At 38.4% G+C, this 72,089-nt stretch overlaps 2 protein-coding genes and 1 pseudogene across 2 annotated transcripts; 1 reads left to right on the top strand and 2 right to left on the bottom strand.

The window, feature by feature from the left end:
- LOC109228833 lies at window positions 12,277-14,513 on the top strand. Its single transcript, XM_019394063.1, has 2 exons — window positions 12,277-12,443; window positions 13,765-14,513. The coding sequence occupies exon 2, from the start codon at window positions 13,810-13,812 to the stop codon at window positions 14,239-14,241; it is 432 nt and encodes a 143-aa protein (XP_019249608.1). The 5' UTR covers window positions 12,277-12,443; window positions 13,765-13,809; the 3' UTR covers window positions 14,242-14,513.
- Window positions 15,224-21,137, bottom strand: LOC109228832 (serine/threonine protein phosphatase 2A 59 kDa regulatory subunit B' gamma isoform-like). The gene is made up of 2 exons (XM_019394062.1): window positions 19,447-21,137; window positions 15,224-15,973 (listed from the first exon to the last, which is right to left on the bottom strand). Exons 1-2 carry the CDS (start codon window positions 20,710-20,712, stop codon window positions 15,584-15,586), a joined length of 1,656 nt encoding a protein of 551 aa, XP_019249607.1. The 5' UTR covers window positions 20,713-21,137; the 3' UTR covers window positions 15,224-15,583.
- Window positions 60,042-60,749, bottom strand: LOC109229913 (annotated as a pseudogene).

Raw genomic sequence — 72,089 nt, 5'->3', positions numbered from 1 at the left:
GTTGGGTGTGAATGGTTGATCACAGATGTGATGTTAGGAGTATAAATTGTTAAAGAATAATGGTGGGATGAATTGTTGGTAAATTGTGGTAGTTGGATGAACTAATTCTATGGTTGAGAGATGTAGTCAAATGTGCACACATAGTGTTTGATGAAATGCCTAAAGGAGGTGAACCCACGAATATCTTTCTTATTATGGTTCCCTTTTGTTATGTTTCTAAATAGATTGAAGTTGCTAGAATTTCCGGAATATTGTAGTAAGGTAAGGAAAGCTCAAGAAAGATTGGAGCCGTCCGGAGGTCAAATCACGTGAGGATACTATTTTGGAATATCGATCTACCTCCGTTAAGGTAAGTATCTTGCATAACCTTGTGTGGGGGACTTCCCCTTAGGATTTGAGTCTCCTATGTTGATTGTTAGTTCGTGTACGCGAGGTGACGAGTGCGTGCTCAGACTTATTTGTGAAAATTGGTCTTTTAGAGTTCTTAGGTCCTTATATTCACTGTGTATAAATGGGTTCTTGACACGACTAAGTTTCCTATTTACTAGTTTCACATCTACATGCTTAATTGGAAATAATTGCTTCATGATTTACTCTTATTGCTTAACTGACTCCTATTTGATTTAATTGAAGAATTTCGCCTCCACTATTGTCATGCTATCTTTTCATATCTGTTTGTCTTATTTGAGAATCATTATTATCCTTTCCTGAAATTTTGTTTAGTCTTAAGTGAAGCTAAAGATAATCTTTCCCTAATTGAATTGTCGAATATCCTCGAAATTGTCCAACCTTAAAAGGAGTTAGATAACCTATATCTTTGTTGACTCGTCCTTATTTGGGACTACTTGACCCGCGTTGATTTCCTTGTTATTGACTTGTATATTATGGGATCGTCGCTATATGTTAGTTTTCCAGTGTTGAACTATTCCCTTTATGCCAGCATTCTTCTATGTGGTTATTCCTCGTGAGCTGGTTCTACCGCTTCCTTGTGACTTACAGTCCTTAAGTTGATTTACTTGTCTTACCTTGTATTATTGTCATTGTTGTATATGTATCGTGGTGATGTACGAGCTTTCTGTTGTGCTGTGACTGTTGTTTCTGTTGGTTGCGCTGCATATCTACTTTGGGACTACGGGACGATATCCCGGGAGATCCCTCTGCACATTTACTTTTGGGACTACGGGACTGCACCTGGGAGATTCCCCTGTACTGGAGATTTATTTTGGGACTACGAGACGATATCCCAGTAGATCCCCCTACATGTTTACTTAGGGACTACGGATCGGTATTCCGGGAGATCCCCTTGCACATTTACTTTTGGGACTATGGGACTGCACCCGGGAGATTCCCCTGTACTGGATATTTATTTTGGGACTACGGGACTGCACCCGGGAGATTCCTCTGTACTGGATATTTACTTGGGACTACGGGTTGATATCCCGGGAGATCCTCTGCACACTTACGTTTGGGACTACGGGACGATATCCCGGGAGATCCCCTGTTAAAATCAGTGTGTTCTGAGCTGATGTTCTCGTTGATCCTATCTCTGTGTAAACATTTTATGTATTGTTCGTTATATTCCTTATACTTACTAGTTGGGATGAACCATGTTAGGACACTTGCACTAGCATACACATGGTCAAGCACCCTTATCGGATAGGAGGATCTTTGAGATTTCTGAGTATAGACGCACACCCTTGTTATTTGCCTTCCATGTGAGAATGACTCCTTTGGGGCGCGTGAGTTGTCAGTATGATCAGGAGGTGTGACGAGGGCACATGATGCCAAGTGTTAGGGTTCAGGTGTTGAGACCCGTTTTGTATGATTATGAGATGAGTTGTCACAGGGTGACTTATGTTCGAAGGTTATCTTTTGAAAAGATTATATTTGGAGGTACTTATTTTTAATTAACTATTTTGAAATGTCACAGGGTGACTTATACTCGATGAATATTTGTTGAAAAGATTATATTCGAAAAAGCATTATTTTGAAAGAATCTCTTTTGAAAAGAACCTTTATTTGAAAAAGTATATTTCGAACCATTTTTTTTATCACTTGAAAGGTTTGACTAATTGATTGACGCTTGCCGGTTAAGACTTAAGGTGAAAATTATCGTCGTTGTTGAGTTATGACTTGTCTTTACCGTATTTGTGATTTTGGATTTTGGTTGTTTCCTCGTTTACATTTCCGTGTTTTCCTTATGATGTTCCGCTGAGTACTTGCTGTCTTCTTTCCTTATTGCAATTACTGTATTATTAGTCGTATTGCGTAGTCTCTATATAAATATCATGTTCTGTTTATTGGACCAGTAGGTATCTTGACCGTTCCTCGTCACTACTCCACTGAGGTTAGTCTTGATACTTACTGGGCACCGCTGTGGTGTGCTCATACTACACTCCTGCACATTTTTTGTGCAGATCCAGGTATTGTACGCTAGTAGCTGTGCGGATTCTTGTCGAGGAGACTCAAGGTAGCCTTGCTGCTGCGTTCGCAGGCTTCAGAGTCACCTTCCTATATTATATTTACATTGTTGTACTTATTTCCATACGAATGTGTTTAGAAGTTGTAGCGATCCTCTCTAGAGCTTATGACTTGTACTACCAGGTTCTGGGAATATGGTCATTGTATAAAGGATTCATTCTAGAAGAATTTTAGATGTTATTATTTATTGTTGTTATTCCGCAATTATTAGGCTTACCTAGTCCGTAAGACTAGGTGCCATCACGAAACCCAACGGAGGGGAAATTGGGTCGTGACAGATAGGCAAAAATCTAGCCCCACTAAATGATGAATTTCGACCCGAAAGGCACGTGGAAGGAACATAATTCTCGGTCTAGGGTTACAACTATTCTGATGGAAATGTAATGGGTTAAGCAGTCTTCATCTAAAATTGTACCTCCAAGTCCCGTATGTTTTTCCTTTTCAGGAAAATGACCGCATGGAAGGAACAATCAAGTGCTCGAGATTTCATACTTCAAAGCTCAAACACTTGGGGGACTATATAATATACATATGATATGTGTATAAGGAAGGCAAAGAAGGCTGAAACAATTAAATTTCCAGTCAAGCCTAAAAGTCTACTCAACAAATATCAAGTTTAGAGTGAAGTCACGAGCCAAAACAAAGCCCGATCCAAAAATCTATGATGAATACATCGTGGATACAAAATTTAAGTTCCTACGAATGTTTAGGTTAAAGGTAGTATTTAGCCATGGGTCATAAAGAAACCTTTGGATTTTTTTTTTACAAATCTGTTGCAAAGAAAACAGTTACGGAAGAGTTATAGAAGATATTTAAATAAGATGTTATTTAAGCTTGACAAAAGTCAGAACTGAAAACTTTATCAAAAGTTATTCCGAGAAACATGTGTGTTCCTATTTCTTCTTTCGTATGTTTACACCATTATGAAGTTGAGACGTCTTCTTCATTAAGTGTCGTATATAAAAAGGCCCTCTTTTATAATTTATTTTTTATTCAAAAATCCATGAAGTTAATCAAGCATTTCTAAAAATGCAATCACAGTCAAAAGGTTAAGACAAAAACCCACATATTAAAATAAAACTTTGGACTTATAAAGAAACAAGGTAAATTATTAAAAGAGTATAACAGAAACTCAAAAGAATTAAGTCAAAGCAAAAAATTTATAATATTAAGTTAAAACTAAGTATGAACTTAGTTTTAAACTGATTGTCATTTTACATCCCCGAAAAGACCTGGGGACATGTTATTACCAAAAATATTACTCCCAAAATGGGACCAGGGGTAAAACCACCACACATTCCACCAAAAAAAAAGAGGAGTCAAAGTTCACAAATAAATTTTCATTGTGGAGCAAGTTCAGAAGAAGAGTTCAAGACGGCATCATCAGCAACAGAAGGCTCAATTTGGTCTGAAGGGATTGGGGCATCCACCGCACCGGGATCAGCTTCAACATTCTCGGGAGTATCTGCCATGGGTGAAGAGAAACTTTGGCCTTGCTGAGTTTTTTCAATGGTTTCTTTAATCTTCGCTAACTCGGCATCCAAGTTAAAACCTTCTTGGCTAACCTCTATAAGGGTATCATGGCGCGTATTCAAAATGGCCCAACTTACTTCAACAACAGCCTTGTCCTCAAGAGCCTCGTAGTCTCTTTCCCAATGATCAATTTCACTCTTGAGCTCTTCCTTCTCAGCCAAAGAAACATCGTAAGAAGATTGTAAAGGGGCAAGTGACCTCTCCAAAAACTGGACCTTATCTGAAGACACACGGAGATCTTTTTGGGTCTGGGTGAGTGTTTGAACAAGCTCGCCTGCGTAAACCTCTTTTTCATTCAACAAGGCCTTCAGACCTCTGATCTCTTTAGTAGCTTTGGAGAGTTGTTCAGCAAAAGATGACTCGAGGAGGTTTTTATCCTTGCCCGCCTGGTTGGAAGAAGCTTTTTCAACTGCTAGCTCTGATGCCATGATTCTAAGCTGCTGCTCTAAGGTACATTTGCTTTCTTCTAGAACTTCCATCTCAAGTTGAAGACTTTCATACTGCTCTTTCCAATTATCTGCCTCAGTCTGGTAATCATGTATCAATTGTTCGGTCTAGGAAACCCTTTTCATCATCTTCGTGCCGACGAGATTGATCTAAAAAAAAGAGAATACATAGGAATCATAGTAAAAGGAAAATGGAATACAATATGAAAAGAAATTTATACCTTCAATGATGATTGCACGATGTCATTCATCCAAGTCAAAGAACTATGACTTTCTAGCTTGGATTTTTCAACTGGACCAATCAAGGGTTTCAACCATACGTCAGCTTGTCCTGATTTCTTCAGAAGAGTACCTTTGGCAGGGACCTCAATGGTAATTCGTTTCATCACTGCTGACTTATATGAGTCCACCAAACTATAGAGTACCTGATCCTCTATGAGATGATGCCTAGAATGCAGTAAAGACTGAAGGTAAAGAAGGCGAGAGATTTTCTACGTGGAAAAATCCCACACAAGGGGATTAAAAAACCACGACCTACTCTCGTAGGCTTTTAACTCAACTAACTTGTAATCTACCTATTACAAGTCATTTTGCAAAAACCTTATTGCAAAGACTTTAAACTAACTTGTGATACAACCACCACAAGGCACTTTGCAAAGAAACCTATTGCAAAGACTTTGAACTAACTTGTGATGCAACCACCACAAGCCACTCTATAACTATCCTAGTTACAAAGGCTTTAAACCTATGACTATTCCTAGTCACAACATAAACTCAGAGGTTTACGAATTTTGGTTTGTTCCTAAGACAATGCTTCTGAGAAAGCAAACTAGGAAATACAATGAAGAGCAAAACAACAAGATTACAACTCAACTATGGATGTACATGAACTTATTAAGAAACTGATCCTTAGTGGAGTTGTTTTCTTGTTCTTGACACACCAGTGACTTTAATGCTAGATGAACTTTGTTATGCTTGAGAGAATATCACTGAATGCACAAAAAGTAGTGCGTCTTGCACCTGGTTGTTTTATCACAAAAGATGGCACAATAGATAGTGATGTCAACTCAAGGTGTATACTTCTTCCCAATGAGAAGTGACTGTTGTACAGTCTGCATAGCCACTTCTGGGCAGTTGCGTTCCAGCTGGATAGTGGGCTTTGTACTTCCTGTCAGGACACACCAACAGACCAGGTCCTAGTTGTATTCCTCTTCTGTAATAGTTGCCAGATGGTCTCTTTCTTCTGTCACGTTCCAGCTGTGTACTTGACTTATACTTTTTGTCAGAGAACCCTAAGACAGCAGGTCCCTGTCGTGTTCCTCTTTATCTTGATTGCGTACAATCATTGACTTGCTTGTGTCGGAGAACCCTAAGGGATCAGATCATCAGGTCCCTGTTATGTTCCTCCCTTTGCTAATTTTCAGGCTTCAATTAGTTCACATGAAATGTATGTCCTGTGCGCCATGTGCTCTGCGCCATGTGCTCTATCTGGTTCTTCATGACAAGTTTGTTAGATCATCAAAACATAAAATATTGAAAACCCATCAATCACTCTACTTCCACTTGAAGAACCAACTTTGGTTCGAGAAATATTAGTAGCGGGGAATGTAGAGGAAGTCATAATGGCTTGAGACGGAGCAGAAACAGTAGCAGTAAAAACGGGCAAAGATTGTTCCATTGGGACAGACACGTACGGGAAAAAAGGCAAGAGGTACTTCATCAGACACCAAATTGAAACCTTCATTATCAAACCCACGAGAAAAAAGATGTTCATCAGAGTCACGAGCTGCTATAGGAGTGTCTTCGTCAGAACTCACTAAAGTGGCTTCAGCAGGCTCGGTCATGGGAACACAACGGGGAGGAGTAACTTCATCATCTGAGATAACACGCCTTCTAGCCCGCAGACTTTTAACCAATGAAATTCCATCATGTTCCTCTTCCTCTTCAGAATCTTGGGGATTGTTAGCTTTCCTTTTCGATGAAGAACTCAAAATTATCTCCTGAGCTCTTGCCAAAGAAAGTCTAGAAGTTGCAATCGATTCAGCACTAACACCACGAATAGGAAACCCTGATAAAAAGAAGGGTTAAAAATATTCTAGTGAAAGAATGGGATGAAAATAGGATGGAAAAATTCTTACCGTGGGTTTTAACCTTCCAACCAAACCTATTCGAGAGGTACTTCCAAGTTCTAACTTCCATTGGAGCGATGGTCAATAACTTTTCTACCCAACCACAGAAATTGGAAATCTCTTCAACAGTTCTAATGGTTGCTGGAATAAAAAAAAACAAACAGTCACGGGAAGTACAAACTCGTTTTAAATATAAAAAAAAAAAGTTGTAAAACACGTGCAAAATTCCACTTTTCAAAGAATGGCATATTTTCTTCACCTACTAGCCCTACCGTGGGAGCAGCAACAAATCAAGCATACCGGCCACGACCTTTATCATCCTCAGGGCTGACTAAAACCCTCTTACTCCTCGCCACCAAAGTGAAAATTCCATGACGGAATAGCTTAGGGGAATAAAGATGAATTAGGTGAAAAAAGGTGAAGGGCGGTTGAGCCAAATTAGCCAAGTATCTTAAACATGCAACATCCCTTCACACAATAGGGCCAATTTGTCCTAGACAAAAATTGAAAAAACGACAAAATTCGATAATAACAGGATCAATGGGGGGTCTAAAATCCAGTGTAAAGGGATATGTATACACAAAAGAAAAGCCCACCTTGAAGGACGTGATCCTTTGATTTGCATTAGGAATTATAATTGGGAAATCAAATTTCCAATGGCAATCTCTGCGGACAACAGAGATCAAACCTTCAGTAATCTGAGAAGGGTAAACATCAACACGATCAAGAGAGGACATAGAAGAAACATGTTTCCTAATTGATTCTCTGTCAGTATAAAAAGAAAGTTCAGAGGGGATAATTTCGTCTATTGTGGGTTCACGGACTGGTTCATTAAAGTCCCTACTTCTGGTAGAAAATCTATGTGGAAGAGAACCCCTAGTTCTAAAAGAAGAAGGATGAATAGAACTAGGTAAAGATGAAGGTGAACCTAATGGACGTTGATCCTAGACTACGTAACCTACCTCCTCTCCTGCTCCTAGTTGGAGCAAAAGGAAGTTCATCTACAATAAGAACTTTACGAGGATCAGGGTTTGAAGAAGACATAGCTATACGAAGAAGAAAAGAAGATTGAATAATCAAAGATGGAAAACTTTTTTATGAAAGAAAAGACAAAGGATATATTTATACTCAGAAGCAACCGTCAAACGAAAAAGGTAATGATGGGAACGTCATAATGAAAACTGTCACTTCATGATTAATGTTGCCATAAAAAAGCCCTAAAAGACGCTGAAGGGTTGCAGACCCAATCAAAAGATGCCACGTGTCATGAGCATTAAATGGAAGTGACATACGAAGCGTCAGTTCTAGAGAAGGTATAATGGCGGCAAAAATTCCCGCTTTAATGAGATCCACTTCCCAAATATTCAATTGTTGAATATATGGCAAGTGGGAGGACTATCTGTATTGGGAAAAATCAAATTAACGTTTGATTTTAATTATATGCTGACATGTCAAGACATGTGGATTAATCAAAGTATGATAACTGGCAGAAAGTATTCAAAGAGCTGTGAGCCATGATAGGTACGAGGAAGAATACCATAAAATAAGAAAGAGACGGTTACTCGTATCTCTTGGTAATTTGAAGAGACACCGGAGGAATGAACATGGTTAGCAAAAAAGTACAAATACGTATTATCCGCAATTAATGAGAATCAATAAAAGGAAGCATTATAAAATCTTCATGAAACAGTTACGATTATTAGTTATAACATTACATTAATGTCATTAATTGCTCATAATGGCTCTATTATGAGGAGAAGAAATGTAGTACTTAGAAATAGCTATAAAAGGAGAGAAATAACATTTGTATGGGACACTGATTATTTACTGAAATATACTTATTTACATTGCATAAAATCTGCTTATTCTATTATTCTTTCAATCTCAATTTTTCTTTTCTTGTTACACAATCATTTCATTATTCGATTATCAGTAACCCGAGTTCTTCTAAAAATTACGCTTTGACCGAAATTCTTATTTTCTGGTTAAACACCATTGTCTTGTACTTTTCCATCAGATCCGAGAATAATTCCAATATCCTAAGATTTGTTTGTCATTTATTACTGTCAGAGAGAAGAATCATCCACCTCATTCAATATTGGGTGAAATATTCTCCATTTTTACATAAATACCATTTGTTGCTATTCATTGCTTGATACTCCTCTATCATTGCTTAAATATTTCAGTATATTAAATGCACACTGCTTTTAATTCATCACTAGCATTATCCCGCTTTTTTTCATACCAACTAGTTGTAAATCTAGAAATATTGTTACTAACTAAGTTTAACCCTTTATTACACAGGATTTAATAGTTTAACCGAAGGTTTACACTTTTGATCGAACAACACAATCTAAAGGAAGAAACAAATAAAACCATCAACCAAAAACAGAACATAATATGAGTTTAAGAAAATTAAGGAGGGAATATCTTGAATTATTTATTTTCTCCGTATTTAATGATACAAAATTAGGTCTGTGTATTTGAAAAACCGAAGGTTCTCGAGAAATATGAGACATCTAAGTCGGTGAAATGTCTAGAGATCGGAAAGAACATTTTCTAACTTTTTTTTTTTTTGCGAAATAATTTTTTCGTTGTTCGCAACAAATTTTTGTGGTACGGAAAATAAATTGCAACAAAACTAATATGAAGAAAAAGAGATTTTATCGATAAATATTTGTGAGTACAATTCTATGTATCCCTTGATTCTACTCTCTAAATTTTTCCGTGATTCGAGGGCTCGAGAAACGTCTTTCTCGAATGTAGGACGATGCAGATCTCCTTGTGATGTATTTAATCGCCAAGAACGTCGAGCAGCACTTGGTTGTTACGGGTTGATCTCCCGAAAGAACTTCATTAATCACTCCTTTGTTGAAGAACTATGCACTTGAAGATTGATCTCTCTGTTTGTGGTTGCCTCTACCAATTGCGGAATGCTCTTCTCCAACTCTGAATATCTCTAGAGAGTTATGCAACCCCTCTATTTATAGTGGTAGAGGATGGACAATCCAGCTATATATGAACTCTCTTGCTTGATTCTGATTGGCTCATGTGAGTCATCAAACTTATCACACAAGCTATGTGACTAGGTTGCTTGTGATTGGCCAAGCATGTCATATTATACACTTGGCGACTTTGGTTGGTCATTGCTTTTCGACTAGGATTGCCAAATCATTTTAACATGTGGCATCATCTTGTTGGCTTTGAATTTGACTGGACATGTCACTTGACACATGGCATGAGCATGGACTTTAAGATGAAATGGACCTTGGGCTTGAAATCTAAAATGGACTTATTTAATTTGGAAAATCCAAAGTAATTATTCGATCCAAAATAATTTAGAATTTAATCCAAATTTTGTGTGGACTAAATTCGATAATTTTTACGGGAAAATCTTACTTTATACCCATTAAGCCCAAACTATTTACCCTTTAATACCCAAGCCTAAACTATTTACTTTTCCTATCTATGCAGCCCAAAGTATTTACCCGACCCACCCATCTTCTCATTTGAAGTACAGAATGTTAAAAACATTCGACTTCATTTTTGCAAGATTACTTGGTAGTGGACTTGATGGATCTACTTCTTCTCTACCAGATCGATCTTCATTAAGATGGTCAACCCAAGCTATTGCTCTACCTCCTTTCCTTATGATTTTTGTGTGTGTATGAAGAATCATCATTGTTGAGCTTGAAGCTTCTAGATTTGAAATTTTATTTTGAAGATTTATTGTTTGATTCGATGTGGATGCTATAAAATATTGCTTATAGTACCTTCGAGTAAGCTTCCCAAATTTGAATTTTATGTGTGTTTGAATATACACCATTGTTGGCTTAAAGCTCAATTTTTGTTTTTGAAGATTTTTTATTTAATTCAAAGTGGGTGTTATTAAATATTGCTTATAGTACCTTCTGGAAGTTCATACTGAAATTTGATCACATTTGAAGTTGATTTGAGATGATTGAGATCGAATCTTTCTGCTGAAAATCGAAGATGAACAGAGTTACTTAATAGTAAACTGCTACTGTATACAATATATTGTAGGAGTATATAGCTATATTGTAGCAATATACTATTATAGTATACAATATACTGCAACGGTATACTATAATAATCGAAGAAGAACACGGTTACCTAAGAGTATACCATTATGGTATACAGTATATTGTAGGAGTATATAGCTATAATGCAACTGTATATTGTTAATAGTATATAATATACTGTAACGGTATATTATAATAATGTACAATATACTGCAACAGTATGATGTAATAGTATACGGTATACCATAATAGTATACTATTTTAATGTAATAGTGTAATGTTGAATGAAGAACATAAAATATCATTTTCATGTATTGTATGCTATTTTGGTATATAATATATAATTCAACAGTATATAGTTTTTTACAACAACAACAACCCAGTAAAATCTCACTAGTGGGGTATGGGGAGGGTAGTGTGTACGCAGACCTTACCCCTACCCCGAAGGAATAGAGAGGTTGTTTCTGAAACACCCTCGACTCAAGAGAATAAAAAGACAAGAGGAGACAATATTTGTTTCACTACAGAGATCATAGAAAAAATAGGAACATAAAATGCAGAAGAAAAATGCAAAGCAAAAACGATGGCTAGTAAATAGGTCTTGCACCGAAAAGAGAAAATAGTAAGACACGACATTGCAACTTGCTATCTTAGAAAAAAACCCTACCAGACTAGGCTCACAAAGGTACAAAGTAAGGCAAGACTCAACTATCTCCTAGCCTACAACCGTAATACTCGACCTCCACAATAATATATTATTATAATATATAATATGATGTTATAATTTATTACATGGCAATCACGTGTTGATTCTTAAAATCTGATTATGTAATTTATGGTGCTTAGTAGCAGTCAGTGTGATATTCAGTGAATTAGATCAAGTGACAACTGATATTATTTTAATTTAATAATTGAATTTAAAAAATAAAAATAAAAAAAGACAAAAGGTATAATATACTAGTTATATTTTTGAAAAAAAAAAGGTGAACAAAAATTAGATTATGAAGAGAAGAAAATATAAAAAAAGAAGTTAAATAAAATTAGAAAAGGAAAAAAAAGAAAAAATAAGAAGAAAAGGAGAAAAGAAAGAAAAAGGGAAAAGAAACATAGAAATAAAAAAGAATGGGAGAAAAAAGAGAAAATTCCCCATAAAAACTACGGGTGGGAAATATAATTAATTGGTGGGTAGAAAAATAAAGGGGTAGACAAGGATAAATAGTTCTGTTTTTATGGGTAACTGTCATTCTCCCAATTTTACATGTATACACTATTTCTATTTTCTTTCCTCGTAGCCAAACAACATTAGTAAGAGAAAAACATTAGGAAAAACTTTTCCTTTTTCCTACTGTTTGACTTTCTCCAAACTAATAGCTTGTTTAGTCGAGCTTCCTTTTGACCAAAAATATTTTTTCGGATTAAAAGTATTTTTTCAAAGTTAAGTGTTTGATCAAACTGCAAAAAATATATATTTTTTAGTAGAAGCATAAAGAGTTTTGAGAAGTAAAATGATAACTTTTTTCCAAAAATATTTTTCTGAAAGAAAAAAATACACTTAAAAATATTTTTTAAAACCTTTAATACTAATTGCTCTGGTTTTAGAAAATTGGCCAAATAGGCTATGAGCCTTAGTTCACCGGCAGGTAACTCTACCATATCAATACTCTCTTCTTCTTTTTTCTCTCTTTTTTTTTCATAGGTTGGATAAGATAAAGCGAGAGTTGTGATAAACCCTCTCTATTCCTCAACACTCCACTCTCGAGGGTTTTAGAACAAATCTACCAGTCCCAGCTTCATCTGGGTTTAGGAAAAGGGTAAGCTTATTTTTCTATGAAACCTCCTTTTGCGTTTTGGTTGCAAAATATTTCTCATTTTATTTCGTTTTTTTTCATAACATGTATAGATGGGATCCCTTTTTTTTTTTCCTTTTTCTTTTTTACTCCTTTTTGCTTGAACAGAGTCTCTCTTTTAGAATTTAGTACTCCCTCAACTCCATTTTTATATCAAGGTGTTTTAATCGAATATAGAGTTTGGATGTTAATCTGATTGTCTGTTATATTTGTGCTAGTGAATGTTGAAATGTTAGTTTAGTAGAGAAAATTGACATCAAAATTTGAAATTTGAGTAAATAAAAATTTTTGGATGTGAAGGTTCTATAGAATCATATAATTAATAAATGGTGTAAATATTCTAGGAACATCTCGAATGAGGAAACTGTATTTCAAATATGAAGGGGGGTAATTATTTTGCCGGAAGTGGATGGGACTGCTCTTCCCTTAACCAGAAATCTCGGGTTCGAACCCTGGGTATGGAAAAATCTTTGTAGGGAGTGCTTCCCCCGTATGGGGCCCTAGGCGGCACGAATCCGAATATAATCGGGCTCCAATGCGGGTACCGGACACCGGGTTGAAAAACTACAAAAAAATAAAGACTTTGGAAAATAACTGATATAGGCTAGAACTTAACTAAGTCAACTGCTGGTGCAAACCTGAAATTTTGCATTTGCTGTAATATGTGCACTAAGCAAGGATGAAAGTTGAAACTATCATTCCAAGCCCCCAATAGGTCAGATTGATACCATCTTGTTGCTACTGAGCAAACCTGATCTTGAATAGGCTTCAAATTTTTACATATTTCTTTGGGAAGGACGAGATAGGGGCCAGTTTCTCCCCCAAGAAAAAAGGTTTTCTTTTGATTTTATTAGGTCAAGGCGACTTACTTTTATGAACTCAGAAACAGTTGGGCAAAGCAGTAATGTACTTCCATATACTTATACATTTGTTTGTTCTGATAAGTACCTTTGACTAGAAGATTCGAGATAAAATGCATAACTTGCTATAAAATGCTCCAGACATATGATATTTGATTAGTTGGTAATACTTTAAACACGAATGAAGGAGCTTTAAAGAAGATCAAATTAGGGCTGTGGCAGTTCATTTGATTGAGATTCCTACATCAGGACTATCTATAAGTACTGAATCATAATCCATAAATCATGTTAATCATCCTTGTGCGATTTGTACGAGTAATTTGAGATTCCTGTATTTCTCTCGGACATTATGTTGGAAGATACAAGCAGTAATTGTGTGTATTTAATATGCTTGCTTTAGACTAACTTCTGCTGACATTGTGCAGCAAGGCCGGCTCCTTTTTCTTGTGATAGCATTACATTTGTATCATATGGCGAGTTTCATAACAATGCCTGCTTTAAGCTACTTATCCACCAACACTAGCAGCCTAGAACGAACAAATTTCCGTACATCCTCCAGGAGATATCAAGGAGTTAGAGCAATGAGGACAGAGAAACCACTGGAGGAGTTGTATAATGTGAGAGTAGAGAGAAATGTAACAAAAGATCGACTAATGGAGCTTGGAGTTCCACGATGGTCAATGTGGAAAACTGGCAGATGTAAGTTACCTTGGGATTGGCATGTGGATCAGTTGGTTTACATTGAAGAAGGTGAGGTAAGGGTGGTACCTGAAGGAAGCCAAAGATTTATGCAGTTTGTCGCGGGAGACCTTGTTCGGTATCCTAAATGGTTTGAAGCTGATCTCTACTTCAATGACTTCTACCAAGAGCGATATAGCTTTCGAGCATATGGAGATGGCTAGTGAATTAGTTTCCTGCAACTAGGTTCATAAAGATTTTAATTTCCCGGTTTTTGTGGGGCAGTTCACTTACTATAAGTTATTTGTTTCATTAGCATATTCAAATTGCTGTTTTTGTAATACAAATGGCAGAACATGGTCTGTCTATATGTGTTGGTGGCCAGATAGCATTCAGTTTAGTAACCTTAACTTTTCCTTGGCCCTAGAAATAATATGTTGCACTGTGATCAACTTTCTAATCCATCTGAGATTGTTTTGCCCGTGTTTATAACGGACTGCTCAGGGTGATAAAAAGTCTTTTTCCCCAGCTGGTAGACATCTGAGACATGATATACTGCAAGCTGTTACTTCATCATCAGTGTTCTATTGGGAGGTTTGATCAGAATGTATATGGCACCAGACGCCAATAATAATACCAATATTATTATCCGTTACTTTGAGATTGTTTTTCATATAAGTGCATTCTGCATACGCTTGGACCTTTAAGCTGTATTTGTTCTGCCTTGTGGACAGAAAAGATAAAGCACCACAAAAAAAGGATTTGTGATTTTTTTTCTTAACAGTAGAACAAAAACAATAAAGCTCTTTAACTTAACAAGCCACAAAGGGAAATATCATAAACTCGGCATATTGAACTGCTTTAGTAGGTACAAGCATACGGAGAAACTTGGAATATAATTCCCCTATGCAGTGTTTGGACAATATGGAGGGAGACAATCTGCCTCACCGGAAGACATATATATATATTTAAGAATGCTTGTTTGACTACACTTGCTGGTGTTAATTTCTTTTTCTAAATGATGTAAAAACCTTTGTGGAGTAGATGGAGTTCATGGGCTCTTTACATGTAAGAAACCTTTGTGGATCACTGGAGTTCATCATGTAATAGCACCTGTAACAGGGACAGTCCCCTCAAAAGGTTTGCAATTTACAGTACTCCCGTAGTGCTCAAGATGCTATTGCTGAAATTCAAAATTGAGCATCATATCACCAAATAAATATTCCTTCTTTCAATAAATATAACCAAATAAATATTGCTATCAGCAAGAATCCCAAGAGTATATCTGAGACCTTAAGTCTTTATAGTACAAACGCCCCGTGCAGATGGGACCAAAAGCAATGAGCCGAGCACACCAGCTTCTCAGCCCCCCCAAAAAAGCAGAAATTAAGAGAAAAATAAGAGAAACTTGGTATCCACAAACCCCATTTTCACCTTCAATGTCTGGCGGCTAAGATCATTACCATGGATGTAGCACCAAGTAACAAAATACAATTCTTGGGCCCACATCTACGGTTCATCAACTAATTGAAAATAGTAAATTCTAGATTAGCAAGCAAGCTTTCTTCAACTACCCATATTTGTCCGTGAATTGTTGCTGGTAGCAATGACGACAGAAGAAGCATATCTAGAGACGAGCACAGCTTCATTACTCACAAAGTTGGAAGCTGCTACATCTTCTAAACGTTTCCAGGTCAATTCCCGTCTCTCCTGCATCTCCTTGCTTTTTATCTCATCTTCTTGGAATTTCTCTAAACACTCATCAAAAAGTGCTTGATCAGCATCTGAAAATATCTTCCTCACATTTGATGTCAGACTTTGAACAGCTTGGTTCCAGTGACCATTGGTGTTTTTCTCCAAGGGGGGGAAAATTATGGGTAAAATCACTTCACGATTCTGAATTATTAGGTTTCTAATGTGATCGTTATTCCACAGGAATAGAGCACGTTCAGCTACCTGCCAATTCAATGTGAAATGGAGACATTCAGCAGAATAGACTTATGCAAATGATGATTCTAGAAGTAACAACTTGACAATCGTTTCCAACAGGAAATATTGCCAGGGTGTATTTTGAGGCTTCTTGCAAATAAGAATAGGCAATGTGTATTTTGACGTTTCTCCAACAAGATTAGGTTGCTTTATTATTCTGTTAACAAAGAACACATGCAGCTTGAAATTATCCTCTAGGTTGTAGCCATTGATGACACAATCCAATTCAAAAGTGACTTAGAATCATAATACAGAATCAATAAGGAAATTGATAAATGGCAGTGTTAAAAAATTAGGACACCTTAGCAGAACAAGAGAAATGAACCATGAGAAAAATATGAAAGAAACAGAGGCAAAAACATTTGACTAACAATTTAAAAGATTCTTTAGACTGATCACTGGAAAAAGTCAGGGAAGGCCGCGATGCCCAAGCCAAGCTATCTAAGTTAAATCTTCCATTCAAATTGTCTTTTTTATAAGGTAATAATTTTATTGATGTAGTGGGGGGAATCCAAGGCATACAGGGTAAACGAAAAGTAGATAACCTTGTCCAGAAAATTGCACCAAAATCAATCCTAATTGGACCTCATGGATGCCCCAAAAACTAACTAGAAGCAAAAGGCATGCCAAAGAGCTCAACTATTTCTTTATGTCCATATAACCCACATAAGGGCCAAAGGTTACATCCCAGCTCTGCATCTCAACGTTAAAGTGTTTCAAGGATTAACTCACCCCCCCCCCCCCCAAAAAAAAAAAAAAACTCCCCAACCCCAAAAAAATTACGTGAAAGTCAAGAAAACAATTGTCCACCACAAAAACATTGTAAAACAGTATACAACAACTAAGCCTCAATCCATAGCTAGTGGATTTGGCTGTACGGATCCTGAATATCCTGAATGCTTTATTTGGGTCATGAAATAGTTTTTTAGGAAAGGGAATGGGTGCCTATTCACAAGGAAAGCATGTTCCAACCATGTCTTAGAATCTTTTTTCAGCTTTCACACTCGAGGAATTCCACATTCTGGCTAGAAATGGCATTTATCATTTACTTCTTTTTTCTTTGAGATCATTTATGTTTTCAAGTTAACTAACAACATAAAAGTCTTGCCTTTTCATTTATAGGTGGAACAATGATCCACTTAGTTAGACGCTCTATCAAGCTTAGATCCTAGAGAATATCAGAAAAGCGCTGAGGAAACTCAGCCAAGGAGAAATAACATAAATCACAAAGGAGATAGCACTCTGATCATGTGTTGTCGCTAAACACATAAATCACAAAGAAGATTAGCACTCTGACCAAGTGTTGTTGCTCTACAGAACTCATAAATCACTAAAAGATAATAGTTTTTCAGGATAGAAGAGAAAACACCAAATACTACCTACTGTCCCTTTTCCCCATAGATTTTACTCATCCACTCATGGCAAGCAATACTTTTACACTTTCTGCACTAGCTTTTGTTATGCTTATGATGAATTGACAATGTTTGAAGTTATCATGCAAGTATCTCCTTCACTTCCTCTTTGATTTACAAAAGGCTATACACCTTCCATCTCATTTAGGAACCTGCTTTCTATTTTACTCCATAACAAATTAAACCTCTTTTCTGATATGCCAAAATTAACATTGCCAATCGTAACAATACTCTACACATACTGGTAGCAATAATAGTAGTAGCAACAATTATAGAACAGTTGTAGTAAATTGTTCTAACTTCTACCTCAAAGTTGCACAGCTTTCCAACATGTGCGAAAATCTTGTGAGCAGAAACAATCCACAAGAGTTTAATCGAATTCGTTGGTGCTAACAAGTCAAAATAAATACAAGCTGAAACTCAACAAAGGAATTTTGCCTTATCTACTTGATACCACAACCAGGGAATGTGAAGGACAATACTTAAATTCTGCTTCAAAATGAGTGACCTTAACCGTGAGTCATCCTTGATCAATCTTTCTTGCCTACTGCTGGAAAACTAAGAGCATGTAAATAATGTCTACGGAAACCATCCATCAACATATAACATGTCAAGGTTATTGGATAGACCTGATCTCTATTGGGAAAAAAGTAACTTTAACAGAAGCTTTAGCATCACAAATAGCTCGTGAATAATCTTTATGTGTGTGTGTGTGTGTTATTACCTGCATATCTGTGTCTGTGTCATATAAGGTGCCTAAAATATGACAAGCTGCTGAGGCGAGCTGTGACAGCTTGAACCGAGTCTGATCATTTCCTCAATACTTCGGCAATCACAAATATTTTTAATGTACTTTTCAGTAAACAACGCTTGCTAGGTAGACTGGTTATTCTTTGTTTCCTATTTGCTAATTTGGTATGAGCTATATCTGCTATTCAGGTGGATTTGCAACTCTAACTAATATTAAAACTTAGATTAATTGCTTAATTGAGCCGAGGGTCTTTCGGAAACAGCCTCTGAGGGTCTTTCGGAAACAGCCTCTCTACCCCTTCGGGGTAGGGGTAAGGTCTGCGTACACACTACCCTCCCCAGACCCCACTAGTGGGATTTTACTGGGTTGTTGTTGTTGTTGTAGATTAATTGCTTAATACTACTCCCAGTTGTGTATCTATCTATTTAAACTGAATGTTTTTTGATCTTTTTGTCCTTCTCCGTTCATATGATTGATGATATATCACTTGTAAGTTGTAAGCCAGTCCTAGAACCTGGAGCAAATGTGCTCTTCAAAAAACCAACAGCACAAGGTTCCTAAACCTATGGACTGGTCAAATTGAACGTTGAATAGGCTTCCAATCAAAGCAAAAAAACGATACTAACTAAAAAGAATGGTGACGCTTTGTGCATCATCAGCCTGTCAAAAGAAAGTAATAACAAAACCTTTTAAAAACAAAAACAGAGAAAACAAAAAACAGAATAACATGAGCAATAATAAGCATATACCATTATTTCAATTTTAGTGTTTCATAATCATTCAGACATGACAAGTTCGCCAAATGGAATACCTCGTCATTTCTTCTTTATTATCATTCAAAAACCCACATTTGTGGTATTTCTTCTTTATTATCTTTCGAATTAAGCTACACTGAAATTATACTTTCCTCCATGCAGATACTGAAGATATGTATCGTTCATCCCGCAATTTGTCATCTCTCCAAGACAAACATACTGAAAAAAACCAATCTCAATCCAGCAGCAAATTTGTTATTAGTTCAGCTAATTCAAATTAAAAACTGAAGAGATCAGTCATTATGCTCCTCCAAATATTTAATAAACCCACACTCCACCTTGAGAATTCGCAAAGTGCGGGAGACCCACAATAGGCCCCCTCATCTAACGAAGCATCGAACCATAAAGATTTTTTAGCTTGAATTGCCAAGAAAATTGAGGTAGAAACAGGGACCAACCCCAACATAAACTGAGAATTTCGAGCTAACAAAAGATGAAATAAAAAGGACCAGGATATGATACCTGAAAATGCGAGCTATTGAGACAACGACCAATCTGACGGAACAAAGGGACCACACACCATTGAAACTCTGCAGCTTGGGTAGCTTCCAGAACTTCCTCCAACTCACCAAGAAACATGACCTCCTTGCCACTATTGGTTACTGGCCAGTACTTCAAAAGTCCTCTAATCACAGTATCTGCCAACTTGCAGTCTTTCTCCACAAATTGTGTGATGCAATACATGAGTTGTTGGTGATACATGGCTACACATTTAGGTTTGTGAAGGGGAATCAATGCACGGACAAGAAAAAGCTTGTGCTCTTCCTTTAAAGGCAGAGCAAACCCATTAATTATACTGCCCAAGATCTCCAATAGTTCTGCTATTCCATTGTGCTTCTCAGTCTCAAAGATAAATCGGTAGAATATGTTATTTATGGCTTTCCTGATAAATGGCCTGTGCACCATGAACTTCCCATATACGCGATGAAGAATTGTCTTCAAGTATTCCCGCTCTCGTTGGTCCTCTGAATCAAACAGTTCAAGCAATTTCAAGACAAAAGAGTGGTCAATGTATCTTTTTGCAAGCTTAGCATCCGTCTCTGATGAAGCCACAAATCGCAGAAGAAACTCATAAACAACCTGAAGGTGAGGCCACGAGGGTTCCATAGTGGGCTCATCCTCTTCAGGATCAAACATATCCAGTAGCCCATTGTCATGATTCGGCGAGGGAAATGTCCTAAACAAATTGGCAGCAACCATTTTCGTTATTTCTTGCATCGTAACTTCATTAAACTTGGAATTCACAGATGAAATATAATCAACTAGTTCAAGCAATGTCTGCCTCTTGACATCCTTCTCCTTCAGATTCTTCGTAGGGTCGCCAAAATCAAACAGTACACAACACATTTGCAACTTCTTAATCAAAAGATTTTGCTTTTCTGAACTTGGGACATCCCGAAAACTTGGAAGAACCTCATAGGAGGATAACATGGAGTTCATAACAGAGGTTCCAGCCTGTTCATTAACCCGGACAGGTTTTTTCCCTTGATTCGGCTTCACTGGGACATGATTCCCATTGCTAGTAAGCTGAGACACACCGGAACTTGTTGAATTAGACATTTTCCCCATATTTCCCAACCCCTTTGAGTTATTACTACTATTAGAGCTCGAATTTGAGTTAACTGATGAGAATGCTGAAACTTCACTGTGATTCGAGTCACTGTTAGATGATGATGATGATGATTTTGACGGCTTCCGGGGAAGCTTCCCCAAAATCTGCTTAAACATGTCCACAGAAACCCCAAGCAAAAAACAAAACACTACCAACACTAGAACTACACAAAATGTGCATATAAACGCCACAAAAATTGCAACTCTGTGGATTCAAATCGGAACACGTCCATCCCATAGTAAGGCCATGGAAGGGCACAAAAGTAATTTGCTATATATTGAAACAGACCACAGGCTTAAGTCATACCTTTGAAGAGTTACTGAAGAAAATCAAATCAGCTATCGAAATGGCTCGAATTCCCATGCCGGAAATTGACAACACATTTTTGCCGCTATATTTGCCTTTGACGATCGACGAATTGAATAAAAACAGAACGGAATTTGAATTTAGAAAAACCCTAGAATTTTGAACTATGGAGAGTGATAAGGGGAAATATGAGCTAGATTTTTTTAAGAAAGAGGGAAAATATGGCGAGAAAAAGGAATAGTGCAAAATAATACTTGTACATAATAGTGGGACTGAAAGATAAAAAATCAAATAGTCAAAGGGCCCACATGTTCACAAGATGGGCCCACAAACAGACAAATTATGTCATGCTATTCGTGCTCCGAGGTTGCCTATTTACGCCTAGTCAATTTATGTTTGACTAAAGGTTTGAAATGGGTGGATTTTTATACGGAACTCATTTCGAATTTACTTGAGTAAATTAATTTCGTCAATATAAGTGGGCGTTTGGATATAAGAACTGTAAAATTTAAGAAAAAGTGAAGATGATATTTGAAAATAAGAGTTGTGTTTAGACATGAATATAATTTAGGGTTACTTTTTGAATTTTGTGAGTGTTCTTAGTGAATTTTGAAATATAGCTTTTTGGAGTTTTTCAAATTTTCAAAAAATTTCAAAATTATCTTCAAGTAAAAATTGAAAATTTTATGACCAAACAATAATTTCAAGAAAAAGTAAAAAAAATTTCTTATAGCCAAACAGGCTCCAAGTTATTAATCAGTTCTACTCGAAGTTATTCTTCGTTTGTTCATTTAGTTTATAATAAGTTTAATTTCTAAACAGAAAAAATCTTTAATAATTTGAATAAAAATATTTTAAAAGGGTTTCATTTGGATCGACGAGTTAATAAATACTTTCTAAGCCCAACTCGCTAATTTGACGAAAAACTACAAAAATAGTCATTTGGCGGACTTGTAACTGAAAAATAGCTACATAAAAATTCATTTGATTTATGATACTATCATGGTGTTTCAGCACTAAAAATGGTTGGTTTTTCAACGAATTTTCAAGCACGACTATTTTTCAAAAATTGAAACAAAGTGACTAACCCGTATAATTTTTCCCTAATTTGGATATATTAGACAATTGTAGAGCCCAACTCGCTAATTTTGAAGTGACCGTCGAGAATAGCTACTTACCTAGCGTTTGGCCATACATCTCAAATTTATTTTGAAAAATTTGATTTGGGTGAAGTTGGGTTTGAAGATGAAAATGTGTTTGGACATACGTTTTCAAAACATATTTTCCAACTTTATTTTGGAAAAACATGTATATAATTCCCATGTTTTGGGATTTTGGCTAATTTTGGGATTTGAAATTTGGGATTTGGGATTTGGCCAAAATATGGGCAAAATTTATGGCCAAACATGAGTTTTGAAAATAAATCCCAAATTTATTTTGGCAAAAACTCATGGCCAAACGGGGCCTTATTTGGTCGTAGTAGATGATAATCCGTTTGGCTAAGCTTTTAAAATAAGCTTATTTTGGAAAGAAAAAAAAACTTAAAATTATTTATAAAAAAAAATTGGGTGAAACAGTTTGTGTTTGACTAATTAATTTGAAAAGCACTTTTGAGCAGCAATTTAGCGTTTGTCCAGTATTTAAAAAGTGTTTCTAAGTGTATTTTCTCAAAATGCTTTTCAAAAAGTACTTTTGGAGAAAAGCTATTTTTCTGCGGGAGGTTTGCAATCGTACCCTATATATGTGACACCTTTTAACTTGTACCCTATTTTTAAAAATTATTGATTTGGTAGTCAGTTGACAAAAAATCCGTAATAATATGACAATTACACCCCTGATAAATCTCGTGATCTGCAACCTCATTCATGAAATGCATGTTGAAGTTGTTTTACATTGAAGCATTAGCACGCTACTTTGGAGATGACCTCATTTGCATTAGCAACTGTAAAACAACCCCTGATAAACGTAGTAGCATGCTCACGTTTGGAGATGACGTAGTTTTACAGTATCAGGGTTATTCATTAGCATGCGAGTTGGTGTAAAACTTCAGCCAATTACAGTAGCAGCTGAAGTCGTTTTACATTGAAGCTAAAACTTCATGCTAATGCATGCTGAAGTTATTTATCCTGCAGTCTACAGTTTTGTCATGAGTTTTATTCGAAACTTCAGTCTAAAGATACTGAAGTTATTTAGTTCATTTGCTAAAACTTCAGTTTAAACATGCTGAAGTTATTTAGTTCATTTGCGAAAACTTCAGACTAAACATGCTTAAGTTCATTTGCTAAAATTTCAGACTAAACATGCTTAAGTTATTTAGTTCATTTGCTAAAACTTCAGACTAAACATGCTTAAGTTATTTAGTTCATTTACTAAAACTTCATGCCGAACACATGTTGAAGTTTTGTCCTGCAATCTACAGTTTTGTCAATAGTCCTGAAGGGCAAAATCGTCTTTTTAAAATGCTTTTAACAAAAAAAATGGGTATGGATGCAAACGAAAAAATAAAACAGGTATAAGTTAAAAGGGGGCGACCAAATAGGGCGCCCCGTGCAATTTTTTATTTTCTGCTTCTCAAAAACTACATTTGCTTCTACTCGACAAATATTTTTCCTTTTAAAAGCTAGTCCAAATACTTTTACTTTGGGGGAAAAATGTCACGACCCGGATTTCCCACCCTCGGGAGTCGTGATGGCGCCTACTTGTAGAAGCTAGGCAAGCCACGATCTTAGAAATCATTACTCTTTTTGTTTTTAATTCCTTTTTAACTAATTAAATTAACCGAAAATAAATAATTAAATAACAGCGGAATAAGAAATTTAGCGAAAGTCTTAAATAAAATATAAAACAAAAATATCCTGAAGACCAACACATGCCTCTAACCAGAACCTGGTGTCACAACATCCACGGACTGTCTAGGATTATTACAAATAGGTGTTTGAAAGAAAGAACATAGTCTGTCTCGAGTACAAATGACAATAGAACATAAAACTGATAGAAGAGACGTCGGGCCTGCGAACGCCACCAGGGCTACCTAGGAGTCTCGGACTGAAGGATAGGTCCCAATCTATTGCTGGTGACCAAATGCTACTCCGGGGCCTGGATCTGTGCAAAAGAGCACAGAGTGTAGTATCAGCACAACCGACCCCATGTGCTGATAAGTGCCTAGCCTAACCTCGGCGAAGTAGTGACGAGGCTAGGACCAGACTACCAAATAAACCTATGCAGTTATATAAAGTACAGCGAAAAGTAAAGCAGGAATAAACAAGTAAGGATGGGAGGGGGAAACATGTTGCGGGGAGATAACAGTTCCGAATAAAGCTCAAGTAAGGAAAGGAACAATATAACTACAATGTCAACAAGAAGCAGAAATCAAATAAGTGCACGACATCACCCTTCGTGCTTTTACTCTCGTCCTCACCAAGCAATAACATAATAAAAACGTGCACGGCATCACCCTTCGTGCTTTTACTCTCTTTCCTCACCAAAGCAATTAGAATAATAAAATGTGCACGGCATCACCCTTCGTACTTTTACTCTCTTTCCTCACATATAATCAATAGAATTGGCACGGAATGGTACATCGTGCGGCACGGCATTACCCTTCGTGCTTTACACTCTTTCCTCACAATAACAAACAATGCACGGCATCACCCTTCGTGCTTTAACACTCTTCCTCACACAAACAACTATCACAAACAAGGGGCAAGGGAATAAACATAACAATAATAGGAATCCCGGCAAGGGAACACAATTAACCAATTAAATCCCAGCAAGGGTACAACATTAACAATCTCAACATCCCGGCAAGGGAGATAATCCACAAAGCAACATATATCCCGGCAAGGGAACAATTTAATAACCCTTTTCTCTTTTTCTTTCACTTTTATTTCATAACTCACTTTACCACTTGAGCCAATGCTCCAAAGGATTCAATCATCTCATATACTTTTATAATTCATAATATAACTCGAGCCAATGCTCCATGATGTTCAAAGGTCTCAATTCCTTCCACAAACTTTTTACAACAACTAGAAATCATCACCAAAGCATGAAGGATACAATGAAATCAAGATATTCACAATATAAGGACTCACGGTCATACTAGACACCAACATATAGATATTTGTTACCATGCCTATACGTCGTACACGACTCATACCACATAGCAAATAGGACTCAACTCCTAGTCCCTCAAGCTAAGGTTAGACCAAACACTTACCTCGATGCCTTGAACACAACTCAAGTCTCAATTATAGCTTTACCCCTTGATTCCACCGCCAATTCGCTCGTATCTAATCACAAATTACTTAATTACATCAATAAGTGCTAAATGAATCAACCCCAATGCATGAAAATGAGTTTTCCAAAATTTCACCCAAAAAGCCGAAAGGCGCTCCCGGGCTCACGTGGTCAAAACCCGAGGTTCGAACCAAAACCCGATTACCCATTCCCCCACGAACTCAAATATATAATTTGTTTTGAAATCGGACCTCAAATTGAGGTTCAAATCCCCCAATTTTTAAAAACCTAGGTTCTATCCAAAACACCCAATTTTCCCATGAAAATCTTTGCTTGTAAGTTTAAATCATGTTAAAAGATGTTAAGGAGTGAAGAAAATAAGTTAGAAATCACTTACCAACGTTTTGGAGAAGAAGGGTTGTTTGAAAAATCGCCTCTTATGTTTTTAGTATTTTGAAAAATGAAAAATGACTGAAAATCCCGTTTATTTATACCCCTCTGAGACCTCCTGTGCGGACCGCATTAAATGGACCGCGACCGCACAGGCTTACGTGAAGACCTGCAGTTCAGCACCCTGTGCGGACCGCACAAAGCTGGTTGCGGCCGCACAGCCTCCACCGCGCCCCGCACAAAGGCGACCGCGGCCGCGCTGGCCCCTCCGCGGTCGCACACGATTTCTCGCGGACCGCATTAGAGGGTTCAGAGACCTGCAACTCCTGAACCTGCAACATCTGATTTTCTAAGCCTAAGGCATCCTGGAACCTACTCGAACCTCACCCGAGCCCTCGGAACTCCAACCCAAGTATACACACAACCTCAAAAACATTCTACGAACTTATTCGTGCGATCAAATCGCCAAAATAAAATCACGGACATCGGATTAAACCTCAAAATCCATGAATTCTTTCAAACTTCATAAAACATCAAATTTTCCAATTTAGGTCCGAATCACGTCAAACGACGTCCGTTTTCAACCAAATTTCACATGAAGCACTTAAAACATATATAAGACCTGTACCGGGCGCCGGAACCAAAATACGGTCCCGGTACCATCGCTTTCTAATCAGATTTCATTTCAAATTTCCTTAAACAATTTCAGAAAATATTTTTTCTAAAAAAATTCATTTCTCAGGTTTGGGACCTCGGAATTCGGTTCTGGGCATACGCCCAAGTCCCATATTTTCCTACGGACCATCCGGGACTGTCAAATCACGGGTCCGGGTCCGTTTACCCAAAACGTTGACCAAGGTCAAATTTATTCATTTTAACATCAAAACTTAGCATTTTTCATAGAATTTCATATTTAAGCTTTCCGGCTACGCGCCCGGACTGCACACGCAAATCGAGGCGACTCTAAATGAGATTTTCAAGGCCTCGGAGTCATAGAATTCAAATAAAACAGGTGATGACCCCTTTGGGTCGTCACAAAAAAAACTTTTGGCCAAACGAGCTACTATTTGGCTACTAATGTGACATTTGTTCTCTATTGTTCACATACAGACAATCAGATTAGAATTCGGGTAAACACCCAAGAGCATCATGTAATTTAACACATTAACAGAATATGATTTCTTTTATATCGTATTCTACAATCATTAGTTTCATCTAATAAAGTTTACTCTAATTTGTTAATATATTTATTGAACATGTTTTTCTTTTATCCATATTTCTCTTGCCTCTTTTTGAACTTGCAGACTATATGGTTTTAAGCGGAGAGGCAGAATATATTAATTTAAATTGTAATTAAATTATTATAAGCTAATTTCAAATACTTACAACCTTGTTGAATTTGGCGATTCTTAATTTTCATATACTTCTCTTGCGTGTTTATAAATTTCAATGATATTGTCAAGAGTCAATCCAACAACAGCAACAACGATGACAACAACAAGCCAGTTGAATCCCACTAGTGGAGTCTGGGGAGAAACAGACCTTACCCGGATAGAGAGGCTCTTTTCGGGAGACCCTCAGCTCAAAGACAATATATCTGTAATAACAACATAAACCAGAAAAATAGTATCAACATCGTAAAAAGACAGCAAATAAATAGAAAGGCCAAAACAGTATGAAACACACAAAAAAAGGTAGCAGTCCTAGACAAAACACTATCTCACTAACCACTCCAACGAGAAGAAACGCTCGACTAGCCCCTAACCTACAACCCTAATGCTCGACCTCCACACCTTCCTATCAAGGGTCATGTCCTCGGAAATCTGAAGTTGCGCCATGTCCTGCCTGATCACCGCTCCCCAATACTTCTTAGGCCGCTCTCTATCTCTTCTCGTACCTGCCAGAGCCAACCGCTCACACCTCCTAACCGGGGATCTAGGCTACTCCTTCGCACGTGCCCGAACCATCTAAGCCTCGCTTCCGCATCTTGTCGTCCAAGGGAGCCACGCCCACCCTCTCTCGAATATCCTCATTCCTAATCGTATATATCTTAGTGTGTCCGCACATCCATCTCAACATCCTTATTTCTACTACTTTCATCTTCTGGATATGTGAAATCTTGACTGGCCAACACTCAGCCCCATACAACATGGCCGGGGCTAACCACCGCTCTATAGAACTTACCTTTAAGTTTCGGTGGCACATTCTTGTCACACAGGAGACACTAACCTCCATTTCATCCACCCTACCCCGATACGGTGCGTGACATCCCAGTCGATCTCCACATCTCCCTGTATAATTGACCCTAGGTACTTGAAACACACACACACACTCTCTCTCTCTCTCTTAGGGATGACTTATGAGTCAATCCTCACTTCCACGTCCGTTTTTCCCGACACGTCTCTGAACTTACACTCCAAATATGCCGTCTTGGTTCTACTCAACTTGAAACCTTTAGACTTCAGGGCCTGCCTCCATACCTCCAGTCCCTCGTTAAGGCCGATGCGCGTCTCATCAATCAGAACTATATCATCAACGAATAGCATCATGGCACCTTCCCTTGAATATAGCGTGTTAGTAAGTCCATCACCAGGACACATAAGAACGGGCTGAGCGTAGATCCTTGGTGTAACCCCATAACCACCGAAAAAGGCTATGAGTCACCTCCCACAGTCCTAACTCGAGTCTTAGTTCCACCATACATATTTTTTATTGCCCTAATATAAGCTACCGACACACTTTTCACCTCCAGTCATCTCCATAGAACGTCCCTAGGGATCTTGTCATACGCCTTCTCTACGTCAATAAATACCATGTGCAAATCCCTCTTACTATCTGTGTACTATTCCACCAACCTCCTAATAAGGTGGATAACTTCTGTAGTAGAACGCCCCGGCATGAATCCAAGCTGGTTCTCAGACATAAACACCGCCCTCCTTACCCTCCCTTCCACCACCCTCTCCCAAACTTTCATGGTATGACTCAGTAACTTGATAACCTTATAGTTGTTAAAATTTTGGATATCACCTTTGTTCTTGTACAACATAATCATCGTACTCCACCTCCACTCAGCTGGCATCCTTTTTGTCCTGAAAATTACATTAAATAGCTCAGTCAGCCACTCCAAGCCTGCTCTACCCACATACCTCCAAAATTCTACTGGAATCTCCTCTGGTCCGGTCTCTTTGTCCCGATTCATTTTACGCATCGCTCCCACGACCTCCTCAACCTTACATAATTCATTTTGTCATTATCATTTTACATAGGGTTATGAAGATACTGATTAGTGCTAACTAGACTAAGAAGAAAATTACAATTATTAGTGCTAATACAATAACTAAAGTTACAAAGATCTTCACCCTCTTCCTACGTTGTAGTCGATCTCTCTCTCTAATTCTTGATAATAGTCCTGAAATCACTTGTTTATAGTGATCTGGAAGAGGTGGGTCAAACCACCTAAAAAATTACAAGAATTGGCTCGACCATAGTTTGAGCACCCATAAAACCTTCTTCCTGGATTTGTTGGCTTCCAAGTGATACAAATATGAGCGTCAACTCCACAATGACAAATACAGGACTTTGAATCATTTTCACAGTCTGGAAAAAGAAAAAAAATTAAATAAAGCTTCAAATTTTAAGAAATATGAAGGAATGAAGCTTCAAATGCTATATAATAGAGGGATAATGTGTTTTACATTGAAGGAATAAGTGCCCACTTAAATAAGCCCCATTTTTTACCGTTTGGGCGTTGGGAAGGGGGCTCTCACACTTACAAACGTCGTGAGACTCACGTAGCAGGCTGACTAGGACCAACTGACGGCACATGGGATGGGTCAACGGTCAGATGTGTTTATTAGTTATGGGTTTCACGAGTTTGAGTGTTTAAATGGGAAAGTCCAAAGTTTGTGTATCGGCTTTCAAAAGCCATGCAAGTTTAAGTGATCAGGAAGCCATCGCCTTTTCTAAAATTACTATCCTGGCACACAGACCTTTGTACCAAATTAAGTAGGCGTTTGGCCATAAGATTGTAAAATTCCAAAAAAAAAAAGTGAAAATAGTATTTGAAAATTAGAGTTGTATTTGGACATGAATATAATTTTGGGGTGTTTTTGAAATTTTATGAGTGATCTGAGTAAAAATTTTGAAAAACAGCTTTTTGGAGTTTTTCAAATTTTTGAAAAATTCCAGAATTCATCTTCAAGTGAAAATTGAAAATTTTATGGCCAATTACCGATTTCAAAAAAAAGTGAAAAATTTTCGAAAAAAAGTGAAAAAATTCTTATGTCCAAACGGGCTCTAAGTAATGCATATTAGATGGATTGAGAGGTTATTGTGTGTCTCAAACTTCTTATCATATTATATAAGGAAAAACTGACCCAAAAGTTAAGCGCTTTAATGACATTCCCTCAAGGGATTGACCCTTACACTTCGAGAGTCACCAAGACTTTAGCTACTGTAGGCATATTATGAAAAGCAATATTGACATAAACAAGCAGACATATATAAAACAACCAAATTCGATAGCCTTCTTCGTTGACAAAATTAGCACTAAAAGTTGTCTAGTAGCAGAAATAGTTTAAACATTGTTCCAAAAGAAAATCACAGTTAAACAGACTGAAGTTAACCTACAAATTAAGTTCTGCAGCTAACAGACTTAAGTTATCATAAAAATAAACATTCAGTCATCTTCAAGGTTGAGATTGGTTCATGTTTTGCTGAGATTGGCTCAAGTTTGGACATGGAGATTGGCTTGACTAAGATGAAGAATGGACTTGAGGTTGGCTAAGGCTTGCTTGAGTTTGTCTTCTCCTCAACTGTTGTTAAAGTTGCCTTTGTGTTATAGCATTTCTTCCTTGCCACCTTAGTCCAGGTGCACTGTATCTAAGATCAATATTGGTCTGCCCAGCATCCACTACTTTTATAGGATCAGAATGTACCATATCTCTTGATCCACACTGCATAGGAAGCCAAATTAGCACCCAAACTACTAATATCTGACTAAAAATTCAAATCCTCAATGATCTTACCCTTTCTATCACTGTTCCTGAATCACTAAATAAAATATCAAATCCAGTAGTTCTTGGTCTTCCTCGAAGTCCACTAGCTCTTGGCCTTCCTCTAACACTAGATATAATATCCTCAGAAGTCCTTGATCTCATACTTCCAGTATCCTGATGTAAGATAAAATACTATCTAGTAATTTAAAAATCATGTTCCAAATACAGATTAACTAAAGTAAAAAATGAATACTTACATATGCACTTGCAACAGCTGATGGTTGAGTATTTCTGGTCCAAGCAGTTCCAGAATCACTTGCAGGATCTGATTGTTGAGTTGTTGTTTGAGCAGCCTGTGATAGTTGAGTAGCACTAGCATTTCTGGGTCCTGCTGTTCCATATCCTTGTCCTTTATGAAATTTCCAAAAAATAAAATGAGTTATAGAAACAACCAGAGTACAAGTCACAGTCAGAAACAAATTGAATGTATTACCAGGATAGGACACCCCTTCTTGTTATGGCCTACTGTCTTACAATGAGAGCATGTCATTGGTGTCCCTTTCCTTGATCTCTTACCAAACTTATTTTTAGGTTCATCTTGAGCTTTTTTTCTATTTTTCTTAGGTCTACTAGGCACCTTGGTAATTATAGGAGGCTCAACAGTTGGATTTTGTGTTGATGGTCACATCTCCATGTTGGTTACTGGGTGTATGTAACAACTAAAAACCTTCAGGTATGTTTCTTTCCTGTACCAGTGAACATAGTCAGCAGGCTCAAATCTCTTAAAAAATATTGCACATATTGCATGGGAGCATGGTATTCCTTTGAGCTGCCGTGATCTGCATGTGCATGTATTGTTGGAGAAGTCAACAATATAATTGTAAACCCTATGTTGTATCTCATACCCAGTGTCCCCATTCCATTTAAATCCATGCTTAACTGCATATTGAGATTGTTCCTCTATGTACCCCATTGCCATAGGAGATACACCAGAAATCCACCTTGTTGTAAATTCTCTCATGGTAGTCATCCTCTCCATCACCTTCACTCTAATCTCTTCTAACATGGTTATGATAGACTTGTGCCTAGCAGATAAGATCAAACTGTTAAAGGTCTCACACATGTTGCTCTCCACAAAGTCACATTTACTCCAATATTTGAAGAATGCTCTACACCAAATTGTTTTGGGTATTTCTGTAAATCCTCAATGATCTTACTGTCACCTAATTCTGCCAACTCATCTATCTTAGCCTTCAAATATGTTTCAAATGAAGCCCTTGCACAGGCCCAGAACTTCTTCCTTCTTTCCGCTCCTTTCCACTTTTGTTTCCAGTTGCTCCATATGCGTCTTGCACACATTCTGTGCTCAGCATTTGGCAACAACTCAGAAACAGATGCAACAAGTCCCTTAAGCAACAAGAAAAACAATTAGAATAACAGAAACATATATAAAGTAGACAAGTAATTACAGGAAGAACAGGGGTGAAGCATATACCTTCTGCAAATCAGAAATGATGGTCAGCCCTTCACCTTGGGATTCATTGAGCTGCAGATCATGCATCAGGCACCTAAAAAGCCATGACCATGTGTGCTTTGTCTCCTTTTCAACCACTGCCCAGGCAACATGGTACATTTGGTTGTTACCATCTTTACCGATGCATGATAGTAGCTCACCCTTACACACACCCTTCAGAAATGCTCCATCAAAGCCAATAACATTTCTACATCCTTCCAACTAACCTACTTTTCAAGCATGTAGACAAATATAGGTACCCACAAATACCTCTTTACCAGGTATTTTCTCCTTTGAAGTCTTCACAACAACAGTGCTGCCGGGATTTGTAGACCTTAACATGTCAGCATAATTATATATTTAGCAAACTCCTGCTTGTAATTACCAAGATACTGACCTATGACCTGATGTTTAGCCCTGACACATATGGATATTCCCACATACACACCATACTTTATCCTAATCAAATCCTGCAACTTCCTAAGCTTTATGTCAGGTTGATTGATAATCTTGTCCTTGAAATGTTTAGCTGTCACACCTCCTTTTTCCCAAAGGGGGACATAAGGAATTTTTCCGATTAAAGTGACATTAATCGAAATGGAATTATTTATTTAATTCACAGTCGCCACTTGGAATAATTTATGGTATCCCAAGTTACCGGTTTATTTTAAATCCCAAATTGAGGAAATTTGACTCCGTAGTCTGCGAAACCAGAAGACCGGGTAAGGAATTCTGCTAACCCGGGAGAAGGCGTTAGGAATTCCCGGGTTTCGTGGTTTTAGCACGGTCGCTTTAATTATACCTGGCTTAATTAAATTGTTCAATTACTCATTTTGGAACCTATGTGCTTTTACCTTTTTAACGCTTTTTAATTTGAAATGAACCAAGCATACGTGTATTCATTTTGTTTGATTATTCATAATTACGGAATTATCTTAAAACGAGTCACGTGTACGTGTACTCATTTCGTTAAGCGCGTCAAGAATCATGTCATGTGTACATGTACACAATTAATCACGCTTTATTATTAATCCTAAGATTGTTTACCAAAGTCACGTGAACGCATACATTGCCTTTATTTTGGAAATCATAATTATGTCACGCGAACGTGTACATAATCACGACAATAAATTTAAACGCGTCTAAATCAATCTTGAGTATTCATAAAATTATTTTCTAAACTAGTTTGAGATTTGTTGTGCAAGGCCATTGATTATGGTTATAACATTGTGGGTAGAAAGGGATATAGCTCGGGATGCGATTGGCTTGACAAAATTATTTTGGCCCAAACTAGCTTGGTCCAACATTTTCTAACATCAAAATTACCACCATGGTCTGCTAACCTCACCTACGGCCAATCATTCGGTCAAATCAACTCAAAACAAAAACCTTACAACTCTAAAAATTAACATCAAGGTCCAACTTAATCATAGTGTTACTGATTCCAGTGATTTAGGTCATAAACTATTCTAAGAAAAAAAATCAAAAGAAAAATTAACAAAGTATTTCAATTATGAGCAAATTATTATTATTATTCAAGGATAAGACAAACTAAGATTAATTCTAAAACTTGTCAAAATGCCTGTTTAGCCTTAATTAGAAAGTGATATTAATTCTCTAAAAGTCCCTAGATGAAACTACATAAGCAAAACAACCAAAATTTATTTCAAATATAAAGAATAATCCACCAAAAGCATTAAAATCACAAGAAATGACTTCTCACACTATTTGAATAATAATACATTAACAATAAAGTAAAGGACAATGGACCTTTGTTGCAAACTTTCTTTATATTTGGAAACCGACTGTGAACAAAGACGGTCATCGACCTCTTACCGCACGTCGGAAAAAACTCGAATAGAACCTCTCGGAATTGCAAACAGACAGCTTGTCGACTCAACTCGCACCTGTGGTGTCGTTTTGGACGATTTTGAGGCTGTTTTTGGGTGGTTTTGGGGCTGGAATTCGGACTAATTTATGGAGGTGTTTTGATGTTGGTTTTGGGACAGGTTCGGGGGTCGTTTCAGGTAGGTAATGGTTGTTTCTGGGCAGCAGCTATGGTGGCTTTAGAGCTGCATTTTTTGTGGCTTTTAGAGCTCATTTTGGGAGGGATTTTTTTCTAGCTGGGTTTAGGGACGATTTTCAGGTTACTTCCATGGCCAAAGATGAAGTTTTTTTAGTGATAAAAATGGTATTTCTAGTGTTGGAGAAGAAAGGGATGATTTCTTCCTTTAGTTGATGCACAACTTTTCTACCTAAGGCTCCCTAATGTCTGTCCCCATTTCTATGCGTGTGTGTGTGTGTTTTTAATTGAAAAAGGGGGTGGAGGAGTTCCTTGTGGTGACTCAAAAGGAAGATCAAGTAATACTCGAGTTTCTGTCATATTTTGAGGGTATAGCAGACAAAATTGACAGATTTTCCACCCTCCTTTGTGATTGTGAGTATGAGAAGATTAGGAGAGGAAGGACCTCTGTTTTCGTCCCTTTCCCTAGATCTCTCATTCTCTCTATCTTTTTCTAGTTTTCCTTTTTCCTATTCTTTGTTCTCTCTATCCTCTATCCCCCTTTTTACAGATGCAAGTCCCTATTATATTGTCACGACCCAATTTCCACACTGGTCGTGATGGCGCCTCTCGTGAAGACGAGGCCAGCCAACTAACCCAACTCGTCTTTAAAAAAATAATTTAATCATGAATAAACAGCTAAAATATGACTTAAAAATATTAATTAGAGGAATTACAACCCCACACAGCCCTAATCGGGGTGTCACAAGTCACGAGCATCTATCAGAATGTAAATTCACTACAAGGTCTCCAATATACAAAACCGGAATAAGAGAGGAAAATGGTGCCGCGAACGCTGGCAGTCACCTCCTTAACTCATATAACCCTGCCTCTGATCAGCCAAAACCCGCTACCGGGTGAAAAGATACCTGCATCTGCACACGAGGTGTAGAGAGTAAAGTGAGTACTCCAACTCAATGAGTAATAAAGGTAAATAATAACTGAGCGGTAAGAAATCACGTATGGCATATCATCATGCTATATAGAAGTAGTGTAAAACCTATTGAGAAAAACAGTGAAGCTGTGAAATCCTTGAAAATATCTTAGTCAGTTTAAAACTTCTTTGAAAATGACTTTTTCAACATTATGCAAACAAATGCAATTCGAATAGTGCAGATAAGCACAGAAGTCCGCCCCTCGGGCACCACACTCAATTAACAGATAATGTCAGGCAATCTGGTAGATATCTCATGAAGTAGCACAACAACAGGTAAGGCAAGCAAATAAAATAAAGTAAACACACAGAACAGTACTAGTACCGCTGCGGCGTGCAGCCCGCTCCACATACCGCTGCGTCGTGCAGCCCGAGCCGTTTATTGTCGACGGCACTCACTGGGGGTGTGCAGACTCCGGGAGGGGCCCCTTACGGCCCAAGCGCAATATCAAGCCATCTCATGGCATCAAATCTAGGCCCTCGGCCTCATATCAGTATCAGTATAACACTGCTGCGGCGTGCAGCCCGATCCAAAAGTATCCTAACAATACAGGCCCTCGGCCTTACTCAGTCAACAAAATCACATAGGCCACTCGGGCAACAGTAAAGCATGATGCTCAGCCCAAAATATTTTTAGAAATATCATTTCGAGTGTTTAAGGCATAATAAACTTGGCCGAGTTTTAAAACAGTGGAAATATATAATTAAATCAGTGAGGAATTATCAACAACAATCCCCGAAGGGTTCAAATAGCTGGCACGAAGCCCAAATATGGCAATTAGCCCAAATTATGATGATAACAAGTAAATTTCAGTCAAGTACGCAGTAAATTCATCAATCGGGACGGACTAAGTCACAATCCCCAATGGTGCTCTGCCCCATGCTCGCTATCCGGCGTGCAAGTCACCTCAATATAGCACTACGATGTGCGAATACGGGGTTTCAAACCCTCAAAATATCATTTACAATCATTACTCACCTCGAACCGGCGAAATCTCTAGCTCGCAACGCCTTTGCCCCTCGAATCGTCCTCTACGCGCGTTGAATCTATCCAAAACCAGAACGAATACGTCACAATATGCTAAGGAAAAAAAGCCCAAGCAAAAATAATCGATAAATATCAAAAATCCCGAAATTAGCAAAACCCGAGCCCCGAGCCCACTTCTCGAAACTTAGAAATTTTCACATCAACGGGTTCCTTATCTCCTCACGAGTTCATACATACCAAAAGTTCTCAAATCCGACCTCAAATGGTCCTTCAAATCCTTAAATCAAATTTCAAAATCCCAAGCCCTAGTTCTTCAATTTTAGGCTTAATTTCCATGAATCTCTAGGTGGATTTCACAATAAAAACGAGTTTCAAGTTCAAAAATCTTACCTCCAATCGATTCTCCTTGAATCCCTCTTCAATTTCCTTCAAAAAGCTCTCAAAAAGATCAACGATGGAGTAAATGAGCCCCAAAATCGCGGATGAAATGAAATTATAACATTCTGCCCAGGTATTTACTCTTCGCGATCGCGGGAAATGCTTTGCGATCGTTAAGAACAACTTTTCTCAGCCCAAAATTTGCCCTTCGCGATCGCGGACAATGCTTCGCGATCGCGAAGAACAATTCCAGCTCTTTCGGACAACCTTCAGTATAATGGTCATAACTTTTTGCACACAACTCCAAATGATAAATGGTTTGATGTTCTGAAAACTAGACACAAAGGGCTATAATTTCATATATTTCTCATTTCCTGAATCCTTATACATTGCGAGATATAAGCTTCCAAAGTCAGCCCTGTGTATTAAAGAACTTCCCGGACAGCCTATAGTGTAACCACCATAACATTTTGTACACAACTTCTAATTCAAATTAATCAACATTTCTGAAAACTAGATACAAAGGGCTACGACTTTCATTTTTGGATCACCTCTAAATTCCTTATAGATTGTGAGATATAAGCTTCCAAAGTGGGATCAACGCAACAGAATATTTGTTCTTCGCGATCGCGAATCACTGTACGCGATCGCAAAGCACTGACAATTATTTCGCATTTTACTCATCGCGATCGCGTCCGATTTCCCGCGATCGCATAAAACACTGCTGTAGCCAAAAACCAGCACCTAAAAATAGCTTAGAAATGGTCCGGAACCACCCGGAAACTCACCCGAGGCCCTCAGGGACCTCAACCAAACATGACAACCAATCCTAAAACATCATTCAAACTTGTTCCAATCTTCGGAACGTTCAAAACAACATCAAAACACAAATTTTTCATCGGATTCAACCTTAAAAATTTCAAAAACTCTAAAAACACATTTTCGTTCAAAAAGTCTACCAAACCTTGTCCGAATGATCTGAAACTTTGCACGCACATCCCAAATGACATAACGGAGCTACTGCAACTCTCGGAATTCCATTCCGACCCCTATATCAAAATCTCGCCTATCAACCGGAATTCGCCAAAATACTAACTTCGCCAATTCAAGCCTAATTCTACACCGGACCTCCAAAACCAATTCCGATCACGCTCCTAAGTCATAAATCACCCAACGAAGCTAACCAAATCATAAAAATTCCGATCCGAGCTCATATACAAATAAGTCAACTCTTGGTCAAACCTTTCAAATTCAAAGCTTTCAACTGAGACTTTTTTTCAAGTTCATACCGATTTCTGTAAAGACCTGAACCAACGATCTACATCAGCCATAATACATTACACGGGGCAGTCATGCCCGAGAACTAGCGATCAAATTGTAAAAACTCAAAACGGCCGATCGGGTCGTTACATCCTCCCCCACTTAAACACACGTTCGTCCTCGAACGCTCCCAAAGTTGATCTAGAAGCCAACCAATAGCTGAATAACCTTACCAAGCATATATCCGGGGGTGATCCCACGTCACCCTATCTCATGTAGGTCCGATAATACATAGAAACTGAAATTACACAATCCATCGTAGTGCATAAACCATAGAACCACATTTCCACCACCGAAATCATCCACAAGATCAAAATCTCACATCTATACTCTGTATAAACCCGAGCAGCTGTAATAACCCATACCTGCAACCTCAGTGCCATTACATGATAAACCACATAACCCTAACGCTCGCAGCAATAACTTCTATTCACAATAGCTGTACACAACACCTAAATACCGATAGAAAAACTCTTACCAACTAAAGGCTCATCCCAACACTTTCATATACTGCCAACGATAAATGAGATACGTAATAACCACGACCATCTCTCAGGCAAACAATTCAGGAAGCTATTTCTCCTTTGGCAAATTCCATAGCAATTTTCGAGCCGAACCTCAGTATTATCCTTCCAACCAGCTGAAATCAAATTTCATATTCATTAATGATCCCACCGATCTTTTCTAATCCAACACACCACCCTGGTGACACGACACATCAATAGAGGCCTAAGCCGCAACTAGCATGATACGCGCACCAATAAGCAACGGTCCGAACATACTCAAATCATGAAAATGACTCAAATGAAAGAGCTGTACCTCAAGCTCACCAGTACCACCACAACACAAGGCTGAGAACCCGTCTCACATCACAGAATAGAACACACGAATCTAACCCGCAAGGTCATATCTCCACATTGCTTCGCTACAACGCGCGATCCTATCCAAACTCTGCTCCACATGAGACACCTCAAGTCACTATGCTCGAAATTGACAACCACGCACAATTTGATGTCGGGAACCGAAACAAATCATTACACCCACGGTGAAATAAGTAACATATACCACGCAAACCCGATAGAACATAACCAATACGCCATTCATCGAGCAACACCCAATTACTTTTCCCGCTCGACTTCCACTATGAACCCCAATAGAACCGCACCATATGTGCCTATAACCAGCAAATCATAACGACTCGCAATACAGAAAGGCAACTCATAGATCTCCCAGATCACTAATAAGCTCAATAATGGTCGAATCAGCCTATGCCTTAACAATACAATTCGGGCTAATCAAGCTGACTCAAGCTAGAACACACATCCACATTGGCCTGCCAACGAACTCCTAACCAAGGAAACCTGAACTTGTTCCTTCCACTACTATAACTCCTGCCGGTGCCATACGATACGGTGCCCGGCATCGAATTAATACCAAAATCGACAACTCTTCCCGGCGACATGCCCGGCCACAAGAAACACATCCGACAAGTCCCTCACCACCGAAACTGAATCAATATGAGGAGCCTCAGTACTGACACCCATCAGAAAAACCCAAGTAAGAAAGGCAGTCCTTCCCAGCCATCCGCTGGGTCTTCGAAGTGTAAAGCCACTCTACTAGAACATAATCCGACGCACTTCGCAACTCAACCCGTGGCATTTCCGGCATAGCCCACAGCGCAATAGTCCAGAATAACCCCACACGGAGGCAACCAGTCTAGACCCCAATATGACATCCAAAATCTAACATACCAAACAAAGAAGATCCACACGGGTCTCCAGACCCCGATAGTCACTAACCAGGACCGATACACACGATCTACAACCACGACATAGCCTGAATATGAGAGCTTCAGTCTCCAAATCTACACGGCACATGAATCACCATATCCCATCCCAATTCCGCCGTCTGAAATCCTGCCACGCCTCTAATACCCAATCATTCACGAGAGATACTCTAAAATCCTTNTTTAAAGAGTCTGCGAACCAGAAATTCTAGATAAGGAATTCTGTTAACCCGGGAGAAGGTGTTAGCGCCATAGATCAAAATACACTCAATAACTCATAACACTTTTGCTCTATTGATGCCACAATACCATAGTGAGATTAAACTCAAATCATTTGTAAGCTTGAGAAAAAACAGATCATCTAGCACTTTAAATCTTCTGCAAATCTCGCATTCATCCCCGCAACAGTTAAGCCCACTTTCTTAAGAGACCCGAAATTTCGAATTTCATCACGTACTTTTCACTTACACATGAGATCTTCTAACATACACATAAGGATCACACCACTTCAGAACACTCCGCAGGAGATAACCCACCTGCTTCGCCTCAATATAACATTTCTATATACCTTCCACCGTCATAAACTGTCGGCATTCACTTAGTCTTCCTGAGTTTGAACTCATATCGCAGCATGGAATTTACTTCACTCACAACCGGAAAACATGAAAGGATCCTTCACACGCCCATTGCGTTTACCGAATCCGAGAGTCCGAGCTATACCTCAAATCACGATGGAATTCAAACACCTAATAGTTCTTCTATCATCCAGCAGACTTTTCTCATGGCTTCCAAATTATATGGATGCATCTCGCAGTACTAACATACTCATCACATAGCCATCCAGCTGTCGCTTCCACTAATATGGACAATACCGAGCATATAAGTTCAAAAACACTTGCTCACACAATCAGCACCTCAGTGCTCAAGCCATAGGCAAAGATCCGGCCTCAAGTCCTCTAGACTGGCCCAATATCAAACTCACAGAGATCACATCTCGCCCCTCGATCAGGGAATCACAAGCCATCAAGGCACATCTGATACTGAGCGCTCATACGCGCATACGAACGCGTGGAAGGAATTCAAGAGTAACTTTTCAAGCTGAATCAGGGACGCACGATAAGAATCAAGAATGTGAAGTTTTTTCCTAAAGGTTCTGCAGCCTCTCGAGGATAAATAGAGACGTCTCCGTACCGATCCGCGAGACTCTACTAAACCTGCTCATGACTCGTGAGACCTGTGTAACCTAGGCTCTGATACCAACTTGTCACGACCCAATTCCCACACTGGTCGTGATGGCGCCTCTCGTGAAGACGAGGCCAGCCAACTAACCCAACTCGTCTTTTAAAAAAATAATTTAATCATGAATAAACAGCTAAAATATGACTTTAAAATATTAATTAGAGGAATTACAACCCCACACAGCCCTAATCGGAGTGTCATAAGTCACGAGCATCTATCAGAATGTAAATCCACTACAAGGTCTCTAATATACAAAACCGGAATAACGAACAAAAGAGAGGAAAATGGTGCCGCGAACGCTGGCAGTAACCTCCTTAACTCATATAACCCTGCCTCTGATCAGCTAAAACCCGCTACCGGGTGAAAAGATACATGCAGGCACACGAGGTGCAGGGAGTAAAGTGAGTACTCCAACTCAGTGAGTAATAAAGGTAAATAACAACTGAGCGGTAAGAAATCACGTATGGCATATCATCATGCTATATAGAATTAGTGTAAAACCTATTGAGAAAAACAGTGAAGCTGTGAAATCCTTGGAAATATCTTAGCTCAGTTTAAAACTTCTTTGAAAATGACTTTTTCAACATTATGGAAACGAATGCAATTCGAATAGTGCAGATAAGCACAGAAATCCGCCCCTCGGGCACCACACTCAATTAACAGATAATGTCAGGCAATCCGGTAGATATCTCATGAAATAGCACAACAACAGGTAAGGCAAGCAAATAAAATAAAGTAAACAAACAGAACAGTACTAGTACCGCTGCGGCGTGCAGCCCGCTCCACATACCGCTACGGCGTACAGCCCGATCCGTTTATCATCGACGGCGCTCACTGGGGGTGTGCAGACTCCGGGAGGGGCCCCTTACGGCCCAAGCGCAATATCAAGCCATCTCGTGGCATCAAATCTAGGCCCTCGGCCTCATATCAGTATCAGTATAACACTACTGCGGCGTGCAGCCCGATCCAAAAGTATCCTCACAATATAGGCCCTCGGCCTTACTCAGTCAACAAAATCACATAAGCCACTCGGGCAACAGTAAAGCATGATGCTCAGCCCAAAATATTTTTAGAAATATCATTTCGAGTGTTTAAGGCATAATAAACTTGGCCGAGTTTTAAAACAGTGGAAAAATACATGACTGAGTGGAAATATATAATTAAATCAGTGAGGAATTATCAACAACAATCCTCGAAGGGTTTAAATAGCTGGCACGAAGCCCAAATATGGCAATTAGCCCAAATTATGATGATAACAAGTAAATTTCAGTCAAGTACCAGTAAATTCATCAATCGGGACGGACTAAGTCACAATCACCAACGGTGCTCTACCCCACGCTCTCTATCCGGCGTGCAAGTCACCTCAATATAGCACTACGATGTGCAAATACGGGGTTTCAAACCCTCAAAATATCATTTACAATTATTACTCACCTCGAACCGGCGAAATCTCTAGCTCGCGACGCCTTTGCCCCTCGAATCGGCCTCTACGTGCGTCGAATCTATCCAAAACCAGAACGAATACGTCACAATATGCTAAGGGAACAAAGCCCAAGCGAAAACAATCGATAAATATCAAAAATCCCGAAATTAGCAAAACCCGAGCCCCGGGCCCACTTCTCGAAACTCAGAAATTTTCACATCAACGGGTTCCTTATCTCCTCACGAGTTCATACATACCAAAAGTTCTCAAATCCGACCTCAAATGGTCCTTCAAATCCCTAAATCAAATTTCAAAATCCCAAGCCCTAGTTCTTCAATTTTAGGCTTAATTTCCATGAACACACGTTCGTCCTCGAACGTTCCCAGAGTTGTTCTAGAAGCCAACCAATAGCTGAATAACCTTACCAAGCATATACCCGGGGGTGATCCCACGTCACCCTATCTCATATTGGTCCGATAATACATAGAAACTGAAATTACACAATCCATCGTAGTCCATAAACCATAGAACCACATTTCCACCACCGAAATCATCCACAAGATCAAAATCTCACATCTATACTCTGTATAAGCTCGAACCAGCTGTAATAACCCATACCTGCAACCTCGGTGCCATTACATGATAAACCACATAACCCTAACGCTCGTAGCAATAACTTCTATTCACAACAGCTGTACACAACACCTAAATACCGATAGAAAAACTCTTACCAACTAAAGGCTCATCCCAACACTTTCATATACTGCCAACGATAAATGAGATACGCAATAACCACGACCATCTCTCAGGCGAACCATTCAGGAAGCTATTTCTCCTTTGGCAAATTCCATAGCAATTTCCGAGCCGAACCTCAGTATTATCCTTCCAACCAACTTACTTTTAGACTTCAAGAAAACTCTAAAAATAAGAAAACTCAATATTTACACTATAGTTTAAATTATTCTATGAAAATACTATAGCGTACTTATTAAAATTCTAATGAAAGAAACTATATATATATATATATATATATATATTATATTCATACTCTAAGAATGTGAGTACTTTTTGTATTTTTTTATATAAAACATATTAAGAGTAAGATAAAAATTTTAAAATATTAAGATTAGACCTAAAAGAAATATTTACACTAAAATAGTATGGAACTCGGTGTGGTCAAAAATTAGTTATTCACAGCATGCCCCTCTTTGCTTGGAAACATGAAGAGTTTTCAGGCAAAGAAAAATGAACAAGGTGACTGATTATTGACCTCACCATTATTTAAAAAGAAAAAGATGATAAAAGAAAAAGATTTGACCGAGCCTAGGTTTTAGGCAGCCTACATATCCCGTGTTGTAAGGGAATCAGGTCACGTGTAGTTCAAGTGAAAGAAGAGTGATGGAGTACTCTTAGAGGGAGAGTCGAGTGAAGTTCCAACGAGGTTCCGATCCACGGTTCCTACTATTACATCAAAATAAAAAGAAATTTACATACTCTTGAAATCTAAGAGTTACAAAATTTCTATCTAAATGCCATCTGGAGTCTTGTCTTGATTCTTGACTTGCTTCTCCTGTAGACTTTAGACTGAAACTTGATGCTCTCGATGCAACAGACTATAAAATATTCTCGCAGGCTTGTTTCTTGATCAGATGATGGGAAGATGGATCTTGACCATATGTCTCCGCATGTATTACGTCAAAGCTTGTTGCGGCTGGTATTGAGATCAAACGTTCCACTTTCTCTGGAAAGAGCTGAAATCTTATATTTTGCACATCCAATCCGTGCTTTGCAGAAAAACCTACAAGCCGTCACAAACAAATAAAAAGAACAAAAAAATTCTGCCCCAGTTTGCACTACGAAATTTTTATGAGTTATTGAAAACACATTAAACTATCTTTGCTATTGCAGAATAAAGAATTGAAAAAGACATTTTTTTTAAAATAATAGGGAATGATGTACCTGTGTTAACAAGAAGGAAGGCAACCAGGGGATGCAGAGGGATGCAGTACCTTGTGTTGACGATAAGATGAGGCTCGTGGCACTTTAGGATGCTACTAGGGAATGTCGTACCCTATGTTGGCAGAAAGTAATGCTGTCAGGGGATGTAGTACCCTGTGTTGGAAATAAGATGAAGCTCGTGGCGCTCTGAGATACTACTAGGGAATGTCATACCCTATGTTGGCGGAAAGTAATGCATCCAGGGAATGCGGTACCCTGTGTTGGCAATAAGGTGAGGCTCATGGCACTCGGGATGCTACTAGGGAATGTCGTACCCTATGTTTGCAATAAAATGAGGCTTGTGTCACTCTAAGATGCTACTAGGAATGTCGTACCCTATGTCAGCAATAAGTAATCCAGCCAGGGGATGCAGTACCCTGTGTTGGCAATAAGGTAAGGTTCATGGCACTCAGGATGCTACAAGGGAATGTCGTACCCTATGTTGCATAAAATGAGGCTTGTGGCACTCTGAGATGCTACTATGTACCCTATGTCAGCAATATGTAATGCAGTCAGGGGATGTAGTACCCTGTGTTGGCAATAAGGTGAGGCTCGTGGCACTAGGGATGCTACTAAGGAATGTCGTACCCTATGTTTGCAATAAAATAAGGCTCGTGGCACTCAGAAATGCTACTAGGGAATGTCTTACCCTATATTTGCAATAAAATGAGGCTCGTGGTACTCTGAAATGCTACCGGGGGATGTCGTACCCTATGTTGGCAATAAGAAATGCAACCAGGGAATATAGTACCCTGTATTGAACATAGGATATTGATTCCCTATAACAAAACTAACAATAACATGATTACATGTATATTGGAAGGAAATCAAGGATTTGAGAACTTCACTTGATGGTGTTCGTCTTTCCACGAATTGTTTCCTTAAATTGTTTTGTTCCTATTCTGAACAATGAAATATTGGTTAGTTTTAAAATGGTGGTCAGTTTATGGCCTTGATTTCGTGGGTGACTTGACCTTGAGTCCATTACACTTATTAGAAAAACTGACTCTGTCGATAGTCGTACAAATTGCCGGGAGATTCTGTCTTTACTTTTTGGAGATCTTCTTTCTCAAGATCAAAACCTGACTATTTTGCACCTATCACCATTTGTGTTTATGGTGAAAACAACCTTGCTCCCCAAAACAACTTTAACTGAGTAACTTTTGTTGGCCCTTGAAATATTGTTCAGTCCTTCAAGCCTTTTGCTTGCCAGGGAATATTAAAGTTGGCTTTATGCCTTTGCCCATACTATTTATGCCCAGAAATTTTGCTTCATATAACAGGGAAACTGTAACTAATTTTGCGACCTTTTCTTTGCTTTGCTTTGACAAAATTAAACTGAAAGGGGCTCAACAAGTAATGCAAACAAAAATAAGAAGGTGAAATAATAAGTATTACAACTTAATCAAGAAGCGTCCCTTTTAGGGGCAAAAATAAGAAAGGACTTATCTGGAGGGATATGCTGACTTCAATGAACATGACATGCACTTTGGACTGGATGCCCGATCCGTCTGAACCGTCTAATTCTCAAAATCTGTTGTAAACTACACTTTGAAACTGAGTTATTTGTCTTAACCATGCTTGTGCCGGGATATATGAAGGCCTAAATCGATCAACGATGCCCTTTGTGGGTTTTCGCCAATTGACCTCTCTCATTGCCTTTCTCTCAACTCTCTATTGCCTTATAGTGTCCGTGAGGGTTTCACCAATAAGAATCTCTCATTTTATTTTTCTCTCTTTACAATGGCTAAGGCATCACCCGTAGTATACTGACTTAGCATTCTCGTAAGTTGATCAGAAGGTCTTGGCAGGGAAAGGTAAAAAGAACTATTAAACTGAATTACAACTTTTGGAACCATTTTGATGGAATAACCGTCGAAAATAAAATAAAATCATGCCCCGGTTTCTTTGAATACTGGGAAATGTGGATTTTTTTTGGTGTGATCGAACCCCAGAGTGAGGCTGCCTACGTATCCTTTTGGAATTAGGTCGGACGTAGTTCGATTAACATGAACTTGTTTAGATGATTTTTTTTTTGACTTTTTTTTTGATTAGGTACATTGGTTCCAAAAGAGGGGAAACACAAAGAAATATAAGCAAGGCTTCAAAGGGCTAACTAGGGTTGACCAGTGTTTGGGTAGCGAGAATGATAGCCTTTCGTCATCCCAACCTGAGAATGCTAAGTATATATGCCTCAACAGAAACATGTCAGACATAGTATCTCTTGACCGGATCTGCGTTGACGGATATATCTGTCACCTTTCCTTCTATATCTGTCAAGTGTAGAGCTCCTTTTGACAATACTTTTTTGATAAGGTAAGGACCTTGCCAATTCGGGGCGAACTTCCCTTTTGCTTCTTCCCGCTGCAGAAAGATACATTTCAAAACAAGCTGTCCTACCTCGAATTTTCTTGGGCGCACTTTCTTATTGTAAGCGCGTGCCATTCTTTGTTGGTATAATTGACCAAAACAAACTGTCGCCAAACGCTTTTCATCAATCAAACTCAACTGTTCCAATCGGGACTTCACCCATTCAGTGTCCTCAATCCCTGCTTCAACAATTATTCGGAGAGAGGGAATCTCAACTTAAGCAGGTATGACCGCTTCAGTGCCATAAACCAACAAATAGGGCGTTGCGCCAACTGATGTACAGACAGTTGTCCGGTATCCCAAAATAGTAAAAGGCAATTTCTCGTGCCATTGTCTAGACCCTTGGACCATCTTCCTAAGAATCTTCTTGACGTTCTTATTCGTAGCTTCAACAGCTCCATTAGCTTTGGGCCGGTAAGGAGTAGAATTGCGATGCTCAATTTTAAATTGTTCGCATACCTCCTTCATCAGATAACTATTCAAATTAGCAACATTATCTGTAATAATGGTTTTTGGAATACCGAAACGATAGATGAAGTTAGAGTGAACAAAGTCTACTACTGCTTTCTTGGTAACTGCTTTCAATGTAATAACTTCCACCTATTTGGTGAAGTAATCAATTGCAACCAAGATGAATTTGTGCCCATTTGAAGCTTTTGGCTCGATTGGGCCAATGACGTCCATTCCCCACGAAACAAAAGGCCAAGGAACCGACATAGGATACAGCTCTGAAGGAGGCGAGTGAATCAAATCACCGTGAATCTGACACTGGTGGCATTTGCGAACAAAACGAAAGCAATCTCGTTCCATAGTAAGCTAATAATATCCTGCCCGAAGGATTTTCTTTGCTAGAACATATCCATTCATGTGCGGACCACAAACTCCCGAATGCACCTCATTCATAATCATTTTAGCTTCTTTGGCATCCACACATCTCAATAAATTCAAATCCGAGGTTCTTTTGTATAGGATTTCCCCGCTCAAAAAGAAACCATTATAGAGTCGCCTAATAGTTCTCTTTTGATCCCTATTAGCATGTTCCGGATATTCTCTCATTTTCAGAAACTGTTTAATATCACGGTACCATGGTTCACCATCTGGTTCTGCTTCAATTGTATTGCAATAACCATGTTGATCCCTAATTTGAATTTCTAATGGGTCCATCTGAGTAGTACCCGGATATGGAAGCATTGAGGCCAGGATGGCCAAGGCATCAGCTAATTCGTTGTGAAACCTGGGAATATACCTAAACTCAATGAACTTGAACCTTTTGCTAAGATCCTCCACACATTGTCTATATGGAATGAGCTTGATGTCTCGAGTCTCCCAATCACCTTGAGCCTGCCGAATAAGCAAATGAATCTCCCATCACCAACAGTTCATGAACATTTAGGTTTATTGCCATGTTCAGACCTATGATGCAAGCTTCATATTATGCCGTGTTGTTTGTACAGAAGAAATGAATTCGCGCCGTGGCAGGGTAATGTTGCCCAATAGGTGATACAAGAATTGTCCCAATCCCTACGCCTTTGATGTTGACAGCCCCATCAAAGTATAGTTTCCAAACTTGACTGTCATCTTGGACTGCTTCTTCAACTAAATTAACCTCTTCAACGCACGTGATTTCTTTCTTTTTTGAAAGAAAGTTTCTAGTTTTAAAACAAAAGACCATGATCCCTTCCTTGATATGCCAATTTTAGCCAAAAGGCTAGCTTTGCAAATATGGCCCCTTCCCAATTCCACATGAATTTTGAGGCCGGGGGAGGCTTATTTTGTGACACTTCTCAACTTTTCCCATTCGATTACGAGGATAGCCCTTCGACAACGGAAGAATATTCTAAGGCTATCTCGGTAAGAATGGCTTAAAACACTACCGACACTGAATCGACTTATTTTGACTGACTGCATTTGTTTGACTCCCTCACTTCTCTCTCTTTTTTTTCTTTTCTTTTTCAAAATAAGGCCGGACCTTATGTAGGTTGCCTACGTATCCCATATCCGATGGGACTCAGACCCGCGCAGTTCGGCCAATTTTGACTTTTGAAATGATATTTTTTTGTAAAAATTCGGCAGAGTTCCGGGGTATTCTCAAGCATTGGGTTTTTCTTTAGAACCGGGTTTACATCACTCTTGGTCTTTTCCTCTCTTTCTCTTTTTCCCCTCTTTTTTTTTTGATTTTCCTCTCTTTTTCTTTTCTTATCTAGCCGGTCAGCATGCAAGCCAAAACAAATAAATGTTCACGTAGCACATAGAATGCATCATGATGGTCTGTTATTTTGGGTACACCTGTCCTAGACGGACCCAACCCCTGTGTTGAGTTCCCTAAGCCAAAATGCACGTGATGCAAACAAGCGATCCTACTAGGGATCCAGCATGAGGTTGTGTTCTTCTAGGTTTAAAAAACCTGGGATTTTGGTCTAGACTTGGGGTACCCGAGCGGACAACTGGGGCCGAGGAGGGGGCGCGTACCGGGAGCACTGAAGTCTGCCCGGCTTTGTCGCTTGCCCAGCCTCGCTCTATTTGGTATATTTTCTAGAAAAAGCGGTCTACGCGAACGTATGCACCAATTTTTTAAAAAAAACTAAAGGGGTGGCGTAAGAAGACAATTATATACAATGCAACAATATTAAAGCGGTAAACAGATAGCATTTAGCACAAGGTTCACATAATGCAATAATATCAATAATAAATAACCCGAGTAAAAATCATGAAACAAGCTCGAATTCTTGAACCCTGAACAAAAGTTTTGGGTTCGGTCCCCAGCAGAGTCGCCAGAGCTGTCACACCTCCCTTTTTCTTACTACACCTCGAAAGGGTATAATAAAGGGAGTTATTTCCAACTTGAAGTGACAATCGAAACGGGATTCATTTTATCAAAAATTCAGAGTCGCCACTTGGGAGATTTATGGTGTCCCAAGTCACCGGTTTGAATCCCGAATCGATGAAAAGGTTTGACTCTGTTTATGTCTGCGAATCAGAAATCCGGGTAAGGAATTCTGTTAACCCGGGAGAAGGTGTTAGGCACTCCCGAGTTTCGTGGTTCTAGCACGGTCGCTTTGATCCTACTTGGCTTGCTAAATTATTTAATTACTGATTTTAGAACCTATGTGCTTGTGCTTCTTTCACTACTTTTAATTAAGAAAATTATCTTGAGACGGGTTACGCGTACGTATACCCGCCTGTTTGGTGCGTCAAAAATCATGTCACGCGAACGTGTCCACAATCAACAACGCTTAATTATTATTAAGAGTGTTTGGGCAGAAGTTGCGCGAACGCATACTCCGGTTTTGTTTTTAGAAATGTAGTTGTGTTACGCGGACGTATACGCAACCACACTTAGTATTTTAAGCGACCCTAAAGGATATTCTACGAAATATTTAGTCAATTTTGTATCTAATCCATAAGAAATTAATACAAGGGCCACATATGATTTAATGGTGAATGGCACCCTTCAAGCTATGTAAACTAGAATTAATTAATAGCCCGTCACCCATTTTATTATTAAGAAACGTTTGATCGAAGTTGCGCGAACGCATACTCCGAATTGATTTTTAGAACGTGATCATGTTATGCGAACGTATACACAATCACAATTGTATACTAATCTATATTAAGATAAGAATGCGAATTTAATCCCAATTCTACTTTACCTCATCCAAAATCCAAGGTAACATCCATTTAAACCTTTAACATGGATACTGANCGGATTTACTACATCTCGAAGGCTAGCAAATTCTAATAGCAAAATCGATAAACACCAAATTAGCACATCATTCAACAGAATAGAGTATCACACGACAAGCAGAACACCAAATCTCTTACACCTGACAATTCAATTTCCCGAATTCAAACTCTATAACTCTTATTATACCTTTCAGTCACACTAAAACAGAGTAAGGGAAGAAACGAACCGGAGAATGAACACAAATGGAATGGGAACTTGACGATCTCGACTGTCTCCAACCCTCAAGCCCGAACAACTCGCCGTATGGACTAAGATAGTTTCAGATTCAAACAATTAAGGAACGATCACACTTAGCAAGAAACTACCACTAATCCAGAACTGATTTTAGCCTAATTGATTGCATATCACGACAGAAAACCAAAACCAGCAAAGAAGAAGCAAGAGGAGGATTTTTTTTGACACTTAGAATTTGAACTACAAGATGATGTCAAATTCTCAGATTAAACATGTTCAAAGCAGGACAGAGCCTAAAGGTGACACCAAAACACTCCAAGAGATCTATGCAACCACAAATAAGATGTTGAAACCAAGCAAACATTCATCAGTTACGCATTTGACACTAAAGAAATCTGCGGATCTAAGCATGAACAAGAAACTAAGAAGCAATCACTCAGCTTAATTCATGGGACGATTTTCTTTTAAACATGTCACTGCTCCTTTGAGTACGAAACCACATAACTAAATAGCTCCGCGAGGACAATAATACACCAGAAGATTCCAATTTAATCCTATCTCAAGTGGAGATAACACACCAACTTTGACAGTTCGAACAAAACTATACTTCGACTAATCAGAGACCAGATTTCGGACATTTTCCCCATAAACAAACCACGGTCGAATAGTGATAGAAAGGCAGATGAGCACACGCAGCTACATGTTTAAATGGATTTCAAGGTCGAAGAATCATCTGAACACTCATTAAGCAACATATGAAATCATGGAAGAGTTGAAAGCAAAACATTAAATAAAACCGAAAACAACCACACAGGCCTCATCTATTACTTTAACTGAATCATTTTACAGTTCATCCATAGCTCACTTCACAATAGAAATAAAAGGGAGGAACAAAAGTGAATCTGGAATGAAAAGTGAACTAGCCTCAACACTGAAATCAACACAGAGCAGCAACTACCACAAATCGACGCCTCGAGCAACAACGAGTTCAACTATCTCGGACAGATTCCGTCTTACCCAGAATCCGGAATCGAAAACGGAAAGATAGACCTTAAGACTTCGACATTTTAGACAGTAATAGACATTGGAATCAAACCATAGAACATTTTAAATATTTGTATTTTTCCTCTGTTCTCAGACTCATAACCAAAAATGAAACAAAAGAAGAAAAGAGAAACGTTTAAACCCTGACTTTCTGCTTTCAATTTCTTTCCGAAAAATTCTCTCCCCCAAATCCGTCCCTCAAGAAAAAGACCTCACCTTATATAGACTTCAAGGATTCTCGAAGCTTCTGCCTTCCTCACCACGAAATCCCTCTCTTATCCCCAAATCCGAAAAAAAAAAGAACCACCAAAAATCTTCACAAAGAACAAAACTCGGACAAAATGGAAGGCGTGGATGTGATTTCTCACATCCAACCGCTCCCATTTAACCAAGATTCATCCCAAATTAACAAAGCGCGTGAGAATGGCAAAATGCTAAAAATATTCTGTTAGAGGACGGTTATGCCACGTTGGAGAGAGAGGAAGAGAGACCATGTGCGTTGAGCTGGGGAAGAACTCGTCTGAAAACTCAGACAAGTTGGGCGAGTTCGAACGAGCAGAATTGGGGCTGGGGATGGGCGTTGTTCAGTTCTTCACAGACTATGGTTTACATTTGGGATGAAATTATTAGATGGGTTAACATTTTAGGGGGAGGGGGGCGGGCTTGGGGTGGTTTGGGCTGGGTTTGGAGTAATTTGTGGGAAAACGTTTGGGCTTGGTGAAATTAAAGACTTGGCCCAATTAATACCCTTTCTCTTTCACTTCAATTTTCTTTTTAATTTCATTTCTCTTTTTAATTTCTTTTTTTTTTCAAAATTAAAATAAAAACTTAGATTAAAATTAAAAATCAAATTAACCTATCAAATTGAATTAATTAACCCACAATTAATTAAAAAAAACAAATTAAAGGAAAAACTACCAAAATTCAAAATCAACATTAAAAAGTGCAAAATAAACTATTTTTTGTGATTTTTTCCATTTTATAAAATAACTCAATTACATACTTAATCCTAACATGTCAAAATTAACTCCTAAATGCAAATGCAACACATTTTTTGTACTTTTCACTAATTAAAATTCACAAACAAAAATGCAAACAATTAACAGAAAATGTCACAAAAATCCACAAAATTGCAAACATTGAAAAAAGTTATTTTGTTTTGAATTTCTGGGAGTAATTCATATAGGGCAAAAATCACGTGCTCACAATCATCAACCGGGTTTTCTACCAAATGATCAGCCAAAGCTTGTGCCTTCATGGCCGTATGAGTGACATAAACAATATCAAACTCTGTGAGCAAGATTTGCTACTTTGCCAATCTGCCTGTTGGCATCGGCTTCTGAAAGATGTACTTCAGGGTATCCATTCGGGATATGAGGTAAGTTGTATAGGCCAAAAGATAATGCCTAAGCTTCTGGGCAACCCAAGTTAAGGCGCAACATGTCCTTTCCAAAAGAGTGTATTTGGCCTCATAAGTGGTGAACTTTTTGCTCAAATAATAAATTGCTTGTTCCTTTTTGTCGGTGGCATCATGCTGACCCAGAACCCAACCAAAGGAACTATCCATTACTGATAGATATAAAAATATAGGCCTACAAGGTTCTGGCGGGACCAAAACAGGGGGATTTGACAAATATTCCTTGATTTTATCAAAAGCTTCTTGGCACTCATCTGTCCACTTGATAGCAGCGTTCTTTTTTAACAACTTGAAAATGGGCTCACATGTGGTTGCAAGTTGCGCGATGAACCTGCTGATGTAGTTCAACCTCCGAGTAAACTCATGACTTCTGTTTTGTTCTTCGGGGGAGGCAACTCTCGAATGGTCTTTATCTTGGAGGAATCTAACTCAATGCCTCTTCGACTAACTATAAAACCTAACAGCTTCCCAGAAGGAACTCCAAATGCACATTTGGCTGGATTGAGTTTGAGATTATACTTAGCCTTTCAAAGAACTTTTTCAAGTCTTGCACATGATTAGCTTGTGTTCTGAACTTAATAATCACATCATCAACATACACTTCAATCTCTTTGTGCATCATATCATGGAAGATGGTGGTCATAGCCCCCATGCAAGTTGCCCCTGCATTCTTCAAACCAAATGGCATGACCTTATAACAGTAAGTTCCCCATGGAGTGGTAAAGGCGGTCTTTTCTGCATCTCCTTCATCCATCAGAATTTGGTGATGCCCAACATAACAGTCCACAAAAGATTGGATCTCATGTTTAGCACAATTGTCAACAAGGATAGAATGTTGGGTAAGGGAAAGTTGTCCTTTGGACTTGCTTTGTTCAAATCCCTATAGTCATCACAAACTCTGATTTTCCCATCCTTCTTTGGAACCCGCACAACATTTGCTAACCATGTAGTATATCGGACGACCCTTATCACATTTGCACTTAGTTGCTTCGTGATTTCTTCTTTAATCTTCTCACTCGTGTCTGTCTTAAACTTCCTTTGTTTTTGTTGGATAGGTGGAAAATTAGGATATGTGGGAAGCTTATGGACCACTAAATCGGCACTCAAACCCGGCATGTCATCAAATGACCAAGCAAATACATCTCTGTACTCGAACAAAACTTGAATTATGGCATCTCTCGTCTTTTGTTTAGTATGAATGCTTATTTTTGTTTCTCCGGTTTCTTCAGGACTTCCCAGGTTAATTGCCTCAGTTTCATTTAAGTTAGGCTTAGGCTTATTCTCAAATTGATCCAATTTCCTTTTTATTTCCTTAAGAGCCTCATCTTCATCATACCCAACTTCTTGATTCATTATTTCGAGATTAGACAACTTTTTAAGATCTGGGCATGAATTCCGCGTGCATGTCATGTTTTTAAAGCCAACATTAACGAAACTAAAAATGATAAGAAATTAACAAAAATTAGGGAAAGGAAAAGACAGAATTCTACTATGAAACTGGAACTTTATTTCATTGAATTTGAAAGGATAGAAGGGTTAACATCAAAGCAAAGCAATTAAATTAAAATATCTGGATTACAACCCTGAAAATAATTCAAATACAGAAAAAGCAACAAAACAGACTACCAAGACTCCTTCCTGATGGGAAGAGGAGCTGCTTCCCAGTTGTTGAACGAGGTATCTGGACTAATCAACTGAACACTTGCACGGCTAGGACCCTCACCAACTTGAACCATATTGATCTCATAGAACATCTCCTTGAGACCCTGGCAAACTTCATCAATGTCATCCTGAGTAGAATGATTTTGGACTTCTTCAAATTGTGGCTTGATAAAAGAGTAAGCAATGTGAGGGATTGGTTTGGACAAATTCCAACAATTCTTTTTGCGGGCCTTGGCTCTGTTTATGTCACTGATGTTGGTTTAAAACCCAAGCCAAAGGTATCTTTCTTCGAAAAGGGAGCACTGGGGTTCACAATTCCCTGCAGAGAGGATCATAATCCTTTTCCTGGTTCATAGCCATTCCTCAACATCAGCGAAGCTACCATCATAGATGTGGCTGAAAGACGGGGATGCAGAATTGGTTTTCCTTCTTCTACTTGGTCCACCCCAATCACCTCAAATGCTTTATATATGAGGGATTCACATCCTTCCTTGGCCTCGATACATGGAATGGATGGGTCATTATAGACGGATGAGTCGTCCTCCCCATGAACAACAATTTCTTGCTTGTCATACTCGAATTTGACCATTTGATGTAGGGTGGATGGTACAGCTCTGTCCATATGGATCCACGGCCTTCCCAAAAGAAAATTATAGGAAGTTTTCATATCCAACACTTGAAAGACAATGTTGAAATCAACTGGGCCGATATTCATGGTGAGTTTGATTTCCCCGATAGTGTCTCTTCTTGAACCATCAAAAGCTCTGATGCTGACATTACTAGTTCGAATTCCGTTATTGTCAATGTTCAGCTGTTGTAGAGTAGAAAGAGGGCATATACACTTGAGCCTCCGTCAATCATGACTCCTTTTACGTAATGCCCTTCATGTTTGACCATAAGATGCAAAGCTTTATTGTGCCCGGCCCCTTCCTCAGGCAACTCATCATCGCTAAAAGTAATTCTATTTACTTCAAAGAATCTTTCAGCCATTTTTTCTAGCTGATTCACCATTGTCTTTTCTGAGATATATGCCCCGTTCAATGTTTTGATCAATATACGGCGATGCTCTTCCGAGCGCAAAAGCACAGATAACAAAGATATCTGAGCAGGGGTTTTCCTTAGTTGGTCAATGATTGAGTAGTCTTGCATTTTCATCTTCTTAAGGAATTCCTCCGCTTCTTTTTCTGCAACGGGTTCTTTCACTGGCAAGTGACTTTCCCTGGCTTGCTTAGCTTTTCACAATTCCTCTAGTGAATAGCACTTTCCAGAGCGGGTCAAGCCCCCCATTTCATCTGCTTCTTCAACTATCTCTTTTACTTTATATGTCATGACAATCTTGTTATAATTCCGGGGAATAGCTTTTGTGTTTGTCACCGGGAATTGTGCAACAGGTCGGATCACAACTGGCTCTGTTGTATTTCTCAAACCATTATTCGGAACGATCTTTTGAATGCCCCCCAAGGATGTAAAGTTTTGGCCCACCCAATTGAACCTCAACCTTTTTTGTGCTTCCAGGGACATAGAGAACCATTTTTTCAGAACCTGCCAAGTTTGAACTTGAGCTCACATCGTTCATGGTCAATGGTGCCAATTGCGGTGGGCTTACTATCACTTTTGGCTCTTGCCCTATGGCTCCAACATCCATCTCTGTCTTGCCAGACTGCTTATAATCCCGATCATCACAAATCATCCCAATAAAATGTGTATTATCATGAGCTGGGAGCGGATTATTTGTGATATTAGGAGTATCCTCATTATTTGTTACCACAATTGTCTTTGCTTCAATCAAATTTCAATGGCTTTCTTTAATGTCCAACAATTTTTGGTACTATGACCTTGGGTGTTAGAGTGATACTCACATCTTGCATTTGAGTCAAAACCTTTTGAATTTGGATTCATATAACGTGGCATGATAGGTTCAATCAACTTCAACTGTATCAACTTTCAAAATAGGCTTGTATACGATTCTCCAATTGGGGTGAACTCTTTCTTTGGCTCCTGTTCTCTCACATATTCCTATCGGGGACGAGGATTATATGGCGCCTGAAAATTCGGCCGGAGTTTATGGGAGCCTTGAGGAATCGGTGCCCGCCATTTGGTGATTGGGAGGCCTAGCATAAGCCTGAGTAGTAAACACTGTGTATTATTGTGGGAAACTGAAAACTGCGGACCCTGAGGCGGATAGTAATGTTGAGGAGAATTGGATTGTCCTTGTTGGAATTGCACGTAAGAAGGAACTATTCCTCTTTGAACTCCCCCAAACCCAGATGCCATCATGGATCCTTCCTCCTTTTTCCGATTTCCGAAACTGCCTGACCCGCTTTGAATTGCTTGCGTGGTCGCATTAAGGGATGTCTGACTCACAATTTTGCCCGACTTCATGCCATTCTCAACTATTTCACCAATCTTAATCGCCTCAGTGAAAGGTTTACCAATGGCGACCAACATGTAATGAAGGTAATCAAGATCCTGAGCTTGGAGAAAATAATCGATCATTTCTGCCTCTTTCATTGGTGGTTTGACCCTAGCAGCCTGCTCTCTCCACTTGATTGCATATTCTCTAAAGCTTTCTGTTGGTTTCTTCTTTATGTTGACAAGAGAGGAGCGGTCTAGCACTATATCAATATTGTACTGAAATTGTTGGACAAAATCTTGAGCCATGTCGTTCCAAACGTGGCAGTGAGAGATGTCTTGATCTATAAACCACTCTGAAGCAATTCCTGTTAAACTTTCCCCAAAATAAGCCATGATTAGTTCTTCTTTGCCTCCCGTTCCCCTCAATTGGTTACAATACCTCTTCAAATGAGCTACGGGATTACCATGCCCGTCATACTTGTCAAACTTGGGGGTCTTGAAGCCGGGTGGGAAATGAACATGGGGGAACATGCACAGATCGTTAAACGAAACACTCTTGTGGCCTCCCAAATCCTGTATGTTTCTCATGGTTTGTTCCAAGCTCTTCATTTTTTTGGTCATTTCCTCTTGTTCCATATTCTTGTCGGGCTTTTCGATCTCAATTAGGAATACGTTTTGAGGAGTATGCTTATATGAATCTGGAACCTTGAAAGTCAATTCTGGAGAGTAATGTTGGGCATCATGAGCATTCAGTTATGGATCATTGTTGAGCTTTTGAGTGGGAGCCGATTGAGGAATAGTGAAAGTAGGGACAATGGGTATGGGTCATTTTTGAGGGGTGCGGTTGGAGGACGTGGAATGGAGGTACTGGGGATAGTGGGAAGGTTAATGTTCGGACTGAATCCAGGTTGGTACAATGGGTTACTTGTTATGGATATGGGCACTTGATTTGCAACTGACACATTATGAACATTATACGTAGGCCCTATGGGTAGCGGGGCGGTGCCTGTCCATTCACCCAAGCTTGGTACATCTTTGCCAATTGTTGTTTCAACACTCTTACTTATTCAACCAGTCCCGAACCTTGTTCGACCATTTGTCCATGGACATTATCATTATCTGACTCATTCTCACTGTTGTGTGCCATTCTACTTTTTCCTTTTGATCTCGTGTTGTAAGGGTGAGTTGCCAGTTTAAACCACAAACCAACCACCTCTGTTTAACTTTATCTCAGTAAACAAACAAAAAATGTGTTAGAGTTAGGCATTTAGCAGATATTAATCACATATTGTATGTCATGTACCTAATGCCATTTTATTTCTAGAATGAGTTTGGAAGGCTTCATGCTTCATACCGGCTTATTGGTTTATTGGTTTATTTTCATCTTGAATTTAACGCTCTCTTTTGTTTCCTTTTTTTTATTATTTAATTTTTTTCCATATTAATTATGGCTATGATCGCATCTGATGGGGATTGCCTACGTATCATGACGTCGCATGAATCAGACCATTACGTAGTTCAGGGGAAAACAATAATAGTTTTTTTTAACAAATGAAACAATGCAATGATAGAAAGGACATTACATTGAAATGACTTAATAAACTCGGACAAGACTAAAAGACAATGATTTAACAGACTCAACAATGACTCAAACTAAAACATGATGACTACATGAAAAGTTCTAACAACTACGACTATGCTTCAACTCCACAATCTTTTTGCTTTCAACCACTGGAACATCTGATCATGGTGGGGCTTGACCTGGCTGACCCCCCAATGTACAGTACATCCTCTCTAACTCTGCTGCAAGATGACGGGAAAAAGTAGGTGCATGCTCCAAAAACTTCTTATAATCCATCCCTTGGCAGTTCACATAACTTTGAGCAGTATAAACAGCCAAATCATGGACTTCCTCTCTGAAGTACTGAAAATTCTGGTCTCGATCTTGTAATTGCTGCTGGCGTGGTGGCTATCTCTCTTATGTGGCCCTCACGATCTAAAGTTGACTCCAACTGAGCCAGAAGTCTAGCCTGCTCGAGTCTCGCCTGAGCTCTCTCCCTATCAATATCTGCATGCTGGTATTCTTTATTGTGCATTCTCATTTCTTCCAACTGTGCATGGAGCTGAGCTTCCGAACGTACCCAATAGGCCTTCTCTCTCTCGAACTGAGCGCTCTCTTCTTCAAATTTTGTTACTTGGCGGTCCTTACTAGATTTGGCCTCCTTATTTAACTGTATATTTTTTTCCTTGGCTTTGTCCAATGCCTTTACAGTCTTTGCCAAGATGGAATCATAATCTTGCACCTTTTCCATCAGATTGGCAATGGTTCTCTGGTCTTTCCAACTTCTCACTGGCACTTCAGAGGCTTTCTTCATCTGTTGAAGCCGAACATGGAGGGCTTCATTCTCGTGGATCAGACTCTTCTTTTCACCTTCTGCTTCTTGTGCTTGTAAGTCTTTCTCAAAATTGAGGTTTCTTAGGCTTTCTTCTAAGGCGTGAATAGTTGCTTTGTATCCCTTTTCCTTCTCACCCCAATCCAACCGTTCTTGGATTTTATCATTAAAGGCTTGAACATGCGGCCTTTTTACGGGCCTTTTGGGCTTGGGTTCTGGCTCATCATCCACGCGAGATCTCTTCTCAAACCACATAGCATAACCCGGTTCTATCTCACCTTTCGTAGGATCTGGCACTTGGGTATCATCTTTCAAGTAGCGACAACCATTCCAAATTTGTTGGATTAAAGCTTCAGGGAGTGGGGCTTCGGGGTGTAGCTCAATCACTTGCACACTCAAATCTTAATCATCAGGCACCACTTGGTACCTTCCTAGCTATCTAGAACTCTCTGTAGCACATACGGCTGGACACTTCTCAAACCCAACAGCAGCAAATAACTATTTAGGGTCGACATGTGTATCACCTTTCTTACCAAGAGCCATCCCAAAGTCCAGTCAATTTGACTTGCATTTAAAGATCTTAGGTGGGATATCCAGGCTTCCACCCCTTCTGGAGAGTTATAATCTTTTATTCTTTCTTCGTAACTCTCAATGAAATTATCCTTGCTCGGACCATACCGCAAGAACTTGGGGTGATGTTGGAGATGTTCAATCAGCCACATTTGCAACAAATATTGCACCCTTCGATGAATTTTGCCCCGGACTTACACAAAGTCAACGCCTGATAAATGTCTGATAGAATGATCGGGGCAAAAGTATGATATTCCTTGGTAGTGAGGACCTATACTACCCTGGCTATGCGGGTATCAATTGTCCGCTCCTTGTTTGGGAAGACCATGATTCCTAGAAACGCCACTATGAAGGCGAAGCGACGGTGAATCTGCCATCTGTCCTTAAACTGCTAGTTGCTAAGGCCCTTTTCATGCATTTCAAACCCTTTTGGCTGCCCGAACCTAGAGTACAGGAAGTAGAAAGAACAACACCCTTTGACTACGTTGGTCTTTCTCATTTGATTACTGATGTTCAGAAGACCGAAGAATCGGTGTACATAGGGAGCCTTCGGGAATATGAGCTTCTGGTTTCTCAAATTCCTGCCGAAACCGGAATATCCAACTATCTCTTCTAAAGTGGGAGTAAGCTCAAAATCGGAGAAGCGGAAGATATTGTGAACAGGGTCCCAAAAAGTCACTAGTGCCTCAATCAAATCATCGCGTGGTTTAACTTTCATAATATCTGTGAGGGCTCCCAGATGCTTGGTGACCCATTCCTGACCATCTTCTCCTAAGTCATACCACCACATCTGAAGCTGAAGTGGAGCCTCATCTACAATCGTCAACGGTGTGTTCTAGATAGTGCTCATTTTGTACCTGTGGGTGGTTAAGGTTAGGGTTGACACTGGTCTCAAAAGACAGAACCAATGCACTCATTTTGTAAAACAATATTTTGTATATAACTCAATTTTAAGAAAAATCAAAGAGAGGGTGGCTATTTTTGCAATTGTGGCCGAGGAAAGGGTGGCTATTTTTGCAATTATGACCCCCTTCGTACTTCCAAATATAGCTTTAGGTCGTGGATGGGCATGATGGTAAAAGTGATGCCCAATTGACAGACATGTCCATTCTTGCGAGAACAGCCCTTCGACAATTTTGAAGATGTTCTAAGGCTATTTCGACAAAAACGGTTGGGGATTAACCGAAGTTGGGTCTGCTTATTTGTTTTTGATTAAAAAAACACTAGACACATTTCTTTTCCTTTTTAAGTTATTTTTGTAAAAATGGGGCTGAACCCTATGAAGGTTGCCTACGTATCTCACATCCGGTGAAAATCAAACCCGCGTAGTTCGTAAATGTTTCAGGAATACGATGACACTTTTTTTGAAAAATTCAGGCTTATTTTGTAATAATATTTTTGGGGTAAATACCGAGATTTTCGAAAATCGGTTAAATTTTCTCTCTCCTATTTTCTCCCTTATGGTTTTCCCTTAATTTTTATATTTTTTATTTGTTGTATTTTTTGTTTTTGAAACCGGTCAACATGCACAAGCCGAATCAAACATAATGCACAAGTAGCACATAAAATACATCAGGATAGTCTTGCAATTCTCGAGTACACCTGTCCTAGACAGACCCAACCCCTATGTTGAGTCCCCAAAGTCAAATGCACATGATGCAAACAAACATTCCTACTAGGGATCCGGCATGAGGCTATGTTATTCTAGGTTTAAATCCTAGGGGGAGTGTTTTAGACCTGGCTTACCCAAGCGGACAGCTCGAGCCGAGGTGGGGGCAACATACCAGGAGTACGAAAGTCTACCCGGCCTAGTTACTGGCCCAGCCTCGTTCTAATTGGTATGACTTCTAACAAAAAAGTTGGCCACACGCACGTGTGCACCATAAATTAGAAGACTCAGAAGGGAGGCATAAGAAGACAGTTTAATACAGTTCAAATAATATCAAAGCGGTAAATAATCGGCAATTAGCACATTATGCCCAAAAATACAGTAATAACATCAAATCAATAAAGCCAAGTATAAATGATATTACAAGATTGAATTCTGAACCATGAACCAGAAGTTCTGGGTTATCCCCAGCAGAGTCGCCAGAGCTGTCACACCTCCTTTTTTCCAGAAGGGTGACATAAGGAATTTTTCCAATTAAAGTGACATTAGTCGAAATGAGATATTTATCTAATTCAGAGTCGCCACATGGAATAATGTATGGTGTCCCAAGTCACCGGTTTATTTTAAATCCCAAATCGAGGAAATTTGACTCCGTTAAAAGTCTGCGAAACCAGAAGACCGGGTAAGGAATTCTGTTAACCCGGGAGAAGGTGTTAGGGATTCCCGGGTTCTGTGGTTTTAGCACGGTCGCTTTAATCATACATGGCTTAATTAAATTGTTTAATTACTCATTTTGGAACCTATGTGCTTTTACCTTTTTAACGCTTTTAAATTTGAAACGAACCAAGCGTATGTGTATTCATTTTGTTTGGTTATTCGTAATTATGGAATTATCTTAAAACGAGTCACACGTACGTGTACTCATTTTGTTCGGCGCATCAAGAATCATGTCACGCGTACGTGTACACAATTAATCACGCTTTATTATTAATCCTAAGATTGTTTACCAAAGTCACGCGAATGCATACTTTACCTTTGTTTTGGAAATCATAATTATGTCACGCTAACGTGTACATAATCACGACAATAAATTTAAAACGCGTCTAAATCAGTCTATGAGTATTCATAAGTTAATTATTTTCTAAACTAGTTTGAGATTTGTTGTGCAAGGCCATTGAGTATGGTTATAACACTGTGGGTAGATAGGGATATAGCTTGTGATGCGATTGGGCTTGACAGAATTAATTTGGCCTAAACTAGCTTGGTTCAACATTTTCTAACATCAAAATTATTGTCCATGGTCTGCTAACCTCACCTGCGCCCAATCATTCAGTCAAATCAACTCAAAACAAAAACCTTGCAACTCTAAAAATTAACATCAAGGTCCGACTTAATCGTAGTGTTACTGATTCCATTGATTTAGGTCATAAACTATTCTAAGAAAAAAATCAAAAGAAAAATTAACAAAGTATTTCAATTATGAGCAAATTATTATTATTATTCAAGGATAAGACAAAATAAGAATAATTCTAAAACTTGTCAAAAAGACCGTTTAGCCTTAATTAAGAAATGATATTAATTCTCTAAAAGTCCCTAGATGAAACTACATCAGCAACACATCCAATATTTATTTCAAATATAAAGAATAATCCACCAAAAGCATTAAAACAACAAGAAATGACACCACTGTAACGACCTGACCGGTCGTTTTGAGCTTTTGCACTTCGCTCGCCATTTCTCGGGCATGAATAGCCCCGTGTGAGGTATTATGACTTATATAAATCGTCGGTTTTGGATTTCAGGTTAATCGGAATAGATATGGAAGGATGATTCTCAGCTTGAGGCTTAAAGTTTGAAAGATTTGACCAAGTTTTGACTTGTTGGCATATGACCTCGGATTGAAATTTTTATGATTTGGCTAGCTCCGTTAGGTGATTTGAGACTTAGGAGCGTGATCGATATGTGTTTTGGAGGCCCGGAGTAGATTTAGGCTTGAATTGGCTTTGGCGTTTTCCGGTTGATAGGTGAGATTTTGATATAAGGGTCAGAATGGAATTCCGGAAGTTGTAGTAGGTCTGTTGTGTCATTTGGGATGTTTGTGAAAAATTTCAGGTCATTCGGACGTGGTTTGATAGACTTTTTGATCGAAAGCGTAATTTGAGAGTTTTTGGAATTCTTAGGCTTGAATCCGATGAAAAATTGGTGTTTTGATGTCGTTTTGAGCATTCCGAAAGTTGGAACAAGTTTGAATGATGTTTTAGGATTGGTTGGCATGTTTGGTTGAGGTCCCGGGGGCCTCGGGTGTGTTCCGGGTGGGCCACGGGTCATTTTTCCCTATGTTTGAATTGCTGTTCTGCTATCTGGTGTTTCCTTCTATGTGATCGCATAGGCATAGCCGCGATCGCGTAGTACAATGTCAACCTGCCATATTTTCCTTCTATGCGATCGCATTAATTTGTTCGCGATCACGTAGCACAAAATTTGGACAGTAGCATTTTCCTTCTATGCGATTGCATTGATTTGTCCGCGATCGCATAGCACAAAATTTGGACAGTAGCATTTTCCTTCTATGCGATTGCATTGATTTGTCCGCGATCGCGTAACACAAAATTTGGACAAAAGCATTTTCCTTCTATGTGATTGCATTGATTTGTTCGCGATCGCGTAGCACACTTTGGGCCACCAACTATTTCTTCTATGCGATCGCATCTCTTCTCCCGCGATCGCGATTTACAAATACGTGGGCAGTATTTAAATAGCCCATCCGCGACCCTTCTTCATTTTTTCACCATTTTTGAACGGGATTGAAGCTTTTGAGAGGTATTCTTGAGGAAACCAAAGGGTAATCTCTCGGAGGTAAGATTCTTGACTTCATAACTCGTTTATATGTGATTAAAGGCCTAATTAGTGGTGAAATTTTGGGAAAAATCAGTGCAAAATGGGTAATTAGGGCTTGAGATTTAGAGACCTTAAAATGGGTATTTGAGGGGTCAATTGAACTCCGATTTCAGTGTTCTTGGTATGTATAGACTCGTGGGAGGACGAGGATCATTTTGGCGTAAATTTTATCGAGTTCCGAGACGTGGGCCCGGGGTCCGGGTTTGGCCAATTTCGGGATTTTTGGTATAAATTGGATATTTTCGAGTGGACTTTGTTCCCTTAGCATATTTTGATGGTATGAAACTGCTTTTGGCTAGATTTTGAGCATTGGAGGCCGATTCAAGAAGCAAAGGTCGCGGGCTAGAGTTTGGACCGGATAGAGGTAAGTAATGATTGTAAATACTGTTCTGAGGGTATGAAACCCCGAATTTCACATCGTTGTGCTACCTTGAGGTGACACACACGCTAGATGACGAGCGTGGATTGTGCACCGTTGGGGATTGCGACTTGGTCCATCCCGTACGACTATTACGTCGCGTATTTTACTTGAAAACTATTTGATATTGTTATATCTTGGAAAATATTATTGTGTTTGGGGATAAATGTCGTGTTTGGGCCTTGTGCCGATTGTTTGGACCCTTAGGGGATTTTTACTGCCATTTCCTCACTATTTTGACTTTATACTGGTACTCGGTCATGCTATATTTTACTGTTTTCAAAACTCAGCCATGTTTACTCTTTTAAACACCTTAAATGACATTTTAAAAGATATTTTGAGCTGAGCATCATGTTTTACTGTTGCCCGTGTGGCTTGTGAGATTCTGACTGAGTAAGATCGAGGGGGCTGTGTTGTGAGAATACTATGGGATCGGGCTGCGCGCCGCAGCATCTGGTACCGACTGTGATATATGAGAGGCCGGGGGCATGATTTATTATGCCACGAGGTGGCTTGTGATTGATATGAGGTCGAGAGCCTGTTGATTATGCCACGAGATGGCTTACTATTGCGCTTGGGCCGTAAGGGGCCCCTCCAGGAGTCTGTACACCCCCAGTGAGCGCGGGTACCCAGTGTGATGATTCTGTTTGATATGTAAGGCCGAGGGCCGGATTGATTCTGCCACGAGATGACTTGATATTGCGCTTGGGCCGTAAGGGGACCCTCTAGGAGTCTGTACACCCCCAGTGAGCGTGGGTACCCAGTGGAATGATTCTGTTTGATATGTGAGGCCGAGGGCCGGATTGATTATGCCACGAGATGGCTTGATATTGTGCTTGGGCCATAAGCGGCCCCTCCCGGAGTCTGTACACCCCCAGTGAGCGCGGGTACCCAGTGTGTGTGATATGTTGTAGCCCGGGGGACTGTTGATGTTTCATATTGGAGTCCGAGGGGCTGTTCTTGACCCATGTTGCCCGAGGGGCGGTTCTTGATTCATGTTATGCCCGAGGGGCTGATTACGAGTGATTGTGAGGTAGCCTAAGGGGTTGGTTCTATTGATATTATGCCCGAGGGGCGGTTTATGGTACATGTTTTGCCCGAGAGGCTGTTTACGTTTCTATCATTTTTACTCACTGATTTTATCACTCGTTTTGAAACTATTGAAAGTTATTTTAAAAGGTTTTACTGAAACTGAGCTTGATTTACGAAGTAAATGATTTCTGTATTGTTTTGGAAATGTACTGTATTTTCTGTAGCGTTATGACGTGGCTTACGTGTTTTCTTACTGCTCAGCTTTCATTTACTTTTATTACTTACTGAATTGGCGTACTCACATTACTCCCTGCACCTTGTGTGCAGATTCAGGTATTATTTTAAACCCGGTAGCGGGTGTTGGTTGCTTAGTGGCAGAGTAATCGTAGTTAGCGAGGTAGCTGCCCGGCGTTCGCAACACTGCTTTTCTCCCTCTTGTCTTCCCTAGACTGTATTTAGTACATTTTTAGACTCTTAGCTGTATTCAGACCTTAGTAGATGCTCGTGACTTGTGACACCCCGATGTCGGGCTGGGTTTTGTTTTTCGCAGTTGATATATTTCGCTTTATTTTGGGATTTATCATTATTAATGACTTGATTATGAATCATTATATCTGTTAATTAAACTTGAGGTTTATGTCGGCTGGTCTTGTCTTCACGAGAGGCGCCATCACGACCAAGTCTGGGTCTAAGGTCATGACATTCACACACTATTTAAATAATAATACATTAACAATAAAGTAAAGGAGAATGGACATTTGTAGCAAACTTTCTTTATATTTGGAAACCGACTGTGAACAAAGACGGTCATCGACCTCTAACCGCACGCCGGAGAAAACTCGAACAGAACCTCTCGAAATTGTAAACAGACAGCTCGTCGACTCAACTCACACATGTGGTGTCGTTTTTGGACGATTTCGAGGCTATTTTTGGGTGGTTTTCGGGCTGGAATACGGACTAATTTATGGAGGTGTTTTGATGCTGGTTTTAGGACAGGTTCGGGGGTTGTTTCAGGTGGGTTTAATGGTTGTTTCTGGGCAGCAACTATGGTGGCTTTAGAGCTGCGTTTTTTGTGGCTTTTAGAGCTGATTTTGGGAGGGTTTTTTTCCAGCTAGGTTTAGGGACGATTTTCAGTTTACTTCCATGGCTAAAGATAGAGTTTTTTTGGTGATAAAAATGGTATTTTTAGTGTTGGAGAAGAAAGGGATGACTGCTTCCTTTAGCTGATGCGCAGTTTTTCTACTTAAGGCTCCCCAATGTCTGTCCCCATCTATATGCATGTGTGTGTGTTTTTAATTGAAAAAAGGGGGTGAAGGAGTTGCTGTGTGGTGACTCAAAAGGAAGATGAAGTAATACTCAAGTTTCTGTCATATTTTGAGGGTATAGTAGACAAAATTGACAGATTTTCCATCCTCCTTTGTGATTGTGAGTATGAGAAGATTTGGAAAGGAAGGACCTCTGTTTTCGTCCCTTTTCCCAGATCTCTCGTTCTCTCTTTCTTTTTCTAGTTTTCCTTTTTCAAAATCTTTCCTATTCTTTTGTTCTCTTTCTTTCCTCAATCCCCCTTTTTACAAATGCAAGTCCCTATTATATATAGATGTGAGAGTGTGTGCAATAGTATAGAGTTACGTGAGAGGTGGGGGAAGTTGGGATTGTTATTTGTTAGATCAGTTAGCTTTTGGTTTGTTTACATTGTTATCTCTTCTTTTTTTAATTCTTTTTCGTTAGTTTTATTTTTTACTTTTTTTAAAAAAAAAAACCTTTTTCTAACCCGTTTTATCAAATAAAAAGAAGGTAAAGTACATAGCTATATATATACTAGTACAGTAATGCGTAAAGGGTTTAGTCAATTATATATATGAAGGAACAACAAAGTTAATTTATGAGAATATATATATACACACATAATAATTTACTTTCGTTAAGCCTTAATAATTCATGTATATCGAAATAATCTCTCAACGTTTAAAATACATTAATAACGGAGAACAAAATACAAGTTTTTTTGTGTTGTGGAACTTTGAGGAGTGGTCAGTCTTAACGCTTTGTATCTTAATCGGACTGAAATCGGTTTCGAGACAGTGGCTTGCTACAACTGCACGTTTAACCTGATAAGTTGTTTCTAGTTTCATTTATTCTTGGTTAATAATGTCAGCTATTTTTTCAACATACACAAAATAGTACAACTTTTCTTGACAATATTAGATCATTCAAAAGCCAAGCACAATTAATAAGCTTCTAACCATAAAATATATAATATTTTGTACAAAATATTAAACTAAAGTGTATAAGAGGATTTATACTCTTAAGCGCAGAATATGATTTGAATAAAATCCGGAGGACAGAGTCAAATCAAAAGTTATATACCGTAAATTCAATCAGTGATCTCACCTTTCAAACCTTCTCGGAATGTGGTGCCAGGATTATAACATCGAAGGTTTCATCCATCGACATTTAGGGTTATGATTATCGAATTGAAACTCTAATTGCATTTATTCAATTAGTCCTTACAATCGGTGATTGAAAGAAATACAGCATTATGCTCTACAAATTAACATATCATTCCTAAACATAATAAAGTACAAAATTTTATCCAAGACACATACATCAAGAACCAAAAATAAAATATTATCAAAATAACCCAATTTAACAATTGAGAATAAAAGTTTTACCATAATGCTGAACGAGTACCCCTGACCATAATGCTATTTTAGACAGAGGCGTATGTAGTGTGATAATAACGCGTTCAATTGAACCCATAACTTTCGACGCAAAGTAAAAAATTTATATATAGAAATTCGTTAAAATTGCAAAAATAGTAGATATGAACCCATAACTTTAAAAATATAATGGGTTCAATACTAAAAAACTTAAAAGTTGAACCCACAATGTTAAAGTTCTAGATCCGCCTCTGATCTTTGAGCACCCCCAACAACATGATGATTCTCATTACCAACATGATACATATGAAATACATAATAAAAAAATAAAAATAAAAAGACTTGGCAAAGTTTTGCAAAAGTCAATGACCGTATAATTTGAATTACTGAAAAAACTTATAATTAATTCAATAAAAGATTGCTCAGGCTAAATACCTGAGTGATACAAAATTTGCCCCCAAAAAAAGTATATTTATTACCTTTATTCACTTAAATCTAGACATGAGCCTTTTTTATAAAGCCATTACTGTGGCAGAAATCCTTCAACATTGAAATTATTAGTATCCCAAAAGGAATCAATCATTTGAGTTTGAAGAAAAGTTTCAATGGCGTCGTAGCTGCGGAAAAAGATGATGTACGCTTACTTCCTTGAAAATCTAAGTTTATAAATAAATATTTAAGCCATTACTTTGGAATTGATCTTCTACACCATATAGGATTTATATCCCAAAGTGTAGTAAAATGAGGACTTTTTAGTCTCCTTGTCTAAATATATACGGATAGTTTAGTTTACCCAAGATTGGGACTCTACGACCAAAGACATACTTTTACGTTTTTGGACATTAATTTTGAAGACATAAGTTAAATATAAAGGGTATAAAAGTCGATTAATATTTCAAGGATATTTTAGTCGTTCAACATTTAGCGTGAAACATTCGTGCTTTTATAATAATATAGATAGATAGATATACTAGTTTCTACGAACATCTGTTGCACGTTAATAATTCCAGGTAAGGGTTTAGTTAACTATTTATATGAACGAACAATAAATATAATTTAATAAGAAAGTTATATATATACGGGAAGAAAGAATTGTTGTAAAGAAATTGACATGAAACAGTACAACATTTAAATACCGAAATTAATATTATTATATTAGCTACTGCAAATTGGTTGGACATCCTCTCGATTGGTGAAAATCATCAATTTGGTTAAGTTTTAAAATATTATTATGTATTTATAGTTTAGAAATATGCAACATGATTATAGTTTAGCTAAGATTTCTTTATAGATGATGTCTTTCATTTATTTTCTCTTCTGATGCTTTGACTATTTCGTCATGATTAGAGCTCTTGCTGTCGACATTGATACCCCTCTTAAAGTGCAATATATATGAGAAAGTATATTGTGACAAATATAGTTCAACATTTGATATTGTTTGTTATTGTGCTTTCTTTATTGTCATTGCAATATACAGGCGTACTGAGAATTATTTGGACAAATCTAAAAGGATATTCATCATTTTTTGGAGGCGAAAGTTGAATTTTAGGGATAAATACAATATTGACACATCATGATTTCTGCATATATGACGTTATTGTCAAAACCTCTAGATACCATCCTTGTACCATCTCACATTTTTCTTCAAACATGTACGCGCTGAAAATTAATTTTAATTTTGTTTGTTATATACATACATGACTCTAACATACATACGAAATATTGAACTTGACAACAAACCTGTGTTAAAGCCATTTGGTATTAAAGTATTTAAGTATTCTTCGTGAGAGTAGTTGTTGGTATCATCTTCTGCTGAATCGAAACTGAGAAATGGTTTGCTTCCACCAGGAAATTTGGCGATCAATATCTCATTTAGTCGATCAACATATTCATTTGTGCTTGCTGAACTAACTCTGTTCATCATTGACTTTGCACAACTTCTATTTTTATTTAATAATGAAAATAGTTCTCTTATTAAGCGATCTCCACCAAGGGATTCATCAACATCTATTATATCTCTTAAGCTCTTGTCAACTATTCTTTTTATCTAACGCTTCACATAAGCGCTTCATCTCACATTATCAATTTTATTTTATTCTCATATTATCAATTCTATTTCTTATTAATTTAGCACCGCTATTCTGCTTTGATGTATTTGTGATTGTTGTTTACTAATAGAAGTAGTTGATATCACAAACTCTTTATTTCAGAAAAGATAAAATAAAGCTCAGTACAAATTTAATTGATAAACATCTTATTGCGAATATAAAGAATTCTTGATATACTACCTCAATTAATTGACTTTTTCACATCACAAATTGTTATGACTGATTTCTCATTTATCAATTTTTGTGGTATTTCGTCGTATTTTTCAGTTAGGTCACTCACAAGGTCATGGTTCTATGATCATGCAGAATATATATTAGTTGCATAAGTAAGCTAACATTCTACCTTTTGTTAGTTGTACTTAAGATAAATATTAAATAGCTTAAGCAATTTTAATTTACCTTTCATCTGTAACAATTATTTTCCTCCTCTTAGTTTTTTCATCCATTTGTGCCTTTGCTTTGATTAGAATTTGCATTGATTTCTAATTACAATCAAGTTCCAAATCGACTTTAATGTTCTCTGAAGGATAAAGAAATTCTCCACCATTTTTGGCTCATGTAACATACACAACTCAATATTTTTTTTAAATCTATCAAACTTGCCACATCCCAATAGAATTCTTAAATAAATTAATATTCAGTGACAAAGAATAAAACTTGTTCATTTAAAATTCAACCTAGTCAGTGAAATAAATAAAACATGAGAACCCCTTCAAAAAATTACTTTTTTATAATGTACTCAAATCCTCGTAGGTGTGATTATTGCAAGTTTTTCTCAAACACGAAAAAACAGGAAGCAATTCATTTTTTCTATCAGTGGATTTTATTGCATCTTTTGCGAGAAAAAGTTATTGGAAAAATTTGAGGTTGAAAAGTGGTTGCTGCATACCTAAACTTAACTCTCGTATAATTTTAAGGATATTTTCAACTTCTTGCTCACGGATAAATAGCTAGAGTGAGGATTCTTACGCGGTCATTTATGATGTAATAGCTTTTGTTTTGTTCCAATAAGTCTTTCCACATTTTAACATCTCCATTAGAAAGTACTTTCTAGATGTTTGTTCTGTATAAGTTTACTTAAACATAATTTGATGTTAAAAAATTTCATACAAATAAGTAAAAAGATATAGGCCGTAAAATATGGTTTAATCTGAAAATAAACTAATTTTTTATATCTAACACAGTTGATTCACTTAATAAAAAGGATAAACATAATAATTTTCTCGTCAGAAATGGCAACTTGAATTTGCTATAACTATTAACAAATAGTACTTCATTTGTCTCAATTTATTTGATATTGTAACGACCCGGCCGGTCATTTCATGAGTTACCGTTCTGTTTCCCCCATTCTGCTTCTTTATGTGTTGTTCAGCTGTATTTCATCGCACCGTATTGGTTAGTTTGGGTTCGGAGTAGTTTTTGTAGAGAAATGAGACACTTAGTCTCTTAAGTTGACCTTTTAGTG

This window comes from Nicotiana attenuata, chromosome 7, assembly GCF_001879085.1.
Source record: "Nicotiana attenuata strain UT chromosome 7, NIATTr2, whole genome shotgun sequence".
NCBI lineage: Eukaryota > Viridiplantae > Streptophyta > Magnoliopsida > Solanales > Solanaceae > Nicotiana > Nicotiana attenuata.
The sequence above is the reverse complement of the archived record's forward strand: the minus strand, read 5'-3'. Positions and strand labels throughout refer to the sequence as shown.

What these genes read in the sequence shown, in the direction of transcription:
- LOC109228833 (XM_019394063.1), top strand. Translation starts at nt 13,810, where the DNA reads ATGGCGAGTTTCATAACAATGCCTGCTTTAAGCTACTTATCCACCAAC.
- LOC109228832 (XM_019394062.1), bottom strand. Translation starts at nt 20,712, where the DNA reads ATGTTTAAGCAGATTTTGGGGAAGCTTCCCCGGAAGCCGTCAAAATCA. An exon ending in TCAATAGCTCGCATTTTCAG is followed by an intron (nt 15,974 to 19,446) that starts GTATCATATCCT and finishes TTGAATTGGCAG; the next exon opens with GTAGCTGAACGTGCTCTATT.